This window comes from Rhododendron vialii, chromosome 4a (genome assembly GCF_030253575.1).
Source record: "Rhododendron vialii isolate Sample 1 chromosome 4a, ASM3025357v1".
NCBI classification, from domain to species: Eukaryota; Viridiplantae; Streptophyta; class Magnoliopsida; order Ericales; family Ericaceae; genus Rhododendron; species Rhododendron vialii.
The window spans coordinates 28,451,444-28,523,532 of record NC_080560.1 but is presented as its reverse complement, the minus strand read 5'-3'; the positions used below and the strand labels follow the sequence as shown (position 1 = coordinate 28,523,532).

Genomic DNA, 72,089 nt, shown 5'->3' with positions numbered 1-72,089 from the left:
TTGACATTTTCAGTTGTAGCAGGAGAAGCAACAGAATCTTTCTTACCATCTAACTCACTGTACCCACTTGTTGCTTCTTTACCAATATTATCGTCACTGATGCCCCTATCATCTTCCACCTTCATACTATCTGCATCTTGGAATATCTGAAAACAAGCATCATGAATGCACATATATAACCAGAGTGGGGAAGATGGCTCATTTAAATTAGATATAGAAAACAAAACAAAAAAAGTTGAACGCCGGATAGCATAGGAATTATTTTAGAAAATTGACGTAATATAGGATAATAACTCACAAATAAAAAACTGTGTTCAATGCAATCTAACTTGAGCTCGGTCAGATGTCAAAAGGGAAATGGCAACATAAAGTAGAGAGAGAAATATAATAAAGACTAAACAGGACCGACAAAACCAGCATCTCAACATCACATTGAAGCAAACATTCTTGGCTGCCAATGATTTCCAGGATGCTACATCTTACATGTACAGTAACCCGCAAATAAGGCAGTGCAAAACAATTTCTTTCTTAGATAAGGCAACGCAAAACAATTTCTTTCTTGATGGTAAAATAGGACAACGAGATTCACCTCAAAAAGAAAAGCTTCTTTCTATGGGGAGAATAGTTTTATTTGCATTGCTTGAGATTATGAACCAAACCTTACAATATATCTCCCCCCACCTTTCTCTTCTTTTGGCAACTAGCCTAATCATATACCGACTCATAGTACTAGTTTAACTCTAAGGTTTAGAGAATTTTTTGTGTCAAATTCCAAACAAGTTGAGGGAGTTTTGAAAGTGGGTTCTTAAATCAAGCATTATACCTCAGCATAAACCAAGAATATTACATAGCTATACGATGTGATATTCAATAGTTCTTAGCTGACCAAAAAATACTCAAACGTAATGGTTTGAGTCTCCTTACGGGTAACTTTTTGCGCACATCAACGGATGCACTACAGTAGCACAAGGTGAAGGGTAGATTAGTTATCTGTCAGGTTTGGATAACACTGGCCATATACAGGGGGGAAAAGAGAAGCACAAGGCATCTAAAATCTAGCATGCGTATAGGTCTTACAGAATATATCTGGTGGGAGAGAGCAAAAATACACGTGTATGGCATCGACATTTACATACCTCGGAATCTTCTGCATCTGTGTCAACCCCTTCAAATTGATCTGTTGAGGACGAAGAGCCATCACAATGGACACCTGGAACTAAGACTTTCTCAGATGCAGCAACTACAGAAGAAGGGGAGTCCGAATCGTATGAAGACTTTACTGCGGATATCATCCCTACAAACTAGCACCAAATTAGCTCCCAACCTAAGCATATATAGGCATTTATAGTAAGAAATGTAAATACAACTGAAGGAAAACTATCAAAATATAGCAGATGAGGTTTTCATTCTTGTTTTTGTTCTTTCATCTTCCAAGTTCAGAATTCTGCTTTTTTAGATTACTCAAAGTAGTCCAAGGAGAAGCCAAAGTTCTCTGCCACCATTAAACAATTAAAGAAACAGTGCACGTGGATGCTGATAACCAGTGAAATTTCTTTGATTATAGTAACATTATGGTTAATTAGATACACCAGAACAGAGCAAACAACTATTCTCACTTATCTGATACAAGCAAGTCCAACCGACACTGATATCTGGAGCCTGGACACAGAAAGTGTGTTTCACTCAATACCAAACAAAGAAAGTGTGTTTCACTCAACATGACAAGTTTAATTTGACCATAAATTCACAAGACAATGGGGAACGCCTACTGATAAGCCCATTAGGGTACCTTGCATATGGGTCCAATCTGAGACCACAACACTATATGTGATAAGAAAATGTGAAGTTTTTCATATGAATGATACCCAACTCGCCACTCACCCTAGTACTTGTGAACAAAGAGGCCAAGGGTAACAAAGGCAATTCAGCTACTCAATTCTCAGGCAGTTAAGTGGTGCAGTTAGAAGTTCACTAGTCAGTCTAGCTAACGTGTTTACTTGGTTAGGAGGTTAAGCACGGTAATAGACCAAGGCTTGAGTATATCCTCCGACTAATGAAAAGTAAGCTGGGTTCATTCATCAGTATAAGAGTGCCATCGGAAAACGTCACAAGCTCGCGATCGAGAAAATTCACATCAGATCCACTTGCTTCTTCCACCTTGAATCTACTCATCAACAGCTGCCGTGAATGCAACAGGAAAGTTCCATCATCTCTGGTAATTCTCATACCAATTTTCATTCCTTTCGTTGCCATAAAACTTGACTCCAACAACTACATTATGTGGAGGAATCCCATTTCAAAATGCATTGAGGGCCAATGCAGTACTCCGACCACAGATGGCTCAATCTCTTGTCCAGCTTCAAAAGTCACAGATTCAGCTCAACATCATCAACCAGATCCAGAATTTGAATTTGATTGACAGTCACCTGTTATCATGTACTACACCCCCAAGTTCACCAAAGATTCTTCCTCATGTCCTTACAAGGTCTGCAAGACTGTAACACTTTAGTCTTTAGTCATAGATTTGAATCATTTGATTCACTTTCACCTTCACATAGTAATGATCTAACGCGCAAGTTATTCCATATTCGTAAGAGTACGACCATGGAACCTTAAATAGATGACATTCGAATCAAGAGTATTCGCGCATACTAGATGTGCCTCAACCACCAATAGACACACCCAACGGCTCACCGAATGAATTGAATTCATTCAAGCGAGCAATCAGGGCAATAGCAGAGCTATTAAAATTTGAAGGGCTAGTGTCACTTTTTGATGCAGAGGAAATGCACTTTGGCATTTCCGGATTCTACTTTTGTGTTGGTTGCAACACAGAACTGCAATCGTTCTACTGTTACTTTTCCTCAATGATTCCCCAATTGATACAAGGCTGGTTTAGGCTGTGTTTGGAATCCTAAAAAAAGGCAGGTTTTTTCTTTTGCCTTTTTTGTTTCCCCCTAGAAACGCCAACCGAAAAAAGCAATGCCGTATTGGCTAGCTTTTTGGATTGCCGAGAAAGCAAAAGGGCATTGTTAAGTTAATCTCAGCTTCGACAATTAAAAAACTGATAAAGAGGTGAGCTTTTTGGTGTTATTTTATCCCACAGATAAAAAGCTGATTTTCTCAAAAAGCCCAATCACAGCCTTAACGCTTCACAAAATTCACAGAAAGTGCCATGTAGTTGGACCAAGGGAACTTTATTCTCCAATCATTAATCAATACATAGTCCAAATCCAAATAAACATATAAGATACTTTGCATCAATAAACGTGTTTAAGTGAATGTGTGTGTGTGTGTGTGTGAGAGAGAGAGAGAGAGAGAGAGAGAGAGAGAGAGAGAGAGAGTACGCGAAGAAGGATGCTTCTTGAACAAAAGGGAAACATGCGTTTTGTTTCGATCGCTAAGAGAGGTAGATCCAGCGGAGGGCTTGTACAAGAACGGCGCATGAGGGAGTCGAATCCCAGACAGAGTGTTTACCATTTTCTAGGGTTTTTTCTATAGAGACTAGAAAGAGATGATAGAAAACGGATCGAAGTGGAATTCCAGAGTTCAAGGTGCCGTGAGAACCGTGACGGCAGCGAGTGGAGTAGTGATCATGAGAGAGAAAGAGAGAGAGAGAGAGAGAGAGAGTGTGTGCGCGAGAGCTAGTGGGTCGCTCACTGCCATGGGACTCTCTCAGGGGGTGAGACGGGCTACGTGTGCGGTGATGAATTGCATGGAGATGAGGTGGGTGGGGTCTAACAGGGTCCACCAGGGTGGTTGTTTGGATTCTCTGTAGTTTCCAATCGATCCTGTACCGTGCAGTTTTCTCAATGCAGCCCTACCACCGATTCAATTCAATAATCTGAACCGATCAGTTTTAATAGATCACATACACTAAGAAGTTTGTAAAGGAATTCTCCGAAATTTTAATTAGTTAAGCCCACACAGCGGTATTGAGATTGAGATTGATCACGTTTAGATCAGTAGTATAATACTCCTACTACCAACGGGGAGTCTGATTATATATACTATATATTCACTTAATAATAATAATAATAATAATAATAATTGTGTAGAGCATACTACTGTATTTGTTTCCTGGTAGGTGCAATTAGATGTGCGGCTTTGATGATGAGACGGATCTACTACTGAGATGGCCTGCGTCTCGCGGACTGCACGGTACAGTCGGAATTCGGAGCTTCAATTAGAATCATGTTCGTTCGTTCGTTCGTTTGTTTGTTTGTTTATATATATATATATATATATATATATATATATATATATATTTTGCGAGCGATTGGGATTTGAGTAGTACTGTAGTACTTTTGGTGCTGAGATAGGCAAGGGGAACCGGTGGCCCGCCACGTGGGTGTTGGTTAGGTAAAAGATCAGAAACGTAAGGCTACAAAACATGTGGGGGAATAGAATATGCTATGCAAAGTTCCCTTTCGTTTACCTTTCCGTGCTTTCTGGTTGATGATGAAAATGGAAAGGCAAGAGAGGGCCCGCTTTGCTTGGTTCTCCTTTCGAAAATAATTTTTTTCAAAGTTTTGACTACTTTGTCATTCGTGTTGTTTTTTCTTTAGTGATTTTTTGTCAAATTTTTTACTTATTTTATACTTTTTGGATGTACATAGCGTACTTTTATTCAAAAAGTAAAAGAGTTTGTTAAAATGTTAAATTTTTTTACTAAAGACCAAAAAATACACAAACCTATAAATTTTTTTAACACAAAAACCAAACACAGTGAGTATCTTCAGTGGGTAGTGACGACTCCAGAAATTTTTTAAGGGTATTCAGAAATTGCACTATACTATCTCGAGAAACCACAATTATATATATAAACAAAAAGTCATACATAACATTTAAAATGCGACCCAAAAATAGCAAAGTATATAAGCTATTACAATTGTCCTCGATGAGTTTTCATATTTTGAAACCATTGCATGATATCCTCGTTATCAACGGTATCAAATACATCACTCTCTATATAAGTAATTAAGCAATCATTCATCTATTGATCTCTCATTCGATTGCGCAGATTGCTCTTTATGTACTTCATTGTTGAAAAACTTTTTTCAACTATTGCAGTGGCAACAGAAAGAGTCAACACCAATCTCACAAGCAAATAGACCAATCTATATATGACATGTTTATTTGTCTCCACCAATTTTGCAGCAAGATCACCAATCCCTTTGAACTCTAAAAATTTTTCATTGGATTTAACATCAACAATATAATTTTGAAATTGAATGTCCAATGTCATTATGTCCACCTTAGTAAAGAGGTTAGGAGAGATAGTGGTGGCCTTACTTTTTAGGGGAAAACTCAATGAATGTCAAAATGTGTAGAGACAAAGAAACACCCAACATTCAATCTTTATCCATATTCTTGAAGGTTGGAGCTCAAAATCCTGAACAATTGGAAGAAAAATCAATTAAACCCAAATAGAAATCAGAAATATACAACTTAGGATTTACCAAAATTCCAAATCCAAAACTTGTGAGTAATTGAGGAGAGAGAAGGAGAGAGTGAGAGAGAGAGAGTCAAAAGAGAGAGAGATACAAATCACGAACTTGTGTGTACCAAAGTTTAAACAGAGAGAGATACAAATCACGAACCTGTGTGCACCAAAGTTCAAACAGAGAGCCAGAGAGGGGAACGAGGTCGGAACAAGAGCCAGAGGGTGGTCTTACTTATGCGTGTGTTGTTCTTTTTTTTCTATTTGTTCATTAATTTTCTTTTTTCATTTTGTTATTGCAAATTGGGTTTGTGGGCTGAAATTTGGGCTTTCAATTTCAAGTGGATTTATTTGTGGGCTATTTTTGGGGTGGGTGTTCAATAACAATTGGGTTGAGTGTTCATTGACAATTAAATTGGGTGTTCAAAGTAAGGTTAGTCCAAAACTTTTACATGTATTTTAAGCAAAAAAATAAAATAAAATTGGGTGGTCAGTTGACCATGGTTCCATGCGAATGGAGCCACCTCTGTCGGAGGGATAGCTAAATTTGAATGGCTAGTTGAAAGTTTTTTTGTAAAAAAATAAGACCCACTCATAGAGTGATAAATGGTCATTAATTTATTAAGTGGATTATGCTCCCAATGGGACTACTTAGTGCTGTTCTATAAAACCAAAAAAGAAAGAAAGAAATAGTAACCGTAGAAAAAGTCAACCACTCTATCCATTGAAACTTTAATTTAGCAATAACTATATCATTTTGTTACAAATGCCACAATATCAGCCCAAGAAAATTACTTTCCTACCAACTACAAATAGATACGATTAAATTGTATAAAAAGGGCTAAATTTCTTTTAATGTAGCTAAAGTTTTTCTTTTTTGTTTTCCCCTAAAAGGGTAAGCAATGGATTCACCATTCATGCAATTCACTTCGACAATCGACTCTAGCTCATCCACCTCGTGGAGTTCTTCGACCAAAGAGAGCTTGTCTGACAGTACACCAGAGACGATTTCCCATCGTCATCGGAAATGGGTGCAAAACATGATGCATTTGCTTCTCCCTTTACAATTTTTACCACTTGCACAACGTGTTGGAAGGCGATATATAAGGCGCGATCAAGAGGGAAGGCATCGACAAATATGGAGAGATTACTTTGCTGCTAACATTACAGAGGATTGTTTTGTGGCAACAATTTCTTGAAGAAATTAAAGAGGCATCCTTTTTCGAAGACTTATTTAGGTGTCCATCCTAGTGAGTTTAAATACTTATATTCACATCCTTAAATTGTCATGTTACCCTATTATACCCTTATCTATATCTATATATTAGTAATATATTAATATTAATATATATTTGTATGGGATATACCAGGGACTGGACATAGATTTTCACTCCCCAAAATTATAGGGATTATGGATATCCCATTTACAACCGTTTCTCATGCTTCACGAGAAAACATAATTGATTTGGTCTTCTGATAGCACATTACTCTCTCTTCCTCCCTACTCTTTTCTCTCTCAATTCCCACATATTACAACACATACATACATGAATCAAAGCAACCACAACCATACATAACACACTTATACCAAACAAAAAAGCTTCTCTTGACGCCATCACCACCACCACATGCGCACGTACGTTTCAAATCGAAGCCATGACTTTGTGTTTCAAGGATCCACTCCCGTCCTACCACAACCCTCCCATATTCGTCCCACTCTGCAGCCCAACGACCAACCCCCGTTCGACCCACTCCGGATCTGGGTTCTAAGGTTGAGTCACATTGCTTTCGTCCTCTTAATCGCCGCCGTTACCGGATTCCGTTGCCGGAATATCAGTTTTAGGTATTATTTTTTTCGATTTTTATCATGTTTATGAATTGATGATGTTTTGTTCATCTACCTCGATTGAAACCTACATTTCTCAAACCTTGTCATGCTTTTTTATTTTTGTCATGTTTTTTATTTGATCATGTTTTGTTCATCTACCTCGATTGAAACCTACACTTCTCAAAACTTGTCATGTTTTTTGATTTTTGTCATGTTTTTTATTTGATCATATTTTGTTCATCTACCTCGATCAAAACCAACACTTCTCGGAACTTGCCATGTTTTTCAATTTTGTCATGTTTTTTAATTGATCTTGTCTTGTTCATCTACCTCGATCAGATTTTGCCATGTTTTGTGAATTGATCATGTTTTGTCATGTTTTCTGGCTTACGCATACGTTTTTGTAAGAGTCATGTTTTCTTTTTAGATTTTAGGGGAATGAAAATATGAGAGAGAAGATTAGGAGAGAGAATTATTCAAAAGATTAGGTGAGAGAAATGTTTGAAAGAGGTGAGAGAATTGAGATAATTAGAAAAGATTAAAAAAAAAAAAAAAGAGAGAGGAGAAAGATTTGAAAAATTAGGAGAAAGAAAGGATAGTTTATAATTTAATTGAATTTGAGGATGAAAAGATAAGTATTTAAACACATTAGGTGAGCGCCTAAATAAGTAGAGTAAAAATGATGGCTAATTAAGTTCTTTGAAAACCTCACATCCTATCCCAAATATCCCTCCCAATGTCTTTTTTGTTTCCAGCCAAAAAGGTTGTTTTGATGCAACAACTTTTCAAAATCTCATTTATCCCAAAAAAAAAATGAAAAACTGTTTTTTTTATTCTAAAAATTGGGCCCACAAAATTTAGTGAGTGCATATAAGTAGGTGGCCAAGGGCCTGTTTGATAAAACTGAAAACTGAATGCTGAAAAATTAAGTACTGAAAGCTCAATGCTGAATTTTTTAAGCTGAAAAGCTATTTGGTAAAAATATTAAGTATTGAATTAAAAAAATGATAAATTAATTTTAGTTCCGATTCTCTCTTAATTTGCTAATGGTCATAATGTACTTATAATAATGGTGGAATGGTGATTGTGGTGGTGGTGGTGGTGTGTTGGTGGTGATGGAGTGGTGGTGGCGGCGGCGATGGTGTTGGAGTGCTGGCAATAGTAGTGTAATGGTGGTAGTGGAGTGATGGTGATGTAACGGTGACAGTGAGTGGTAGTGGTGTAATGGTGGTAGTGGCAGTGGCGGTGGAGTGATGATGTAATGGTGTAATGGTAACAGTAAGTGGTGTTGGTGGAATCATAGTTGTGCAATGGTGGCATTATGGTGGTGGTGGCGGCGGCGGCGGCAACGGTGTGGTAGTGGTGGTAGCAGTGTGGTAACGGTGGTGGAAGAATGGTGGTGAAGTGGTGGTGGTGGTAGGGGTGGTGGAGTGGTTGTGGTTGTGGTGGTGGAGTGGTTGTAGGAGTGGTGGTGGTGGTGGTGGTATGGTGATTAAATGCAAGTATACAATAATTTAGCCAGAATTAAGTAGCTCAAAGCTACTTAATTTTTTTCAAGATTTTAGCCTATGTTTTAAGTAACACTTAATTTGTTAAGCAATGGATAATGTCGTTGTCAAACCTATTGAATCACTTATTACTTAATTGATTCAGTTTTAAGTGCTGAATTTAAGTTATCAAACAAGCCCCAAATCTAGAGAGTAAGTTATTAAGTGATAGGCTAATGACCTAACTTATCTAGTCCATTGTAACTTATGTTTGCACATTCATTAGTTAAAGTTTTAGCTATTCACACTACTGAGTGCTTTATAGGGTCCATTGGAGATGCTCTAAACTTTTCACTCTGGGGTTTTCTATGGTACAATACGAGGAGTACCTTGTAGGGGTTTTTGAAAGGCTTTTTGCTGCTTCTTTTTTTCTACTTTTTAGTTTTTCGATTTTTTGAATTACAATCAGAATATATTTTGAACCTCATAGATTGTTTGGAAAAAGGGATACTTAATAGTCATCCTCAGACCCTATCACACGTATGTTTCCATTTTGATCATTTTAAACAATTATATTTTCACCCTTATTTTTTTAATCCCAATAATGCTCTTTACATATATGTAATGCCTCGATTTTTTAAATAAATTTCGGAGGCATTAAATAATAAAATTTTATTGAAATAACTCAAGAGCTACTCTAGTCTTGATACATATCCCGAGCATACTCGATCTCTGCCCCTGGTATTTCTCCTGTGTCTGACTACTCCTCCATTGAATCATGCACCATCTGACAAATTGATCGCCGAAGCAACCGATTTACCAGGACAAAAACGTATCCGTGAGTGATAAATCACCCAGTAGAATAATCCAACTCATCTACCCTTCTTACATTATAGCTAGCAGGTAACGATATAATATCAAAGTAGGATAGTAAAACAGAAATAGCACATAAACCGATTCATTACTATCCTTTAGCCTGATGTGTAATCTAAGATCTCATCCGCGAGATCCTTCCTCCCCAACCGCTAGCCATGTCCTGTCCTATGAGCTCACTTTCTCTTACTGTCGCGGATTGCACCCAAGTTATGTACTCAGAGTGTATCCCTCTCATTACAAACAAGGAAAGCTTATCATGCCCGAACCATAACTAGGGTTCTTGTATTCTAAGATCTTTCCACATTATCAATCGCTAGTCATGCCCTGTCCCATGAGTTCACTTCCTTTTGTTGTCGCAAATTGCACCCAAGTTATGTACCCAGCGTGTATCCCTCAATACAAACAAAGGGGAAGGTTATCATGCTCAAATCATAACCAGGGTTCACATATCACCACTGGACTCCCGCCAGCTTCAAATCATCACTGAACGCTCACCAGTTTGGAGACTGGGCCTCCATTAGCACCCATCTCATTTCACATCTCAAAACTTGCCCGCAGACAATCTTTAACATCATGAAACTTTCCAATTTATCCATTACCTAGCATCATCTAGGTGAATTCTATTCGCAAACCAACCTTTGTCTCTAGGGTCCAATCTAGCATATAAATCAAGAGTTGGAATAACAAACAAGTAATCAAAGTAATAATTGAAATGAATAATAAGGGAGACAATCACATAACTTTTTATGAACGGGCCGTTGCCCTTAGTCTTGTATGGCCAAAAAGTTAAATTTAATACCAGAAGTTTTATTAATAAAGAAAAATAATTTTGTTCAATTACTAGAAAGTCTAGGCTTGTATTAGTCTATTTATGAAATTAGATTGATTAATAAATACACAAAATAGATAAAAAAAAAATATTAGAATAATTAATCACGACATTAATAAAAGTCCTAGCGGTTCTACGCAACATGTTCTGGTATCAAAAATTGGGTCTAGAGGGTCGCAAGGTTATTTTAAATAAAGATATTACCGAAAAGTACTGAAAGTAAAATGATTAGATAATAAATAATCTAACAAATAAAATATGTTGAGGTTAACAAGATTTTATCTTAGGTATGTAAAGATTCTAAAAATAATAATTATTCGGGCATTAATAACATGGTCTATAAGGTTGCAAGGTTGTTTTGGTTGAAAACCTTGTAAAATAAAAAATAAAAAATTTGATATTAACAAGATATCATCTTTAAGGTGCAAGGAGTCTAAGAAAAATAATTCGGGTGTCAAAAATGTTGTTTGGAAGGTCGCAAAAATAGTTTCGAACGATTTTTAATAAAATCGAACGGAGTTTGCGGTGGGATGGTCTGACGCAGGGTTTGACTGAAAATTTAGTATAGAAACATTATTAGTTGGGCCGAAATAATATACTATTGTAACTAGAAGGGTTAAAGTGTAATTGCTTACAAAATTTTAAAAGTCAGTACATGGTTTCACTGTTACCCGTCGGAAGGAAAAGAGAAAAGCCACCATTTCCGGCCGTGCGGCGTTTGGATCAATTTCGTCAACTTCGGAACATTAAAACTAATATGTAAGCACATATTATACTTAGAGAAGGTAAAGGAGGGATTATAAAACCTCGAATTTGATCGAAAAATACGGCGAACGGTTTCGGTGAATGCAAATCGAAAACCAGCCTCACTTTTTTTTCTCTCGACCTTCATGGGCGGAGCTCAAACTCCCACTATTTTTTTCAGTGGTGGGGAGAGAGAGAGAGAGAGAGAGAGAGAGAGAGAGAGAGAGAGAGAGAGAGAGAGAGAGAGAGAAATGAATGGTGGAGGAAAATGTTATGATACATGTGGCACACCATGCACACATATAAGGAATTTTGATAATTCGATTTAAACTAATATAGAGTATAATTTATAATTAATTAACTAACTTTATAAAAAAATAATTTTGGTATAAAATTATAATTTAACTTATTAAAAATTTTGGATCATTATAACAAATGGGTCAAAAAAAATTATTAACAGATACTAGTCAGTTTAATTTTTTAATAAAATTCAAAATATAATTTTTTATAAATCTAAATAAAAGTACGTCAATATAACAGAGCTTCTAAGAGTATGGCCTCCAAGGCTCAGCAAACTTCCCTTCCTCAACTGGGAGGTCTTCACCCCAGTACTGTTCATCTTGCTGCGGATTCTGTTCCTCGGTCTTTGGGTTACCTGGCATGAAACGCCAGCCCAACGACACTATAATGAGTTTTGAAACTCAGTAGATAATCTCAACCCTACTAACCCATTACCTTACAATTAGCAAATCAACAATATAACAATTCACAGGAGGTACAGAATAATAACACATTGTCATTTCCTTCACTATCCATTATCTTACATGAAATCTAAGGATCCTCTCCACGAGATCCTCTCCCCCCATATCCACCAACTTTGACCGTCCAATGGAATAACTCTACATGACAACTCAGCATTAGGGGTCGCACTATCTTATTGTCAGGATCCTTTACCGTCTCCCAACTCTACACACTGGGTACTATACCGTATTTAGGGATCCTTTACCGTTTCCCAAAATACTGTACCTGAAGTCCTTTACCGTTCTTCACACACACACTGGGTACTGTACCGCATTTAGGATCCTTTACCGTATCCCAAATCCTGTACCCGGGGTCCTTTACCATCCTCCACACACTCTGAGTACTTTATCGTACTCGGGGTTCTTTACCGTTCCCCAACTCAACTAAAGGTACTTTACCGTACCAGGGTCCTTTACGGCCGGCACCCAACATCCGCAATAAATTTTACCATTTTATCCTTTACTTAACCATGTCTATGTGTTCACACTCGAAACCATCCCATGAACCCAAGTCCATTCTAGCACGTACAACATTGCAACTCCATAAACAACTCATTTAATAACATCATAAATTTCAATGTGAACACAAGCATGGCAGTTTATAAGTGCGAGTAATTAAACACGTAAAAGTTAGGATTGGGCCAATGCATTTTGGTTTATTAAGTTTTGTTGAGCAAGTATGTTTGTTTATTGATCTTTTTTAAACTATCATAATGCTAGGTGTAGATATAAACTACTGACTTAATAAATTAAAGACACTAAGTAATTAATTTATTGTATTCCTAGCTTACAGTAGGTTTATATATGCTCTACTAACTGTGTTTATTCGTTTACCAAAGAAATATGTATATAATTGTCTTCTGTATACGAGCATTCTTTTTATTAACTTCATTCTAAAACCTAATAATTCACAAGTAGTACTATACATTAGTGAAAGTTTTTATTTTATACTTTTGCTTGCTTATAAACTTTTTCTTTACCTAGTTAAATAAATTGACGATACTTTGTACATTTTTTTAATTGCTTCCTCCTAGTAGTTGCACCGAGCTTTGTCTCATTTGTTTCAATCCCTGATTTCTAACTTTCAATCTATAAAAAAAATAAAATAAAATTACTTTGTCCTAAAAAAAATATATTTATTAATTAATAAAAATAGTAAGATTTTATCATCCTTGTTTTGTTAATGGAAAATATTAGTAACTACTATTTACTCTAACCTGGGCTTTATTTTACTTATAATAAAGTTGAGTTAATATTTACTCAACATATTATCTTTACGTTAACATTTAACAAGGATAATTACTGTTTATCATTTTGAACAGTAAAAAGTAACAAAAGAAAAGAATAAAATAAAATAAAATAAAGTCAGAACATACACTTGGCCTAACTTCGGAACTAATTATTTATAGGAATCGAATTTAGAACTAAAGTTAATACAAGGGGCAAACTATAATTTGAGAACGTTATGCTTAAAACAATGCATGCTGCAGTGAATTGGAAAAAATAAAATAAAAAAATAGAGTTGTAATTGGTTTCTTCGGCTTGATTATGTGGTTTCGATTCCTTTGGCTATAGCTCAGTTAAATCATCATACACGAACTAAATATACTTAGGAGAAAGTAGAGGAGTGAATCCTACCTTTCCTCCGGCCGATAAGCAAGTAAGCGGATTTGACAGAAGAAGAAAAAGAAAAACGGAAGTTGGAGAAGACGAAGGGCGGGATGGCTTCTGAACTGCCTTGGGTTTTTATTTTGGGAACCTCAGGATGTGGGTTTGTATATGGAAGTGATAGAGAGATAGAGTGCAATTGTAGAAGTAATAGGAGTGTGGAGTGATAAGAGCGAATGTGATGGAGTGTGAGAGGAAAGTGAGGAAGAGATGAATTTAGGAGAGATAATGGAGAGGGGCTGCCAAGAAGATGAGTACAGAAGCCATAATTCGTGGGCTACTGTTGGGTTTCGAAATCATAATGCATGTGGACAAGTATGTATAATAAGGGGAAAATAAAAATGGATAACTACTATTCAAATATATATTTATATATATCTACGTAAGGTATCAAGTTAATATTGTATACAATTACTATGACTAATATAAATTATACAACTAAACATGCTTTTATATTAATTAACCTAATTAATTAATGAACGAGGACTTAACATTTCAATTTTCTTTTTAAAAAAAATTAGGAATGTTACAACCATCGCCATTCTACGTTGTCACCATCATCATCCACCTCCTGCCATTTCCACAATTGAAGCTCAGCCCTTGCTGACCAAGCATCGCTGACCACTGAGGACTCTAGCCCAGCCCTCCCCGAGCACCAGCGAACATTTTTCGGCCACCGGCAACCCTTGACGGTCCTCAAAATCCTCCAATTTAGTATCTAGTGGCTGTTTTGACCCCGGCACCCTTCCTAACACCTTACCTTGTCGTCGAACCCTCTCGAAATCCCATTTTCAGGTTCACAATGGAGACAAACTTGGGAACGAAAAGACCATCGCCACTGTAGGAAAACGAGGCGGATGGGTTTCATGGGGGAATCAGAAAAGCTTACACCAACGACGAGATTTCTATGTGGAGACATCGGCTTTGGCCAGCAAAAATCTTAGAACAGACCTTCAAAGTGGAAAGGCTTTCAACCACTGATTGACATATGAAGTCATGGACATAGCAGTGGGGTTTCAATCTATTTTTCACTTCATAGTACAGTGATTTATGCAAGATTTCTTTGCATTTTCGTGGTAATATTTAGATTATGGTTCTGATGTTTGAGATTCAGTGTTCATGGTTTATTTAGAATTTCATGATTTATTTACGATTTCATGATTTATTTTTGTATTTTATGGTTTATTTGTTTACGATTTGATGGTTTATTCATTTTTTTATTAAATCATGATGTATTCATTAAATCGTAATTGTTCTGATTCGATTTAAGATGAAATAAATCATGTTGTATTCATGAAAAACATGATCGATTTGACTATCCACCATATTTCAAAAAATATGTTTCATGGTAATTTTGCAGAAATAATTCATGAAAACAATAATTTTTGGTAAAATTGGTCGAAGTTTAGAATATGATAAAACCAATTTATGAAAATTCACGAAATTAAGGATTTGAAAATTTCATGAAATTAAGGAGAGAGAATGATTTAGAATATTCCATTGAGGATTTGAAAAACTAAGAATTCAAAGTTGCCCCATTCCTATCCATATAATGATCCCATGATTTTAGGTAATTGTACTAATTTAGGAAAAAAATACATACATAGATATGAATATCTTATTAAAAGGGTAAGAAAGGTAATTCACCATTTGAAAGGATAAAAACATAACTGTTTAAAATAACCTGGATGAATACTTACGTGGAATGAGGTCTGAGGATGGATATTTAAAAACTCCTTGGAAAAAATGTCCATAATGCATTTTGCAACATGCGTAGTGTTTTAGAGATAAACGATGAAAATGAATTATTGCTTGATTTTTTACCATTTTACCTCTGGTTCTTTATTTTGATTTTATAATGTGTTCTAGGGGATTGTTTGTTCCCGTAATCTAGGTGAGTCATTACAATTCACAACTTAGTACTAAGAATGATATACTTGCCTTTCAGGCTTGCTTATTTTTAGCGTCAATGAACCGAAAACCCCCTCTCCCCCTTCCCCTCAACCCCCCATCCCCCCTCTTCTCTTTCCTTCCTTCCCCAGCCTTCAGTATATTTGTACTAATCCCACAGTTTTTGGTATGCACAAAACTTGTTGGCTTTTACTATAATATTGCCTCTGTAATCTAAGTACTTTCGTATTCCTTCATCCATGGTGGTTTGTTCACATAGAGATGTGTTACAACCCTGCCTTGTGATGGTAGGATGTTGACAAGAAAGGTTCATTGAAGATTTCTATTGATGTCAAACTGTTGGCCCAAAAGGCCAGAGAGAACATCTTGAAGCCAGAAGACTATTAGGTTAAAAAGTGCGTCATGTTTTTAAATATCAGCAGATGGATGCCTTGGCATATTGTACATTGTATTTGATTATTTTTTCTTCTGCAAGGCGGCACATTTACGGTGTCGAATTTGGGAGGGCCCTTCGGCATCAAACAATTTTGTGCCATCATTAAGCCTCCCCAAGCAAGCATTCTAGTTGTCGGTTCTGGTAAGATGGCTGCCTAGTGCAGACTTACTATTCAAGTTACCAATTTAAATTCAATCCAACTTGTTACATAGTTGATCTTATAGCCCAACCCACCATTTAATTATTTCGTCGCACAAGGCAACTGTTTGGTTATGTGCATAGAAAAAAATGTGGGAGTGTTTGATAGCATGCGTGGACAATGAGCTATTACGTTATGATTTCAACTACATGAAATTTCATCGAGGACACTTCATATATTTCATGTGTTCACATATTTCTCATAACATTGATATCTATATGTAATTCACTTCTTATTTTTTATTTTGAGATGGAAGGGGGCGAATTTAATTTCTTAATGTGACTACCTTGATAAAATTCTTGATAAAATTCTGGGCCAACCATTGTGATTTTTCATTCACTCTTTTTTTCTTTTTCTTTTTCTTTTTCGACTTATTTACTTTTGTTCTTTCTCTTCTTTTCATTTATTTCATGTAGGGGTTCGATTTGGAGGGATCTTGACCTGAGCTAGTATTCCACTTCTGTTGCTCCGTTCACCTGCCTCTGAACCTTCAACAAGTCACTAGGGCTAGAATAGCCCAGCGACCCTCCGACGATCAAGTTAGATCTCAGTGGAGGATATAGATCTAGGGTTAGGGAAAGATGGCATACCTCTCAGAGATGAGTATCCCTTTGTATTTATAGACCTAGGTTTACTTGGCCTCCAAGCTAGTGCATGAAGAATACGCTCGGGTAACCGCATCGGATGACATCACAGATGATGCACCGGATAAGGCGGTTATGGAGCACATGGCCGGTCCTGGCCTAGATGATCCAATCTGCCATGTATTGCTCTTGGTCACCTTCTACTATGTACATTCTTTCAAGAGTCTTTAACGGAATGCCTGCTTCGGTAATAAACCGAAGAGTTAACAAGAGACTTGGTACCGAGCGAGTAAATAGAAGGATATACACTGGCCCGCCTGTACAATCCTATAGACCGTGCCGATATGAGGCCTCCGTTAATGGTGGTCTGGTCAGATTACCGAGGCCATTGCCGAAGCCCCCACAATAGCCCCTCAAGCCCCTGGAGCCTTGTACCCCTGCTTCAGGGTCTTGACCTCATCATATGAAACATCAGGCCTCAGACATTTTCTCAGAGAACTATCGGAGAGTACGCCTGCCTCGGTAGATCTCGTTCCGCCTGTGTCAGAGACGAGAGCCACGTGTCAGCAGTTGCCGAGGTCTCAGCATAGACAGGCTGTCTCGGCACGTGCCATGTCAGTTGATTGGTACGAAACGTCGCTTCGGTGACACGCGTAATTACGCCTATAGTCTGAATATCCGGCGCCTGTCCTCGGTGCAGAGCCCTTGATACTGGCCATCCGATGATAACACGTGTCGACGATCTGACGGCTTGGTGCACGACGCCTCATTTCCCGCGCAGCCCTCCATCTCTCCCATTATAAATAGGAGAGACAGAGGTGAGACAGTCACTTTTACTCCGCTTCTGAAGTCGAACCACCGCCGCCGTCTGTTTCCAGCTTTCAATCGAGATTTTGAGCGTTTTGGACACGGATCTCGACACAAAACTCAGGTATGACGATCTTCAGTTGCTGGTTTTCATATTTTGATCATTCTCTTCAAGTTTTCTTCCCTTCAATCCACATTCCTCACGCGTTGTGGCTGTACCGCCGTTCGCTGTTGTTCGCTCTACGGCAGCGCTGGGCGTTTCTAGCGCTGTGCTCTTACCTTTCCCGAGGTCTAAATTCAACCCGAGGGCCACATTCTTCCCGAGGCCAATCTTCAACCCGAGACCATAGAAACAACCACTGGCCTTGGAATCCTTTCTCGGGGATTGGTCCCCAGAAATATACCGAGGAGCGATGACCATTTCGCCCCTATTTGCTAGGTCATGTTGCTTTTCCCTAGGCATATAGCTAACGGATTTTTGCACACATCATTTTTTTTTGCTAGGTAGGGGCGAATGGTTGTTGAAGTCTCCTCGGACAGTACCAGTAGCTCCTCTTCTGCCGACCTTGAGGAAATCTTTAAGGAGTGTCGTGCCCAGGCTGTTTACCGAATCCCATTGGACGTCATTAAGCCTTCGGACCCTCTCAGAGCTTCACGCCTCGTCACAGCCTTCGCTCCTTGGGAGATGGAAATCCCTAGTACCTCGGGCCACGGACCGGGCCCATTCGCCGATGACCCCGAGGAGGTTCGGGGACGAAGGAGGCTGATGAGGCCGTGTCCCTATTTGAACCAATACTTTAATGGGACCCCGGCTGCCTACGCCAAGTTCAGAAGGGTTTACAGCATCCCTCCGGACATGGAGGTCCGGCTGCTTCCTGACAACAACCCCAAGACCCTTCCTCACCGACCAGGGGAATTGATTTTTCCTTTGATGGCAATCACTGAGGGAGGGGTTAGATTCCCCCTTCACCAATTTGTCCGACGAGTTCTCCGGACCCTTTCTCTTACCACCTCCCAGCTCACGGTAAACTCCTACCGAATCATCACAAGTGTTATTGAGCTGAGGAGGCAATTCAACTTGACCTTTGGGGTCGAGGAACTCTTCGGAGTATACCTTGTAGGAGTCAACTGAGAGAGCAACCGATACTACCTCTCGTGCAGGACGGGGTATGACACGTTCCTTATCGACCGTCTCCCCGACTCCGAGGAGTGGGCAAACATTTACCTCTCGGTGACCGGCAATTTTATGTTCGGGCCCGGGGAGAATGCAGATACCACTACCCGAGTGCAATTTGGGACCGGGGCTCCTGGTTGGTAGAAATTTATCTTCAGTAGATGCTTTGTATGTTTTTGTTATACCCAGCATACTTAAACTGATTCCCTGTTTTGGTTGTCTTGCAGCTGAGGGAATCGTTCAAGGGCTTCGGGAAAGAGCTGACCGGGCCCGGATTACAGCTGCCTACGCCATTCCCATAACAAGCCAGTACGCACCAGAGCTGCTCGGGTATATCCCAACTTACACGGGCTTTTTGAAGAAGAAACCGAGGCAGCAGGGGGTTCCAAGGGCAGGCCGAGGAGGGAGAGCCGGAAGAGGTGCAGGAAGAGGGGAAAGGAGGGCAGACGGAGAGAACGAAGCCGAGGGGAGCACATCCGCTCCTTGGGGAGTCATTCGCGGGGAGGTTGATCGTGAGACGCCAGAGAGGACCGGTTTGAGCGAGGAAATGGCGGGCCCTGGAACTTTCGAGGTGCTGAATCTCAGGCGCAGGAGGCCGGCTGGTCGGGGCAAGGGAACAGTCCCCGGTACTCCTGGCGCTGGGACTTTGAGGGCGACTCCTGTTTCACCACAGGAGCCCCCGGAGAAGAGGACTCAGCGCGAGGGGGGAGACGGAGAAAAGAGGGACAGGAGACGATCCTGATCGAGGAGGAGCAGGAAGAGCTCGGAGGGGGGACCGGTGGAGCGGATGAGGGCTCCTGGGTCAATCTGAGGGAACTCCCCTGGGCTGCGGAGTTCCGTCACTTTACCGGCCGCCAGATCCACCATGCCGACAGTGTCAAGAACCTCGGAGTGGCCTTCGGGATGCTCCGAGGAAGCATTCTTCCGAGCGATGCCCGGGCTGTCACTGGGTTGACCGAGGACATCACGGCCGAGATAGCTCAGGCCCTTTTCAATGTAAGTTAATGGTTTGCGTCCCGTTCTTTTCAATCTGAATGTTTGCACTTGGTGAATTTCCTTTGTTATTTGTTTGCAGGCGGGAGCTCGGGCATTGGCTATCAATGACCGGTGCAAGGCGCAGGAAGAAAAGACCGAGAAGCTTGCTCGGGAGTTGGCTCGGAAGGAGAAAGACCTCAAACTGGCTCGGGAGACTTGCGAGCTCTACCTGGCGGACTTCCAAAGGTGCGACAGGGAAAGGGTGGAGGTAGAGACCAGAGCCGCCAAGGCCGAGGAGGATGCCAACACACTGCGAGTCTCCCGGGCCACAGAGGTTGATTTCGCGAGGAAGGGAGGCTACGATGAAGGTTGGGACGCAGCCGGAGTAGAGTATAAAAAGCAGGTTCGGGAGATTGAGGCTGAGCTGCATCGGGACCGTTTCTTGGACGGCATTCGATATGGCCATGAAGCCTTGGTGAGGAGGCTCAACCTCCCTGAAGATTCTGATCTCCGAACACTTACCGAGGTGCCTCCCGAAGAGCTTGTCTTTCCTGAGGAAGAAGAGGAGGTGGTGGAGTCTGCGTCTGAGGACCAGGGCCTCGGGAACCAGGCCGATCCAAAAGCCCCTGCGCCCGAGGACCAGCTCGACCACCTAGCTCGTTCTTAGGATAATGTCTTCCTTTCCTTTTATTTTTGAGATTTCATCTTTAGATTCTGTAACTTTGACTGGACGGCTCCGGACATTTGGAGTTTGCTGTTCCAGGGTTTGTAAATGTTTGATATCGAAGCAGTAACTTTTTGTTTATGGATTGTTGCTGAAACCCATAATGCTTTGTGAATGAATGCTTTCTTTTCTTGAATGTTATCTTTGAAATGCTTGTATGATTGGTTTGCTCCTTGGGTTATGATGCCCCTGCTTCGGGGAGACTTGAAAAGTTTGTAGAAACGAGTTTAACCGAAGCATTAACCGAAGAGTCTTGCCAGGCATAAAAAAAATGTTTAATCAAGAAAAAGTGATTTGATCCGAAGCCCCTGCTTGTAGGAGGGTCGGTAGGGACCGAATCAGAAGCAACTGTTTAATGAATTTTTGGGTTTGCACGCCCGTTTATTTAATGGAAATAAGTCTAGCGAGTAAACGCGAGATGATAATACTGCTTAGGGATGTAGGCCGAGATCACGAAAAGATATGGCTTCTGCCATAGGTTCGGGACACAGCGAATCCGAGCAGTGGGAAACTTTTGGTGGGTTGGTATAAGGGGTTCGGGAGGAGACCGAGTATCCTTAAAGCGAGTGACCAGAAATCCATACGACCGAAGTGGCCTGGGCGACTTGGTGGGAATTTTGTCCGAGGGTATCACCTATGGGAGAACAATATCCCTGAAGTTGGTATAAAACGGTCCGGGCAAGAACGGACCGAGTGTAAGTAATTTAAACAACAAAGGGTACGAATAGCGCCAAAGAGAATTCTCATTCAAACTTGCTGGAGTGCCGTCAATACATAAGCAAATTGCCTTTGAAACTTTAAAAGAAAATGCAACATAATAAAGATTAATTGGGCTTCGGTAACCGAGCACTATCCGTAGAACTTCTTCAAGTTGTTTGCATTCCATGTTTTAGCAATGGGGGAATCATCCAACTTCTCCAACTTGTAGTTTCCTGATCCGAGGTGCTTGAAAACTCGGTAGGGGCCCTCCCAATTGGGCATTAGCTTTCGCTTTTTGGATTTCTCCACCACTTTTTCCCATACGAGATCGTCAGGCTTGAATGACCTAAGGCGGACGCTTCGGTTGTAACCTTTTGCAACCTCCTGTTGGTACGACGCGAGCTTGATCCTTGCGTTGTCACGTTCTTCTTCGGCTAAGTCGAGGTCCGAAGCAATGCTGTTGTTGTTGACCAACTCATCAAAGTTTTCTGTACGTATTGTCGGGAGTCCGACCTGGAGAGGGATGACCGCCTCCATTCCAAATGCCAAGGAGAAGGGAGTGCGACCAGTGGATCGCCGAGGCATAGTACGGTAGCCCCAGAGTACCCTGGGTAGCTCTTCAGCCCACTTTCCCCGTCGTGACTCGAGTCGTCACTTAAGTCCATATGAAATTGCCTTGTTTGCAGCCTCGGCCTGTCCGTTACCCTGGGGGTAAGCCGGAGTGGATGTGTCCCATTTGATACCGTATTCGTCAAGCAGGGCCCGGTACTTCTGCCCTGTAAACTGCTTTCCATTGTCTGTAATTATGGCGAACGGCACACCGAAGCGAGAGATGATGTTTCGCCATACGAAGCGGATGACGTCTGTTTCTTCAATGGTGACCAGAGGCTCGGCCTCGACCCATTTCAAAAAATAATCGGTTGCGGTTAAGAAGAACTTGAATCCACCCGGAGCGACTGGGAGCTTTCCAACGATATCCATGCCCCATTAGGAGAAGGGCCAGGGGCTGGTGAGAGGGCTAAGGTCCCGGGCCGGCTGATGGATAATGGGAGCGAACATCTGACACCTCTTGCAACGCTTGACGAACTATTCAGAATCCTTCTTCATTATCGGCCACCAATACCCCTGAGTGATGACTCGGTGGGCGAGTGACCGTCCACCGGAGTGACAACCGCTGTCGCCGGCATGAAGCTCTTCGATGATGCCCGGAACTTGATGTGGGTGCGCAACCAATAAGTATGGCCCGGTAAATGATCTTCGGTAAAGCTTGCCGTTGGGATTGAGCCAGAAGAGAGCGGCTTTGTTTCGGAGTCGGTGAGCCTCCTTTTTGTCAATGGGAAGGGAGTCATCCCTCAGGTAAAGGACAATTTCGTCCATCCAGCTCGGGCCAAGCTCTATGTTGAGTACTTCTTTTTGTAGATCTTCGAGCTCAAAACTGGGCTTGTCAATAGAATTGAAGGAAATGGAACGGTGTCCAGGACATGAGAATGCCGAAGCGAGCCCTGCAAGGGCGTCGGCGTGGGCGTTCTGTTCCCTGGAGATATGCTCGACTCTGATTGCGTTGAAGCGTTTAATGAGCTGGACTGCGGTGCTGAGGTAGGTACGCATGCGGTCATCCCGAGCTTCGTATTCTTCGGAGAGTTGGTTAACCACCAATTGGGAGTCGCTGTAAACCATGAGCTCTTCGATGCCAATGGCTTCGGCAGTCTTGAGTCCCGAGATTAGTGCTTCATATTCGGCCTCGTTGTTAGAGGATGGGAAGTTGATGGATAGCGAGCTTTCGTGCAGGACACCGGAGGGCGAGAGGAGAACAATTCCTGCACCTGCGCCTCGGCTATTGGAGGCGCCATCGACGTACATTTTCCAAACATCGCCGTGAAAAAGCTGTCAGGCTGTGCTAGGGTTGGCCTAGAGTACTGCCTCGGTGCTCGGGGTAGGTGCCGAAGCGGGTGTGTTGGGTGGCGTAAGCTCGGCGATGAAGTCGGCCAGCACCTGAGCTTTTATTGCTGTCCGAGGCTGAAAGTGGATTTCAGAATTGGCAAGCTCAACGGCCCATTGTGAGATTCGGTTGGAGAGATCTACCTTCCGGAGGAGGGATTTGAGAGGATATTCGGTAAGGACGATGATGCGATGTGACTGGAAGTAAGGAGCGAGCATCCTGGAAGCTGAGATGAGGGCAAGAATGAGCTTTTCCAGCTGTAGATAACGTGTCTCGGCGGGAGTCATTGTTTTGCTGGAGTAATAGATTGGCTGGTGTTCCCGATCCTCCTGGCGGACGAGGACCGAGCTTACAGCGTGCGGAGAGACAGCTAGGAAGAGGAACAAATCTTCTTGGTCCCGAGGGGTGATGAGGAGTGGAGCCATAGAAATATACTCTTTTAGTCGTTGGAGGGCTCGATCGCAGTCTTCTGTCCAATTGAAGCTCCGTCGGCTGCCTTTTAAAAGTGCGAAGAACGGCTGACATTTATCCGAAGAACGGCTTATAAACCAATTCAGGGCTGCGGCCATGCCGGTCAAACGCTGAACATCACGCTTGTTGTGGGGAGCCGAGAGTTGATTAGTAGCGAGAATCTGGGAAGGATCGGCCTCAATACCGCGTCGGGAGACGAGGTGGCCAAGAAATTTGCCAGAGCTGACACCGAAGACGCACTTCTCGGCGTTGAGGCGGAGCTTGTGGCTCTTGAGTATTTCAAAGACTTCGGCGAGGTGAGCTAGATGATCGCCGGCGCGCAAACTTTTGACCACCATGTCGTCGATGTAAGCCAGAATACTTTCGCCTAGCAACCGTTCGAACATCTTGGTTATCATTCGCTGAAAGGTGGCCCCGGCATTTTTTAAACCGAAGGGCATAACAAGGTACCCAAAGATGCCGTGGGGGGTGATGAAGGCCGTGTTCTCGACGTCGCCTTCACTCATGGCAATCTGGTGGTAGCCCCGGTAGGCATCTAAGAAGCTAAGTCGCTCGTGTCCGGAGGTGGCGTCGACGAGCTGGTCGATACGAGGGAGGGGAAAGAAGTCCTTTGGCAGGCGTCATTGAGGTTTGAGTAATCGACGCATACCCGCCATTTGCCATTCTTTTTCTTGACTACGACGGTGTTGGCCAGCCACTTGGGATACTGGACCTCTCTGATTGACCCTGCGTTTAGGAGTCGGTTGATTTCTTCAATAACGGCCTCGGAATGAACAGGAGAGGATCGTCGTGCCTTCTGTATGACCGGGCGTTTGGCTCGGTCTATGTTTAGCTCGTGGCAAATGAAGGAGGGATCGACCCCGGGCATCTCATATGGGGTCCAAGCGAACACTTCGATGTTCTTGTGAAGAAAAGCTATCGTGTCATTCCGATCAGTCTCAGTAAGTGAGGAACTGACAAGGAAGAAACGGGAACCGTCCTCGGTTATTAGAATGGTGGACACGTCTTCTATGGTTTTATCGTCGGGGGATCTACCGACGTCCTCCAAAACTGGGGCCTCGGGGGCTTCAATGAGATTCACCCGGGAGGTCTGTTTGTTATTTCGGACGGCGTTGACGTAGCACTGCTTGGCCGCGGTCTGGTCTCCGTACAAGCTTCCTGGTGCCCGTGAGTGCCAATGAAACGGACCACTTGGTGATAGGTGGAGGCAATCGCTTTAAGCTTATGCAGCCAGGTGCGCCCAACAATTGCGTTGTAAGGGCCAGGGACGTCAACTACCACAAATTCCATTTCAAGAGTTACCGAGCCGGCACGGACAAGAAGAGTGATCATACCGATGGGCCAGATAGGAGCTCCGTTGAAGCCGATAAGGGGAACTTCGGAGGGACGGAGGTCGGTGTCGGGAATCTTCAGATCCTTGAACAGAGAGTAGTACATGACTTCGGCCGAGCTGCCCTGGTCTACGAGGACGCGACGGATGTTGAAAGTTTCGATGCGTAGCGTGACCACGAGGGCGTCGTTGTGGGGAAGCTGGATGCGGTCGAGATCCTTCTCCGTAAATGTTATCTTCCATTTGGAACCGTCATCGGTTCTGGGGCGTTTTGGTTCGGGACCGACTAACATGACCTGCTTGGAGGAGGAGGCTTCGTTCAACTCGGCCCGGATGATGCGAGCGGCCTCAGGGTTTAGGGGACCGTGTATGACGTGGATCATCTGGATTTCTTCCTCGGTGTTTGTTTCGGTCCGTTGTCCCCGAGCCGTCGTCTTCTCGTGATCGATGAAGTTGCCGAGGTGGCCACCCGCAACAAGCTATTCCAAGTAGGCCTTGAAGGGCTTGCATGCCGTGGTGAAGTGACCCTGCTCATTGTGATAACTGCATCGGACGATGGGATTCTTGATTTTCCCATTTTCGGTTCCTAGCTTTGATTTGGGAAGGAGAAAAAGGGCTGGTCCTTTACTTGATCGATGATCCGGTAGATGGGAATGGTGAAGACGGTTTTCTCGGCGTTGAAATCGCTTGGCTTCGGTCCCCTCCTCGACGACTGCTTGATGGTGTTGACCTGTTTCTTCGGTGTTGGGACAGGTGCAGGAGCCGGTGTGGATAACAAGGTGTTTAACGTCTTTGAATTCGTAGGCTTCCCGATGCCTCTCTCTGCCTTTGATTCGATGAGCTGACACCAACCCTCAATTCGAGTCATAAGGTCCTTCATAGAGTTTGGCTTATGGCGAGCGAGGTCGTCGTAGACTTGCTCGTCCTGGGAGGTGAAACCGAGCTTGAATCCTCGAGCAGAGATGACGCCGTCGCAACCCTCTATCTCATTGAATAGTTCCCAGTAACGGCCGGCGTACTGCCGAAGTGTTTCGTCGTTCCTCTTGCAGAGGGCTAAGAGGGAATCGATCTCCTTCTCATGCTTGTTGCTAGTTACGAATCGGGCCATGAAGGCATCGCAGAGGGAATCGAATGAAGAAATTGACCGAGCCGGGAGTTGATTGAACCAGGTGAGGCCTAGGTTGCCGAGGCTTGCAGGAAACACTTTGCACAAGAAGGCGTCGTCCGAGGGTTCATTCCGAAGAAATAGAGACATGACAATTTTATACCGAACCAGATGAGTGTACGCCTCGGTCTTGCCGTCGTATTTGGCAAACTTGGGTTGGGTGAATCCTTTGGGGGGGGTAACCGAGTCGATCTCTCTCGTAAAGGGGGAGGTCGTGAGTCGTGTAAGCCGTGCGTCGCGATGAGGTCGGATCGAACGGTCGAGACCGTTTGGACGCTCGGTCGCTGTACGCTTCTTGGGGACGTGTTTGTCCAATCGTTCATATTCCTTTCTCTTTGGATCAATACTAACCGATTTCCTGGGAAAGCGCTCTTGGTGGTGATGTCGGTAGCTGTCCCGAGTGGAAGGCTCGAGGCGCTCGGTGATCGGGCTCCTGCTTTGTGCGCCGCCGGGGTGCGAGACGATGGGACTTCTGGCTCCAGAGCCCTTTAGGCGCTCGCGGTATCCTTTGGTCTGGATCTCTACAAGGCCGTCATCTCCCCTAGCTGCCCTTGTGAGGCTAGGGGTAGATTCCTGGCCTGTCCTGCCCACTAGGACCGAGTGGGTGGAGGAGGCAGAGACGTTCCCACCACCGAGCCTTTCAAAGGCCGATGGTCTCCTTCGAAGTTGCACAGGGGAGCGGGAACGGTCTCTGTGCGATGTGTCTTTTGGGGCTCGTGTGTCCACCGCTCTTGGTCACTCGAGACGATCTTTGACTGAGGGGCGGGGTCTGTGCCCTAGCAGGTGACCGCCTTCGTGACTGCGAGGGGAGGTGTGACGGTCCTTTCTTCGGCCGCAACTCCCAGAGGAATGAGACGGGGAGATTTGGAGGAGGTGCTTGATCTCCGCCAACTCGTCTCGGACGTGTCTGTCGCGGTCCATCACCGTCGTGAGGTCGTTGATTTTTCGCTCAAGATGGCGGATGTAGGAGTGGAGCTCAGAGGATGGGCCTGGGTCTGGAATTGACGCTCCGGCGCCAACTCCGACGGATACATGGGTCTTTCCAAGGGCGGTTGCTCCACCGGAAGCTAGGCTGTGGTCCACGAGGGAACCGACCCCGTGGGCGGTACCACCGTGATGCGTGTTGTCGATCTCAACCATGTTCGATTCAGGAACGCTGAATGGAGCAGAGAAAGGGGAAGAGGTGAAGGTTGAAAGGGTGGCTAGGTCCCCAGCAGAGTCGCCAATTGTAGGGGTTCGATTTGGAGGGACCTTGACCTGAGCTAGTATTCCACTTCTGTTGCTCCATTCACCTGCCTTTAAACCTGCAACAAGTCACTAGGGCTAGAATAGCCCAGCGACCCTCCGACGATCAAGTTAGATCTCAGAGGAGGATATAGATCTAGGGTTAGGGAAAGATGGCATACCTCTCAGAGATGAGTATCCCTTTGTATTTATAGACCTAGGTTTACTTTGCCTCCAAGCTAGTGCGTGAAGGATACGCTCGGGTAACCGCCTCGGATGACATCACAGATGACGCACCGGATAAGGCGGTTACGGAGCACATGGCCGGTCCTAGCCTAGATGATCCTATCTGCCATGTATTGCTCTTGGTCACCTTCTGCTATGCACATTCTTTCAAGAGTCTTTAACGGAATGCCTGCTTCGGTAATAAACTGAAGAGTTAACAGGAGACTTGGTACCGAGCGAGTAAATAAAAGGATATACACTGGCCCGCCTGTACAATCCTATAGACCGTGCCGATATGAGGCCTCGGTTAATGGTAGTCTGGTCAGATTACCGAGGCCATGACCGAAGCCCCCACATTTTAAGATGGTCTTCTTTGAAACTTCTTGTGCAGTTGAGAAGAGGGTCATACGGTCATACCTAGCTTGGGCTCAGAGCAATACAAGTTTGTTTCATTCATGTCTACAACATTGAGCACGCTGTGATCATCGTGTTATTGATGGTAAGTTGCTTCTGAACAAACTTCCTAAATTTGAATTACACCTAGCCTACTTGATTCGTTGGGTCAATAAAACCCTACTACATCCATTCAATTTTGCTTGTGTTTAGGTGCAATTGGTGCAGAATGGCTAAAAGCTTTAAAAGGCTACATTGAGAATCCAGAGTCAATGATGCTCTGAGGTGAATAACGTTATCTTTTTTCGTTGAAATTTCTCCATGGTCAATCCAGATGAGGGACTTCTTGGGTTTTCTTATTTTGATTGTAGCATTCATGTGTTCCTCATAATAGGAGAAGGGGTTAGATGATTTGTGGGAATAAAATTTTGGGGGCATGAGGCGTTGTACCTTACACTTAAATTTTGCTCATGTAGTAAAAGCCACTTCATTGTCAAAAATGTGTTGCGATGTTTGGATGAAGGACTTGTTTTTATGGAGGAAAGTCGAGATATGTGGAGGGAATAAATCGGCAGGGAATAAACTTTGAACTTAAGGGGAATCTGATGTAGTAAGGAGTATCCCACAGTAAGGAAATTTGTTTTTGAAGTTTGTGAAAAAAGCCGATGATGAATCTAATTCTCTCCAAAAGCAACTAAGCTTGGTACAACTATATATGTGCTTGAATTCATTTTGATAGTGCTTTTCGTAGGAGCAATGAAATCTCTGGGATACAACAAACACGAATAAAATGATGAAATGTCTTGGTCAATGTTATATTCCGTGTCACCTTTTAAGTGTTCACGATGAAAACTTGTGCAATTTTGGGATCGCAAGATTGCATTTTTTTTTTCTAAATTTGGTTCTACTGAATTAAAGGTCTCAATTAGTTTATTAAATTAATTCAAAATTCAAAATTATGGGCAAAATTACTTTATTTTTTACTTGAAAATTACATAACTTTCAATAAGGAGGAACAGAGAGAGTATTTAATTGACAAGGCTTAGAATAAATGCACCGTTTGTGTCAAGTTGACTTTGTCAAAGCCATTTCATGGTTTGTTTACAATGTCCAAAAGTAAAATAAAAAATATATAGTGGGATTGTTCGATTTAGTATCATTTTGACATAATCTCAACTTTTTATTATCATATACACATATTGTAAATTGTGTAGCGGCCTTTCCCTTTCTCTCAGCCTCTACCCCTCTCTTCTCTCAGCTACAAATCCAGGGTTGTCTTTCTTTTTTAATTGGCTTGCCCTCCTTCTTTGTATGGCGAGGAATTAATAGGTTAACCAAAAGGGGTTTGACGTCTCTCAATAAACTCAAACCCTGGCCAGACCCTTGAAAGCCTATACAACCAAATGGGCTAAGAGCCACATCTCCTATTTCTCTCATTTTAAATCTACTCAAATGGTACAATGAAATCAAACTATTAATTATCGCTATTGAAAGTTTGTTTTAAAATTTAGAGATTAACACATACTTTTAAAATTTGACAATGGGCAATAGATGTGTCCTTACTACATGACTTTTTAGGTGTTCCTTCCCCCCACCCCCTCCCTCCCTCTGCAAGGCGATTCTTATATCTATTTCGATTTAGGGGTAGGGGTGGTGGGATTTGAAATCCCGACTTGATAGATGTAGTAGGAGTTCTAAGGAGCAAGAAAAAATATTAGGGGCAAGAAATTGTTTTTGTTCAAACGGAATCAGTAACCGGCAATCCACACATGATGGAAAAAAAAAGAGAAAAAAGCCTTTAATATATGCAATATCCTTTTTTTTTAACATCCAGACATGGGTGGTCATCAATTTTCCATTTTTGTTGCATTACAAAAGCAGCTGCATGGTACGAAAATGTAATCCACTGGGATAATATTACAAGATTAGGCAAACAAGGAACAAAAAGAGAGGAGGAAACTAATTCGTTCTCCAATCCTTTGAGACTTGTTCACAATCAGTTTTCCTATTGTATGTAGTTTTTACTAGGATTCAGCATCTCTCCATATCTCATAATCAACCGGATGTTGCTGTTGAGCCCACTTTGAGGCCCATTTCACCAATTGAGCCATTCATATTTAGCTCCATGCATGTGAACAATAATGAAAAAAAACTCCAATCAATGCGATAACTATAGCTACATGATTTCGTATATTGGTCTTCAGAATAACATTGGCCGACCCTCACAAATGCGACAAAACCATCTGGCCATGGTCATTGCGTCATTCTAACTTTTTCCATTGGTGATCGAAATGCAATAGAAAAACGATCGGCCTAATCATGAATACAAGTCTCTCGTAGTCGAACAAAATGAGCCCAACAATACCGTCCAGCTTGGAGAGAAGCTTGACTCACCTAGAACTGACCTTTTTTTGGGTGATTGAAGCTTTGTTATCTTCTTTGGAAGTTGAGACACTTGATGCCATAGGCAAAGACAAAGAAGAATCCTATGACCCAACAAATATGGGCCACTGCAACTGCAGGTAGGAAGTCATACTCAAAACCCAAATAATACTTGAGAAATAGCTTCAATGGCACATCACCCTCTCCAGGGACCTCAAGCAAAGCATCCTTATCACCCACTTGAGAAGTCACTAGTCCATAGAGTGTCCATGACACTGGAGAAGCCCAGTAGTACCACCTCCACCAAATCGGGATTTGCTGCAACAGTCCGTTAAGGAAATATTGGATAACACATCAAAGATAAATTGCAAATTTACAAAAAAATTATAGATAAAAACTGTTCCAGAATCCACTTACAATGGTCTGTATTTTGTTTTATGAAAATTGTCCACATCAGAATCTTTAAACATAATTTGTTCAAGAATGATTTAGTAGTGTATTTTTGCAAAAAGACTGGTATAGCAAGAACACAATTTTGCATATACTTAGATTTCTTTTTGTACTTTCGATTTTGTAGACCTTTTCTTTCAAAATGAAACACCATCTATTTGTCTTCAACAGTCTTTATGGAGGACAAAAAGCTCATCAAGAATGAAGTGACAACAATATTTCTTGAATTACAAGCCACCATAGTAGATGTTTTGGTTTCCAACCTTTCATTTTCGAAATAAATAACTGTAATTCAATCACATCATTCTGAACAAACGTTTTTTGCATAAATTTTTCGTTTTCTTTTACTCTATGAAATAAAAGATAGTTTCAATATTTAGGAACTAAACTTGAGGAGGTCTTAAGTTGACATACCGGCCTGGGAATGAGGAAACCAGAGAATAAGTTCCAGAAGCTAAGGAAGAAGGACATAACAATGGCAGCAATTTGGACGCCGGGTGTCAGCGCGACAACCATCATGCCATACATTGTGAAGTAAATGAAGCACATTAATATGTAATAGTAGAACCACAAGACTTTTACAACCTTCCACTCAAACCCAATCATGGAGTAGAGTACAAGGAAGTATACCAATGTTTGGATTGTAACATAAACCACCTCTATGGCCACCTGCATATTTTATTAAAACAAGAAAACGTCAGAAAAAAGATCCACGTTTTATTAGCATTTTCTGCTCTCAGTTCCATAAAATGCAAAAAACCATTTGGTGAACTATATTCCGAAAGTTGTTCCAGGGAAGAAGAACACCACAATGATGTTTCTGAAAAAAATTGAATTTGGTATTGGGTGTCATTAAATTTTTAGTTTCTGTTACAAAAAAAAAAAGAGAAACAAGTAAACAATTTTATTTTTGTTTTCAAAAAGGAAAGACAAAACCTTGATTCGTTGCTGCCTGGAAAAAGGTCAACGGTGCTAGAGTGGTGGGGAGTTTGGGATGGAAGTTTCTTTTACCTATTTCTCCATGAAAACTTGTTTGGTTTTTGGAGAAACACTATTTTCTGTTTAATTAGAAGTATAACCAATTTTTGGGAAATGAAAAACAGTTTCCAAACACGTTTTGTTTATAGGTTTCAAATACTCAATATAAAAACAAAGAACATGGAAAAAAAAACCTTTAGCAAACAATATCTACCTATTTCAAAAGTTTACAATGTTTGGTCTGGAATCAGGTAAATAAGAACATACAGATTTTCTTAATGGAGATTTATAGTACGCATAGAGATTCTCAGATCTCATTTGAGGAAGGTAACTTATTGAGGTGAGATGAGTTGTGCTACCTGAGAAAATGCGTAAGGCAACGCTGAATACATCCCGGCTGCTCTTTCACGGTAAAATACTGTTCTCTCAATAACAACAATAGCCTGGACTGAAGAAGCATTAGTGGCTCCAAGGAAGAGAACAGCAGCATACATAGCTCCCAAAAGATTTATCAAATCCTGTTGTTTTGTCCTGTTAACAAAGTTTATGTTTTTGTAATCTACATATCCCATATTTAAATCAAACAACAAATTGTAGTCTACAAATTCCAATTTTTCATCAAATAGGAACACCAAACACAAAAAAAAAGGAGGAAGAAGAGACTAGTTCAAAGTAATTTCAGACTTTTCCACATAAACAAATGACATGAAAGGTATAGGTGCTTTGAACTCCTCGTTAATTTTCTTTTCAGTAACATAGAACAATGAAAACCAAAGAAATGAAAACAATAAATCTGATCTCCCGAAGTGTCATTGACTGTCGTACATCTTATTTTGTGTTTTCGAGAAAGAAGGGAATTCCAACAGTTACTGAAGCAATTGAGTGTAAATGAAATTTGAAGACATCGAAGACTTACATCTGCTGCCCTTTTTTCCAGAAAATAAACCCAAATAATGCAGCAATAACAATGGTCATGAAGAACCGAATGGCATTATACTGGGGGTTCCTCCAGTACGACCAGTGTTGTTTCCGGAAACAAGCTTTGCATTGTGTAACGAATGGTTGGGAGTACTTGGTCGAGAAGTATAGATCCTCCGAACCCGGAGGCGGAGTACTGAGTTCTTTAATGAGCTCCTGATTCCTCCTGAACCAAGAATCAAGAAAAGTTAAAGACAGATGAAATAAATATGCAACTAATATAACTGTTGCATGGATTCGTGTGTGAAATCATTTGCAGGTGTATTTCAAGACCGTTGGACTGAAGAATGGTTACTACATCAGTACATTTCACAAGCCCAAGTTTGGTTTTCCTTGAAAAATGTATACTTCTCTCTCTCCCCAACCGTTGGTAGTGTTGTTGTATGTGAAGTATTTTACCTTTCATTTGTTTTTGAAAGTGGAAAAAAACTTATTAATCTACTTTGGTCCCCCCTTTTTTGAGTGCAAGATGGAAATGTACTTCATGAAATTAATTTTGTTACTTTTTGGCATGCATGTCTTTGTTATTATTATCGATTATTAAAGTATAAAAAAGGTGCAAACCTAGTGCACGAGGCTCCCGTCATGCGGGTTCTGGGGAAGGGTTAATGTACGCAGTCTTACCACTGCAAGCAGAAAGGTTGTTTCCTCGACTAGAACCCGTAACCTTAATGGAGCAACTTCATCGTTGCGCCAAGCCCACCCTTCATTATCTATTGAAGTATAAGGATGAAAATTTGTTTATGAATACATGTGGTTTGGTCCCCCCATGTTAAGAATCCTGCGCCGCCACTGCTTAAAGCTATAATCTAAGATGCATAGATACCAATGTGAACCAGGACACGGGACAAGTACTAGACGCAAATAAGCTATTTTCCCAAGATTAGGATAGGGACATATTGATTGTAATAGTAGATACCCTCCAGGTATATTTTGTAGAGTCATAAAAATATATCTGTTAAAACATCAAACTCAAAACCAATTGGCAATGAGTGGAGAGGTTGCCTAGGTAGGCTCATATACTAGTTTTCGAGTTGAATATCAACCGATGTGGACAAGCACTAACACTTCCCCGCACGTGCGATCCCTGACTTGCACGTGGTGAGGAAAACAAACAATTCAATACATACGACAACGATCAACCATCAATGACAAACAAAGGGGGAATCAACCACCAAAGATAGAGTCTTGTCCAAAAGCCAAGCCTAGCTCTGATACCATATTGGGGAGGGAGAGAGAGAGAGAGAGAGAGAGAGAGAGAGAGAGAGAGAGAGAGAAGTGTTTGGGATGTTAATCTAACCCTAACACATGTTGTTAATATACAGTGAAGAGCGATATGATACAATGACTACCTCTCACTTTATTCTAACAATACCAAACATTATTTTTAGCAAAGAAAGAGGAAAAAGCAAACATAAAAATGCTAACATCATGAAGATGCAAATCCACAATAATTGAATGAGTATCATGAAGTAAGTAAGCATCCATGCCAATTTGGGCTTGGCTCCAAGTCTCAACGAGTCCTAGCTTGTCCCCAACATTTCCGACTAGATGAAGTATAATAAGATAAAATATAATAAAAAAAACAGACACATATTTATGTGTATTTGCCACAGGTACAACGAGGAAATTAAAGAGTGCATGTAATGCTGTGCAAGTACATGAAAGCTACATATCCATTATAACTCAAAAATCAAATTCTGCTTACTGATAAAGGGAGGAGTTGGCATATATCTCAGCAAAATCGACATTCAGTTGAGTCTCAACCGTAGGAGAACTAATCTCCAACACCCATGTAGCAGGATTGTAACCGTCCTTAATCTTGGGCACACCTGAGACAGCCTGTGGCAGTTTACAGATTTCAATCTACCTTAATTCATTAGTAGTAGAAACTTTGATATTTTGGCAGTTTAATTTGCAAGCTTTAACTGTCTCTATATAAATTTATTCCTCATTTTGTTGAGCACAGCCGCACAAGCTTAGACTTCGGAAGAGGGGAAAGAGGAAATCATTTGCAAAGATTCACTTCGTGATAGTTAAGCAATAAAAGGTAATTATGGTATAAAGAATATAGTTTAGCAATAAAAGGTAATACTATAAAACCATATATTTTGTTTACAGAATTATGTGGTCTTTTGTTGTTCATTGCCACAGCCACTTCACGTTGGATGACTTTTAGGCATGAAAATTTAGTGTTATCCTTTCTCGTAACAAAAGCAAACATTAGCATTAGGAAAAGATTTACTCACTTCAAAATATTCTATAAGCTCTCGGGATTGACGACCCAGCGGTCCAGCATAAATGACTTGACCTCCTCTCCTCATCAAAAGTAACTACAAACAAGCACTATCATTAAGGTAAAATTTGGGAAAGATTTTACGTATCTATAATTGCTATTCATATGAAGATTGTCCAGAAACAACCAAACGTCATATCATAATTAGCTATTCGTACCTACTTTTATTTTTCTATAATTTTTCTCTGGAAATTAGTTATTAAAATTATGATGACCCTGCCATGTTCCCATCAGTGCCTTAACTTGGGACACACAAACACATGGCATGTCCTTGACATGTCCGATGCATAAGGCGACCACTTCGGCGTTTTGGTACTTCATAGGTTGCTATTTTGCTCCATAAAATGGCCAAAAATCATGATATAAACTAGTTTCACAAATATTATTTAGGAAATTTCGTAAACCTCGTCAAAAGCTTCAAAAATGTCTATGCTTGGTTGGTGAATTGTGCACACTACAGTTCTTCCCGTGTCCACCGTATTTCTCACAGTTCGCATAACAATGGCTGCAGCTCTAGCATCAAGGCCTGATGTAGGTTCATCCATGAAGATGATAGATGGGTTAGCAACCAATTCTACAGCTATCGTTAACCTCTTTCTTTGTTCTGTCGAAAGACCGTCAACTCCTGGAAGCCCAACTAAGAAATTCCTTATCGGGTTAAGCTCAACCAACTCCATCACTTCTTCAACAAACATCTGTCTCAAAAAAGGGAAAAAGAAGTCATTTAAATAGAGGAACAAACTTCTGCTTGGCAACATTCACATTTTCTTTTTACTGTAAAACAGAAATACTTGTATGGTGAACTATTTCTGAAAATGGTTTTGGAGGTATTCCTTTTATTTTTGAAAACAACTCAGTTTCCATCCAAAAACCACCAAAAAGGGAAATGATGAGTGTTTTCCGTCTTTTATTGTTCTTTGTTTCCAAAAACACGAAAAAGGGCAATGAAACAAAAGACTACAGAAGTGAAGGCAATTCCAAATACAAATTCTTGGGATGTTTATCAAGTGACATACCTTCCGTGTTTTTGTGTTCACATCTGAGGAAAGACGGAGCCAAGCAGAGTATAGAATAGATTCATAAATAGTAACATAAGGTGAGTGAATGTCATTCTGTTCACAGTACCCGCTAACCCTTGCAAATGTTGCTTGGTTCTTCGTGTAACCCGAAATGCTGATAGTTCCTTCAATATACCCACCAGTCTTCCTTCCAGCCAACACATCCATCAATGTGGTCTTTCCAGCACCACTAACACCCACAAGTGCAGTCAATATCCCTGGTCTGAAAGCACCATTAACATCTCGCAGAAGTTGAAGACGATCCTCCTCAATCCCTTGCTTTTTCATTTCCTTGTTTAAGAGAAGTACAAATTTTAACTCAATAATTGTGAAAATCAAGTAAAACTTATCATCAAAGTGATAAACCATCCAACGTAAAACCAACTGACAATGACTTAGAGAGGTTGTTCATACTCATATACTTAGTAGTTGGGGGGATAATTTACTGGGGTGTGACAGGCTCTAACATTCCTATGCATGTGCGGTCCCACGGCTTGCATGTGAAGAGGTTACTGAAAGACCCATAACATAGGATCGCAACAAAATGAAATTCACTTTGGCATGGACAAAAAGGATGGGTACTCAATATAAAGATTCTTGCCCACAAAGCCTTTGAAAGCCTAGCTCTGACACAATTTTTCGAGCATATAACTCAAACTCAACTAGCAACGAGTGGGAGGCCACAAAAGTTCATTTCTAGAGGTGATTGTAAATTTATGTGGGACAAGCTATACATAAAATCATATGTCAATGAGACTGAGAATGAAGGCAAAATTTCGTTGCTAGACTAGCTGAGCTATTTACTAGAGAAACATGATATAACAGATAAATGAGAAAATCCTCAAAAAATAGAATAAAAATAAAAACACGATAACCCCAAAGATGTTAATTTAAGAAGACCGTAACAAATCGGATTGAATGAGCGACTTACAACGGGCATATCCACATAGTAGTTGACGTGATTGAATGCTAGTGAAAGGGGTTGAAAGGGTAAAACCATTCCTTTTTTAGGTGCACGGTTACGCTGTAAAGCATTTCTTACTGCCATGTCAACACCTGTAACCATTCAAAAGATTTCAGAATTTAGACCATTAGAACATTCTTTACTATAACAAGGAAATTGCCATGCCATAGCCTAGGACATTTGGCATCCCAAATTTATTTTTGTCATTACACATGCAACGCAACTCAACTCAACTCAGCATGAGCTTCAAAATGGACACAAAGTCTTTAAAAAGCATACAAGTTGAACTTCTATTCTCTCTTATTTTGTTTGGATCATCTGAGTGATATAACAAGAATTCCGTTTGCACAACCATTAACTAGTGATCTAAATTTTAACTTAAAAAGTATTATGAGGGACTAGGTTATAAAGTACAGATCTTAAGGGGCAAACGCAAAAGCTCGAACCTTCATATGCCATTTGTCCATACAGTGACTTCTTCTTCTTTTTATCATCTTCCTCCAGCACTGCAGCTCTTGAATCACCCAAAGCTGAAGTAGAGTATACAGAAATAGGGTCATCAAGCCTGCAGTTCTTTCACAACAAAATGATAACTTCAAAGCTAAAAAGAGAACCTAAACAACTTACGATTCAAGTAAGTCAATGCTGCGATAAACAAAACATTGAAGAGAATAGAAAACGCAACCAATGCTCCAATGCAAACCCAAAACATGTAATCATCTGTGAAGAAGCCTCTCGACACGAGGAGGACTTTCCCAACCGTAGGTGCATTAATTCGGGGGTCTGTGTTAATCTGCATTTAGAAGTACGTTCCAACACTTTATTGAGGCGACTACATGAAATTATGCAACGTTCCAAATATAAATGAAAATTCATAGACATCAAGACAAACATAAAAGAGAACTTACGGCACTCCATCTCTTGTCAAGAAATTCATTCATGACTATTGCATTCTGTCCATATGTCATTGGAGAAATATAATAGCCCCATATCATAAATGGCTCAATGTCATCTGCAGGCATAAAATGAAATGAATGGTTGCAATATTTTTAATTATCTATGTAGAAACACTCACATGCAAGAATACAGAACTTTTTGGCCAAATGCCAAGCATTATTCAGAAAAGTAATGTACCACATAGGAGAATTAATTAAACTAACCAAAATCTTGGTGTGATTACAGGAAACAGTCGAAAGGGAAAATAGAAAAGTGAAATCAGCATCTTACCTTTGGCAACAATAAATCCTCCAAGAACCATAACAAGTAGCAAGGTGAAGGTGCCTAAAGTGCTAGCAACAACCTGTGTTCTCCCCACTGCAGCAATAAAGCGAAAGAGAGACAGACCCATCTGATGTATACTGAAGAATGCCAAGAACTGACGGAAAAATCTGAATGAGATGGAGGGGTATTTGTCAGTGAAACAAACTCTAATAAGATGAATTCATTAGGTTCCCTTTCCCAATGAAGGTAGTATCGAAAATTCTAGGGACACAAATTTGGGCACAGAAAAGGGTAAACCAATTTTTCGTTGGATGAATCTCAGGCACAAAGTGAACTTCTCGTGGCTTAACCGATGAATTTAGACTTTCTGGTGCCAAATAGGATGTATAAATTTCTAATGTAGAATTTAATTTGGCAGCACTCTTACCTACTTGCAGCTGGAGCAAACCCAATTGTGTAATACGTAAGAACAACCCATATTGCTGATTCCAGGAGGGAGACGGGTATCCGAAGGACCCAAATCGGCAAGGCAAAAGCCCACGGAGGATAGAATAAGGCATCCCTCTGTTTAAAGAAGACAGGAAGCCCCAAGACAGTCATTGCGAGCTCCGCCATCCCATTAAACATCACGTTAATCAAACTGAAGAATAGAGCTCCGAAAAACTTCCCTCCATCTAGCAAAGTGCCAGACGGCATTTTTGTCCTCAAGAACACAGTCAAGGCTATCAATGACATGATTGTTATTTGGGTGATTTTGAATATGTGAACAAAAATGTTGCGCTTCATTAAGAGCCACTCTCTATCAAAGCATGCCTTAAAAAGTTCCCGGTTGGAGATCCCATACTTTTCTGTCACCAAAGCAGCCGGGTGGGTTTTCGTTTTATCATAAGGAACACTAAGATCTGCCGCTAGTTGTTGGCCTATATGGAATGAGTAGAAGGCCTGCGAGAATTCGGCAACTGAGACATATCTATATAGTTGGTTCTTTTTGAACCAGTATTGTTCTTGATCTTTCTTGGAAGTCACTTCTTGAAGAAAATCGGCGACTCCTTTCCTTTCAGGGCATTTGAAACCCATGAACTCAAAGAACTCGAGGATATTGTCCCGTGGACCTTGATAGACAATTTGACCTTCTGAAAGTAAGATGATGTCGTCGAACAGATCATAAGTTTCTGGGGCTGGCTGAAGAAGAGAGATGATCATTGTCACATTCATTATATGGACCATTTGCTTCATGTACTTGACAATCTGAAAAGTTGTGGAACTGTCCAACCCGGTCGATATCTCATCCATGAAAAGAGCTTTTGCTGGTCCCACCAACATCTCTCCTGCACCCAGTTAAGAAAAAATTTACCAGATTTATCACTGATGACTCATTTCAAAACCAAACTGATAAGGAATCAAGGATCGAAACTCTTTGGTGTGTTGTTTTGGAAAGCATAGGAAGGGAAAACTTTTATAAAGGCATCGCAAACATATTCAGAAACATTTCAAAAGAGACAAAAGAAAATTTGAACAAAAGAATTTGTTGAGAAGCATCGTCTACAATATATTTAAGTACATGAAAGCCTACTAATTGGTTTAACAAAATAAATTAAAATTTATAGCTTGATTCACTATTTGTGATAAGGAACAAGTACAAAACAAAATGCAACACTGCAATAATTACCAAGTACTTGAACTTTATACTGACACACTTCTTTTTTGACCTATTTTGTTATTCAACTAGTGTTTTTTTCCCAGTCCCATACGAATAAGGAAACAAATAGTTTCGGCCATTCGATGAAAAAATATGGAAATTTTTTTCCTTGCAAGAAACGAAAACTATGTAAATCAAATGGGCACAAGCAAATACGCAAGAAAGATTTAGGCCTCAAAAAAGGTTCAATTAAAATAGTCTGGAACAAAAACTATGTATATCAAATGGGCATAAGCAGATACGCAGGAAAGATTTGGGCCTCAATCCAATATTAATGCCACCAAAATCATTGATAAATGCTTTGAACCCCTTTAGATGATTATTATGTTGGTAATGTTTCAACCACTTCTGCATTTATATGAATCGGAAGCATAGTAAAGGACAACACCAACGAAGACTTACAGTAGAAGAGCACTTTAAGTATTTATATGAGCATGTTAGAAGTAATTAAAATTACAAGCAAAAGACCAACAAAAAGACAAATTTGAAGTGTCATTGTTAGAGATTCTTAACAGATGCAATGGGAATCTTCATAGTTCACTAACGTGGAAAGGAGAACATGCGCAACTAGAAGAAACAAGGAGAAAAAACTGTGATCAACAAGAACAATAAATGTTTCCTTTTCACAGTCTTGGAAATCATACCAGTGGTCACACGCTTCTTTTGTCCACCAGAAATACCTCTTCTCATTTCATCACCAACCAAAATATCCGCACATATATCCAATCCGAGTATCTGTGATAATTTGTTTAATTGTAAGTTATGAAATCATTTTCTCTTGGGGATTATAAAAAGGGTTCTGCAATAGCAAATTGTATGTAAAAAGACAACGGCTTCAATATTAGAAGTGTGACCTTGATAATATAATCTGTAACCAAACTGGTCTCTTGGCCCGACACTGCTGTGGCCTTCATAAATGCATCAATCTCAGGATCTGGTTTAATTCCTGCTTCTTTCTCTCGCCTTGAGAGCTCCACAAGCATTTCATATCTTGTGCCAACCCCAAAACAACGTCCTGAGAAATCCAATGTCTCTCTCACTGTCATCTCCCCATAGTGAAGATCTAGTTGACTAATGTAAGCACAAGTTCTTTGAGGAACAAACTCATTCAATTCATGACCACAATAGGTGACTTTTCCTGATAACTGGCAATGAATAAAGTGGGAAAATCGTTACACAACATAAGACACTAACAAACAAACAAAAACGTTTAATAGAGAACCATAAACACACCCTTAGGTCCCGATCAAGCTTTCCCGATAGTGCTAGCAACAATGTTGTTTTGCCGGCGTTAGGTGGACCTAAAAGCAATGTCATCCTGCAATCATGAAATTAGTACTTCTAAACAACCAGGCAGTAAAAAAAATAAAGAGAGGTAAATGAGAATAGGATAAAAGACCAGGATATGCAAAAACAAAACACTATATCCATAACAAAAAAAACTCCTTAAAAGACCAACTATTTTCCTTCCAAATGCTCCACAAAATGAAGCATAGATTACAATGAACAAAGCATAGATTACTTTTGCACTACTAACCAAAATAGAAAATGGAAATAGAACTCACAAAAGAAATTTTCTAGTTATACAAATGACACAAACAACATAGAATTTTTTTCCAGGTGGCCACTAGCAATCTCTACATTACTCCCTTTTTTGAGAAATCATTTTTTTGTAAGCAAGATTACCTCCCTGTCTATCATGCAAAAGAAAAGGTTTCCAACTTGATTTCATTACCGTGATGGTTTCACAATGCCGCTAACATCTTTAAGTATCTGAATTTTTCTCTTCTTAGAAGGGGCAAGCCGAATTAGTCCCAGAATACTCTTTTGTCCACAACAACCAAAAAAAATATGTGTTAGTAATCAGCAAAAAAAGCGCAAAGCTAAGATATATGCAAGATGTTACATATATAGTCAATAAAATGTTTCATGGAACGCTAAGCAGTACAAAACTGAAATATCTCAAAAGAACCTATATTTTCCCCCACAATTAATGAACACATCAATGACTTTTGGGGAGTGGTTTTTCCAAAATACACTACATGTTTTTGCCTTTATTTCGGCAGACATATAAAATTGTTGTATATTGCACATAAGTTAATCAAGAATGAATAAAAGGTAAGGGCATACTTGTTTTCTTACATAATAAGAACAAAAAATGAGCACTTTTTGTATGAAGGGGACTATGAAAATGATTTGTTATAATTCTTTCCTTATTTAGTCCTCAATCACAATGAAAATCCAAGATTCATTTTCCAATTTACTCCCATTGTACCCATCCAGAACATTTAAGAAAAAGACCACAAAAAAAAAGCCTATCATCTTACGAGCGCAAGGAAGCTGCCAAACCACAAGCAAGAATTTGTGCAGTGTCCCTTTCTAACTGATGATGAGTTGATGACAAAAAGACTCTCTTCAACTCTTAACATAAGGACCTATCCCATGCATTGGTATTTCATTTTACAATCAAAAAGAAATTATTTGCACATTGTAGAAATTATAAGAAACGGAACAAAACATCAAGAGTGAACGATAGGTTCACATGCAACAACCATTAGGGGTTATAAACAAACCAAATTATTCAAGCCCAAGCTCGCATTTGTTCGTTAAAAGCTTATTCAAGAGTAGTTCGTTAAAAGCTGATTCAAGAACAGTTCTGTAATACCCGCCCCAGATATTTCGGTATTTCAATTACTTTTAATTAAACTATGTGTTTTGGTGTTTAAATCGTAAACAAATAGAACTTGTGAGGGTCCTGTGTGTGATTTGTGATTGGAACATAAGTTAGCAATTGGTCTTGCTTGCACACGATAATTTTTTATAGGTTTACAAATATCCTGGGGGAGATATTTCTCCCCATTCTCATCCCTTGTACGTAGAGAGAGAGAGAGAGAGAGAGAGAGAGAGAGAGAGAGAGAGAAGCAGAAGAGAAAGAGGAGAAAAACTCTGGTCTGTTCTTCATGAAATTATTCAAGGTACTTAAGAAGCTTGCGAATTTCTGTAATTTTTACTGGATGTTTATTTATGTGTTTAGTATATGGTGGTAAATTTTCATAATTTTCTGAGAAGTGTAGAAAAAATATAAAAATCGTAAACCAAGCTGTGGTTGGATTCCTGTTTTTGAGCAGACAGCTTACAGAGCTACGACTTTCATCAACTTTTTTTTATAGTTAAGCAATCTTCTTGATTATAGGTCCTTATGAGTTTGAAAGATTGATAAGTTGTGATGTTTTGGCGTTGGAATTACCAAAAAATATTAAGTATTCAATTTTTAATGAATTTTTGAACACAGACTGTTTTGCTGAAAATTGTGCTTCGCTGCACAGAATTTCTGAGTTTGGAGGTGATTTTAACTAGGTTCCCTTACTTTGTAAAATCTGGGAAAAAATCAGGGATAAACTTTGATGTGTGATAATGGTGTGTACCAAATTTGGGTTTTATTAGATGCATATTCTAAGTTTGGCAGATTTTGCAAGTTGGTGTATTCCTGCTGAGTTTTGTATTTGCTGCACTAACACATTTTGGGAAAATGGTCATATCTTTTAGCTTAGGTATCGGGTTAGTGCACAGGTTGTTGATTCTGAAACTAGACTCATATACCTTCGGAATATGTAGGGGTTGTGGCTTAGTTTGTAATAGGTTAAATTAGTTTTTGATTTGAAGTTAATAGACGTGTAGAATCTGCGATTTTCGATAGGTTATTGTGTAACTTCAGACAAGCATAACTTTGTCGTCCGGACTCTGTTTTAGGAAAATTATATATCGAAATTGATGTAGTGGAAGTCTACTTTCTAATGGTGGTGTCTCATGACTTGATCTTAAACTTATAAGAAGTTATAGGTAGAATACAACAGGTTGGTCCTAGATTTCAAACCAAATGTAAGGGTTATGTGGTGTTTGAGTGCTACGCTTGTTTAGGGACACTTCTAAACCTTTGAGATGGATATGCTTGCATACGTTAAGCATCGTTAATCTATTGTTGGTGTTATAGATTGTTGTTAGGAGTTAGTATTGACATTTAAGCGTTCAGTAAACTGATATGGTTAGCTTGTGGCTAGGTAACAAGCCGGTCAATTGGGTAGGTTTCGAAACCGTAAGTTTGGTGTACCTCGGTCGATACAAAGGTGAGTATGTTTGATATGGTTCTCCTCAATATAATATATTGTTGTGGTGGTGAGTGTATATCTTGCTAACCATAGTTAGCTTTCGATATGGTTATCTTTGATGAGATATTGAGGTAGTGGTGAGTGTATATCATGCTAATTGGTGATTTAGTTATTGATATGCATGCATGATGATATGTATGATTGGAGGATGTATATCATGCTAACCGAGGTTTAGTTATTGATATGCATGTTGTTGTGTATTGATTGTACCTGCTTAAGGATTGTGGAGTGAGTCACACCATGTCGTGGGCCGTGCCTTCTAATTAACGGTAAATGGGAATATGGTGTGCGGGATACAATACCTTGGGTGCATGGGATGTGGCAGATGTGCCACTGCATGTGATGTGATTATATTCATGTTGTTGTGTATTGAATATTACTGTTTAGTTGGGTGGACAAGTTGGTTAACTGTTTTATACATTTTGAGTATTTTGGTTATGTTGGTGATGTGTATTCATGTTGATATTCCTTCGGGTATTGTGGTATTATGTTGAGCATTTCTATATCTCACACACTCTGACTTTCCTTTTTGGTTTGCCAGGTAGCAGGTTGCTTAGAGTGGGTCCACTACCTGTCGTCGTGTTGAGGTGTTTTGCTAGCGTCAGTGGGGTTTTGGTTACGTTGTTGTGGAATGTCTTAGCTAATGCAGAACTTAATTTGTAAGAAGTTGTAGCTAAGAATAGTTAAAGCTTTTAAATTGTATAAGTTGTAATTAAGTTTGGTTGATGGCTGGCATTCTATTTGAGGTTAGCCTTGGACGTTGTGGATGATCAAGTTTGTTGTAGGTGGTTGATGTAGAAGTTGGTTTATTCAGGTCGTAAGTAAGTCATCGATGGATGTGTTGAAGTATAGAATTTTTAAAGTACTATAGTGCAGATGTTGTTTCTTGGTTATACAATGTCATGGTTAGTTGGTCAATACGTTGACTCACTTTTATGTTAAGGTGATAAGTCTTCCGCTGAGTGTTTATTTCTGATAGGTTGTGAGGTGTGGTTTGGTCTTCTGTGTGTAATGCCACGTGGTCGCGCCGACTCTGGCCCACTTTGGGTGCCGTTTGCGGGGTGGGACATAACAGGTTCATTATGTTAACAAACAAAAAGTGAACACTTCGTTTCAGCTCGTTAACCTTCAAACAAGTTACTACTTGACTTGTTATGCGTAAAAAATACAAGCAAAAGGTTGCACATTTTCTTGAAGCTTATTAAGTTTTCAAACCAAGCTTGTTTGGCTCATCGATTAGCCCTAACTGCAATAACTAAGGCAAGCTCAAGTTGCCCAACAATGATAAACCAACTCAAGAAAAATTCAAATGGAAAATAAACCTAACAGATAAAGAGCGACTTCAAATTGGGACTAATAATCGATCAATCTTTTTATTAAGAGTGTAAAATACCCACTTCGGTTAGCTCAAATTCTCTGACAGGTAATCGCCTATCCGAATTTATCTTTCATATGGAGGCGTTATTTGTCTCACCCATGTACAAGTATGTCTTTTCCCACTAGGATTAGATACACACATGGTGAATTATAATATTAATATATCTCTTGCTGTTCCAACAAAAAAATTATTGAAGCGAAGACAAATTAAGTAAAAGTTGGTAAAAAGAGAGAAGAAAATACCTCAAGTGCATTCAAGGTGGCATTAAATAGAGTAGGAAGTGCTCTGCCCCCAACATGTATATCTCCATCAACTGATAAGTGCTCAAATCGGACTTCAATCTTCGGAATCTCAATTCCCACCCTGTGTATGTAGGTAATCAAACATAAACCCCAACTAACCCTTTGGATGGTGAGAAAGGGTAAGATAAGAAAGGGAGCTCTTTCTCACAAAATCTCACCATTTTTGATGAGATTGGATGAGAAAGGGGAGGAGCCAATCAAAACATTTTATTTTTTTTACTTTTATCTCCATTTATCATCATAATAATCAATCTAAATGAGTGATTTGTCTATAAACCAAAACCCTTTCTTTTCTTCTCTTGAAATCACTTCATCCAAAACGTATAGGGATGGATATGTTTTCGTAAAAAAAATAATAATAATTCAACGTCAGGTCAAAACGTATAGGGATTTTCATAAAAAAAAATAAAATTCAATGTCAGGTGTCTAACTCGCCTAGTCACACTTTAACTAATTCCCTTTCCGGTTTGGTTAAAGGCAACTCATCCATGCTGGAACTACATACCTGACTCCTAGAATTGAATCATAGTTGATTGTATGGGAAGTAAATCCACCAACCAACCGGACTAACCGTACAGCTTTTACCCACAATTCTTTCTTACTAGTTTGGACTAAACTTATTTCGGGAAATTCCTGGTCAGTTCCTTTTTTGCTTGGGGTTTGTGCATACCCTCTTTTGTTGCGTTATCCCGTGCAACCCCTTTTTTAAAGATCCTTTACTATTATGCCTTTTTGCAAAATTCTTGGGGGTGTGAATTTTTTGGGTGAATTCTTGGGGGTGTGAATTATGGGGCAGAATTTACACTCCAAATTATAAAATTCACGCCCCTAAATGCAGAATTTACACCGCAGCCCATAATTCACATATCATTTGCACTATTCACGCCCTCAAAATTCACACCTATTTTACAGAAATCACAGCCCATGCTATGTCGACATACAGAGATCTCCCAAAAAGATTCTAAAAAAAAAACACAAAAAAAAAGAACCGAGGAGAAACATAAATAGCTATATAAAAATATGAAAAACCGATTCAATCATTATGTACAGTGCCAAATTCTATGCTAAATCGATTTAACGGACTTGCACATTGTGTTGTTCTCGCTACTTCGATCAAATTCGTCTCATGAAAAGTATTCAGTTAGGGCTACAAAACCACAATCTGAAGAGCGAAACCTCAGAATTATACAAAGATGGATCACAAAAAGAAGGCAAATGAAACAATTGGAGAGAGAGTACTTTATCGATCGAAGCGAGAAGAAAGGGATCATGTAAGGAACGTTTGAGAGTGTCAAGATAAATTAACATCTCTTTCAGCTCCGACTCCATTGCCTCTACAATTCTCTCTCTCTCTCTCTCTCTCTCTCTCTCTCTCTCTCTCTCTCTCTCTCTCTCTCTCTCTCTCTCGTGTATGTGTTCTATAAAAACCGGAGAAGGAAGGAATCTAGTGGGCTGATAAGCACCCAATAATGCATATTCTTAGTGCTTAAGTCCTCTAGTATATTGCGTTTGTACATATATGTTGTCGTTTTTATGCGATATTGCACGTAAAGTTGGTTTTTGTGTATTTCAGGTAATTCGTATAAATAAGGCGCGTTTGAACGCCAAGGAATGCTCCAGGTGCAACCAAGTACTCAAGGCCATGTGCCACCATGTTGTGGTGTCCGAAGAGTCATGAAAAGGTGGTTTGGAGGTTGCTTGGGTCGCCCAAGGGTCAAGGGAATTGAAGGACATATGAGGATTTTACTAAAGCAATTCATCTTCCAACTAGCTGAGAGTAGAATCATCATAACTTTTGATGTACAAACTACTTTTGATCCAAACCACTTGGGTTAGAAAGTAGACTCGACAAGCTTTCCAACGGTCCAAAGAACACCCAAATCCGAGTTCGGAAGTGTCCGAAGCGAGCCCGCGAAGTTGCCCAAAAAATCTGTCAAGCTTGTACCAGTACTGGCCAACTCCTAGTATCGGTACATGGTGTCCAGAGTTCAATTTTTCCAGCCGTTTGAAGGCCTTGTACCGGTACTAAGGCATTTCCAGTACCGGTACAGCCTAGGAAAATCTGCAGATTTTTGTAACCTTTTTCAACCTTTCATTTATGGAAAGTTTTCACTTGTGGAATGTTTTTGGGATATTTTAGGGACCTTTTGGTCTTTTGTAAAGGATATATTGCAAGCCCTATAAATAGGTTTGTATGCCTTTTATAGAATTGATGGTCATTAGTTAGATTTAGGCCTAAGTTTTTCTTGCTTTCTAGGATTTCCTCCATAGCTTTCAAGCTTTTCTCAAGTGTAATTTCTTCAAGAACTCTAGTAAGTATTTGTCTTAGGTTAATTTCTCATTTATTAATGTTGTAGCTATGCTTTGGATCTTTGCATAAATCAAGTTTATTTACGTTTTCTTCAGTTAAATCTTTCGCTCCATTTTTTTACCATGTCTAGTCTTTTAGCTAGCTATGTGTGAGTAGTTTTTTGGCTAAGTCTTGGGCTAATCTTTCCCAAGGACTTAGGTGGTTATTTGGTTCTCAAACCTTTGGGCTTAAAATCATGATTTTCGGAATCGAACTAACCTAGCCATTTCGGTCTAAGCGAGGGGTGTTAACTCCTTAGTATGTCGTTTAGTCAAGCGGTCTTGGCAAACGACATACCGAGGGCTCGTGGCCTCCTACGTGTTAGATACATTAGCAAAAATAAGTTGGATTAATTCCGTTTAATCACATCTTTTGATAATCGTAATCGTTAAAGTGAAATCTTCCGAGTGTGAGCGCGCGGTCGTGACTCTCATTTGAGTTATATTCAAGAACCAATAACGGCCTTTGTTAAGGAAAAGATGATCCCTAGATGTAGGGGGATGAAAACAATTGACGCTTCGGATCAACTGGATTGCAACGGCTTATTCGTGCCTCTTCACCGGAACCCTAGCTCGACGTCTGAACCCTAATCTGCAAAATAGACAGGGGGTGAGTGCACCTTTGCCTCTCGTGGCAAAGGCCCTCCGATGCCTTTGTTAGTATCACGTACTAGCAGTTAAACCCTAATTATCAGTAGGAAAGCAATAATAATGCAACGTATTGCGTACCTCTTTCCTCTAGGTTCACCTCATATTTATAGATCTCGTGTATGCTTGTTTCCCAAGCATCCCTGTTTCCATAGGACTCCCAACTCGTATAGGAAACCAAGGATATCAAGGACTCTCGTTTCCTTTATCAGTTTAATGGAAAAGAGTCCTTTTTAGGATTCCTTTCCTTTACTGGCCGAACATCCCATTCTCATTGGGTATCTTTCTCAGATCCTTTATTCATGGGATCTTATTCCTTTAATGGAATAACAACACTCTGGATTCTTCCAGAATGTTCCCCATGTTTCAACAATTAATTTGGGGTTGTTTCCTTGTTTGGCAATCTCGTTGCCGATCAGGCTGCCTGGACCAATGACTTCATATGTAATCTGGTCCAAGCAGTAATAAGAATGTCACTATGTGCCGAACAGCTTAGTTTCACGCCACTGGCTTCACTTGCCATTGACCTTTAACTAGTCGAACAGACTTCACAGATCAATGACTTTCCATGCTACTGATCCGTACTTCCGTTCACCATACTGCCCGGCGATGAATCCCGTCGTATTCACCTTGCACTCCTAAACATCACGTGTTCGGCGACTAAATGTCTCTGCTCGGGAACACCTCCCTACAATTGCTCCCCAGCTTCATGTATTTACCACTGTTCGGGGGCAATATATGACGCTTTTAGAAACAGAATTTTTACTACGACCAGACTCTTCTGATCCCATGCAGCCATAATTTCAATATCTCATTGATGTATTTTGGCGCCTCCGTCACTATACCATCTCGAGGTAATGACTCCACGTGGTGCTCATCGTACGCTTTTCATTTAATGTGATCTGCCACTCTGTTCAAACGACGTCAATACGCCGTTTAGTTAGAACCCCTTTCCCCGTTACTTTTCCTGTAACGGCGTAAGAGGGGACGCTTCGTCTCCGTTTCTCCCTCTTAAACCCCAAAAAAGGGGTCATTTGGGTTTTTACCCAAAAACACTCGAACTTTCTTTGAGACTTTCCCTCTAAGCTTTTCTGCCATCGCCGCCTTCTGAAAACCCGATCGCGTTTCAGGAAATCGTCACGGTTCCCTTGTAAGATTCTCGTTCTTAACTCTATTTTCTCTGCTTAGGTTTTCCATCTGAGATTTCATTCTCGAATTTGTAGATCACTTCTAGGGTTTCAGTCTCGTCCAGTCGTATTTTTATACTTCCTTCGAGTATATCCATGGTGGATGAACACGATAACCTTCCTAAACCCGGTAAATTTAGGAAATTATGCGAGACCCCTTCTGCCATGACAGCATTTAGGAGGGATTATAACGTTCCAGAAAATGTTGGTCTCGAACTCGCCCCTCTAGGGGCAGATAGGGACGGTGGCTCTTGGGATAGAATGTGTATCCCAATCGTAGCCATCGTCGAAGGCGGGGTCCGTTTCCCCCTTCATCCACTCCTTCGTCAAATCCTGAGTTGGTACCGTCTCACTCCAATGCAAGTGTCAACAAATGTATTTAGGTTGATAATGGGGGTAGTTGCTTTGAATAGGATTCTAGGCACCCAGCTGGGGATCTGGGATATTCAGTGGTGGTACAGCATTGTACTTAACCCTGATTATAACACATACTATTTCAAAGTAAGAAGGGCAGAAAAGCGCCTCGTGCTGAACCTGCCAGATTCTGCTCGGGACCATGAGGTTGATTTTCTCTATGTCACTGGAGCTTTCGAACCTCTAGGAGAGGATGGTCAAGTGGTGGGGCTCCACTGCCCCCACATATGGGGCTACCCACGTAATACTCCTCATTTTCCTAATTCTGAAAGTTTCTGTTTACTGCTTTCTCGTAGCGTTTCCTTATGTCTTATTTATTTTAACATTTTGGATGCAGCTGATAACGCTAACCACCGTCCCAGACGTACACCAAGCAATATCCGAACAGAGGATATCAACAAAGTACTTAAATACACAGGAGTGCCGGGTACCCGAACAGCTGGTCGGGGTCGGGACGTTGACGTGCTGCTGGGGTACGAACCTTCATACAGAGGAGTCATTGATAGAAGACTAGCTCATCCCAGCACCAGTGCTGCTTCTACCTCCACTGCCCCCCAACCACGAAACACAAGGCTACAAGCTGGTGTCACTGTTGCCGGTCAGTCAGACGAGATTGCTATCCCTGACGGTGTACCTCAAACACGTGTGGTACTTAGAAGATCTAGGCGTAGGCAAGTCATTACCGAACAACAACCTGTTCTACACCCAATCACCAGTCTGTCTTCCTCATCCGGATATTCTCGATCTCCTCCGACTCCAGGTACAATGACACACCAACCCATCAACCTTAGCTCTTTACTTACTGTCTCCTCACGGGGACGAGGTGCTACCAATAGGGTAGCATCAACTGGTGTCCCTCCCCCGCGTTCACGTCGCAATAGGGGGGGATCTGCACGGTCATCTTCTTCTCCTCGGGAAGTTGATACTGCTACAGAAGCCACCGACTTCCATCGAGACAAACGTCCAAGAGCTGACAGTCAAGACGGTACTGCTCCTGGAGCAGTTACCGAAACTCATCATCCCATCTCTCCAACCACTGAAGTCCTTCCTCAGACTTGGACGCCTCCCTTCACTAGGGGAGATCGTCCTGTTCATGTCGGGGATAGTGCTAGCTCCTCGGAGACAGCACTTGCCCTTGCCCAAGGCTTACTGCTCCCTGTAGATATGCAGAAAGAATCTGAGGCTACATCTGATCGGCTCGTCGCCACTGGACTCGTCAGTGGTATTAGGGTAATGTGATTTAATCTTTTCATATAAATCTTAGTGCATATTTCATACACCACTGGATATTCTTATTGCTTACTTGTTCGGTGTTTTGCCAGTTCATTCAAAAAATGGTCACTTTAGGTAAAAAGTACCAAGAAGCAGACGCAGAAAGGGTGAGGCTGATGAATGACAATACCAGACTGCTCCGAACAGTTACCAGGCTGGAGAGAGAAAGAGACAAGGCCAAATCTGACTTCAACCAAACTAAGGAAAAACTTGAAGTTGCCGAAGAGAGCCTCAATCAGGCGTTATCAGAGATTGATACTGCCAAAAAAGCTGCATATGAGGATGGGTACCAGAAAGGATTTGACACCACAACTGCGAACTATGTTCAACAGATTCCCGCTCTTCAAGATCAAATTTGGATTGCTTGCTGGGAAACCTGTTTAACAAAGGTTGGCGTTGCTGAGGACTCTCCATTGTGGACTGATAATGAACTACCGAGCAGCCGGTCTGCAGCTTCCCAACAGCAAGATGTTCCTCTGGAAGATGATGTTGAGCAGCAGATTGAAGATTTTACTGGAGCAGAAGAAGACATCCCATCTGGTTCCCAGGCTGTCCTGTCCCCAGCTCAAGATGCGGTCAATGAACCCATTGTGTTGGAGGAGAATCCAGCAGATGATGGGGCAGGTCCCCAGGTTAATACGGATGTTCCGAAAGTCCAGAATGTGGACTGACTGTTGGTAGGCTTGTCTGAACTCCTTGTTTTTGGTTGCTGGTCCTGCGTGACCATAAGCATTTGGCCCTGTGTGGCTCCCAAACTTTTAATATTTTGTCTCAAACAGGTATTCGGCCCTCCGTGGCATTTGCTCGGCTCTCTTCTGTTTATTACATCTGTTCGGATGCATTGCTTTAATCTCAAGTATTTCGTACTATTGATTTGTTCGATCATATATTTTGTGTCTGCATAAGTATTTCGTACCCAAGCAGATCCTAGAAACAGGACGTCGTCGTACTGAATCTAAGTTTCACGTACTTAGAAACTTTTGTTGAACCAGTTTTTCGGACTGGTTTTCAAGTTTTAGTACATACAAGTGTTTTCATACTTGTATTCGTAAGGTTCATATAGGCATATAGGTGTAAGCCATGCCATTTGCTTTTTACAAGTCTTTCAAGTGTTGTCACACAAACACTTGATCATAAAGGATTTCCTCAAGTTTCACATACTTAAGTATCTCGTACTTGTATTCGTTAAGTGTCACGTACTTAAGAATTTGGCTTACATTTAAGTCAAGCCAATATAGTCTCTTAAGTATCACGTACTTAAGATGCCATATAAGTATCTCGTACTTTGAACGTCCATACAAGTATTTCGTACTTGTATTATAAAAAAACATACAAGTGTTTTCATACCTGCAGTTAGTTTAAGTGTCACGTACTTGGTTTTAAGTTTCACATACTTAAAAACTTTTAAGTTTCACATACCTAAAAGGTATACCCTGCTCCCCAATACGAATAAAGGAGACTAAACTCGTAGTTCGTATTTAAATACCACAACAGTTATATGAAATAAGTGATTTTATTCATAATCTGCAAAACGCAAGAGGGCGTTTATTCGTACCCCATAAAGTAATCAAAAATAGAACAAAGGAATTATATTCGTAATTCCCACACAATCACGTAGTGCAAATCTAAAACAGATTTTAATACTTCTAAACAAAGAACTTTCGTAAATTATGAACATTCCAAGGTCTTGGAATTGGATCACCATCCAGATCTGCCAATCTATAGGCTCCTATGCCCACAATTTCAGTTACTCTGTACGGGCCTTCCCAGTTGGCCCCCAACTTGCCTTCGTTAGCCACCTTGGTATTGCCGAGCACTTTTCGTAGCACAAGGTCCCCAACACCAAATTCCCTAGGATGAACATGTTTGTTGTAGCTTTTCATCAGCTGTTCTTGGTAAGAAGCAAGATGTACCAAGGCTTTTTCTCTCTTCTCCTCGGCAAGATCAAGCTCAATTTCAAGGGCCCTGTCATTGCCTCCACTTTCAACCAAAGCTGTCCTGTTGGTCGGCAGACCCACTTCCAGAGGTATAACAGCCTCTGTTCCAAATGCCAACGAATAGGGGGTCTCTCCCGTAGACCTCCTAGGCGTTGTTCGGTGAGCCCACAAAACTAATGGTAACTCATCAGGCCATTTGCCCTTAGCTTTGTCCAGTCTTTTCTTGATTCCATCAAGGATAGTTTTATTAGATGCCTCTGCTTGCCCATTACTCTGAGGGTAAGCTGGGGTGGAATAATAATTTCTTATTCCATACTGGGCACAAAAAGTCTTGAATTTCTTCTGAAATTGGGATCCATTGTCCGTAATCAATGAATAAGGGACCCCAAAACGAGTGATGATGTTTTTCCACACGAACCTTTCTATCATAGGTTCAGTGATTTTGGCTAATGGTTCTGCCTCAATCCACTTCGTAAAATAATCAGTTGCTACAAGCAGGAATTTTCGGTTCCCAGTTGCTTTGTGCAATGGACCTACGATATCCATTCCCCATTGGGCAAAAGGCCAGGGACTCGTCAAAGGCACCAGATCCTCAGCAGGTGTTCGAATCATTGGTGAGAATTTCTGACACTTCTCACAAATCTTTACATAAACTTTTGCATCTTCTTGCATGTGTGGCCACCAGTAGCCTTGAGTAATTGCTCGGTGAGCAATGGATCTCCCTCCAGCATGGCTCCCACATGTTCCCTCGTGGATCTCATGAAGGAACTTCTGTACCATCTCAGGATGTACGCATAGCAAATAAGGACCTGTGAAGGATTTCCTATACAACTTACCCTCTGGGGACAGCCAAAACCTAGCAGATTTGACTCTTATCTTGTGGGCCTCCTTTTTATCAGAAGGGAGTATCTCGTCTCGTAAGAACTCTATTATTGGGTCCATCCAACTTGGTCCTTGGTTCACGTCCAAGACCAAGTCTACACTCCTTCCAATGCTCGGCTCATTCAGATATTCAACTGCTACCTTCCTTTTGAACTCAGTAGGAACAGCCGCAGCCAACCATGCTAAGGAATCCGCATGAGCATTCTGTCCTGAACTTATTTGCTCAATATATACCCTCTCGAAGGTATCAAGCAGGTCCTTGGCTGCCTGCACGTAGGCCACCATCTTTTCATTTCGAGTCTCGTACTCGCCGGACAGTTGATTCACAACAAGCTGGGAATCACAATACACCCTTACCCGCTCTGCTTTAAGGTTTTTCGCACTTCTCAGTCCTGCCAAGAGTGCTTCATATTCAGCCACATTATTGGATGCACTAAATCCAAGCCGAACAGAGAGTTCAATCAGAACTCCTTGAGGAGGAAAAAGGACAATTCCAATTCCAGAACCAGTATTACATGCTGATCCATCAACGAATAGCTTCCATTCTTTAGGATCCTGTTCGGCAAAAGGTTGATCCTTCAAGGATGATGTGTTAGCCGCCTGCTCCTTTCTCGTAGGAGGCAAGGGAGCTACAGTGGGGGAAAACTCTGCCACAAAATCAGCCAACACTTGGCCTTTAATTGCTGTTCGTGGCTGATATTCGAGATCATACTGGCTCAGCTCCACAGACCATGTCGAGATCCTTCCCGAGAAATCTGCCTTTCGAAGCAGTGATTTTAATGGATACTCGGTATGAATCACAACCTTATGGCTTTGGAAGTAGTGTGGCAATTTCCTAGTTGCTGTCCTAAGTGCCAGGACAAGTTTTTCTAATGGCAGATATCTCGTCTCTGCATCCAATAATGTCTTGCTAACATAATAAATGGGGATTTGCTCGATCCCCAAATCCCTCAATAAGACTGCACTAACTGCGTGCTCGGAAACAGCTAAATACAGAATTAAGGACTCACCTGGCTGTGGAGTTGACAATAATGGGGGTTCGGCCAAGTACTTTTTCAGGTCTTGGAAGGCCTGCTCACATTCAGCTCCCCATTCAAATCCCTCCCTCTTTTTCAGTAACTGAAAAAAGGGTCTGCACTTGTCACTTGACCTGCTGATGAATCTGTTCAATGCTGCTGCCATTCCTGTCAGCCTCTGGACTTCCTTGGTAGTTTTGGGACTCTGTAATCTCTGCAAAGCATCAATTTGTTCGGGATTTGCCTCTATCCCCCTTATGGTTACCAAATGGCCCAAGAACTTTCCTGAACCAACTCCGAACGCACACTTCGAGGCGTTGAGTTTCAACTTGTATTTCCTCAAAATGTCAAAGACTTCTCTTAAATCAGTGATATGCCCTCCTTTTTCTCGACTTTTCACCACCATATCGTCAATGTAAACTTCTAAAGTTTTCCCAATGAGATTTTTGAACATGATGGTTGCAAGTCTTTGGTATGTAGCCCCAGCATTCTTCAGTCCAAACGGCATGACACTGTAGCAGTATAATCCTCGAGGTGTGATGAAGGAAGTCTTCTCTTGATCAGGTTCAAACATAGCAATCTGATGATATCCTCGATATGCATCGAGAAAACTCATTCGCTCGTAGCCAGATGTTGCATCAACCAATTGGTCAATCCTAGGCAAAGGAAAACTGTCCTTAGGACATGCTTTGTTCAAGTCTGTGAAGTCCACGCAGACACGCCACTTTCCGTTCTTCTTCTTTACCACAACAGTGTTGGATAACCACTCTGGGTAATAGACTTCACGTATTGCCTTGGCCTCTAATAAACGATCGACCTCTTCAATCACTGCATCTACATGCTGCGCGGCAGCCCTTCGTTTTTTCTGAATGATCGGCTTGTGTTGAGGGTCAATGTTTAAATGATGACAGATCACGTCTGCATCCACCCCGGGCATTTCCTCTGGCACCCATGCAAAAACATCAATATATTCCTTTAGAAATCTTATTGACTCAGCCTTTTCGTTTGCTGATAATGATTTCCCAATCAAAAAATATCTTTCAGGATCAATCTCGTTGATCTGAATCTTCTCCAAGCCCTCTACCACTTTTTCAGCCGGGCTTCTTCCAACATCTTCGATGGTTGGTTGATCTGGTACTTCCAGTGTATGAATATGGTGGACTTTTGGGGCTGTTTTGATGATGGAAATTAAGCATTGTTGCGCCACCTTCTGGTTGCCTTTAAGAACTTCAATCCCATTTGATCCTGGGAATTTTACCATCTGGTGATAAGTCGAGGAGACTGCTCTCATCTTATGCAACCATGTCCTCCCTATAATCGCGTTATAGGAAGAAGGGACATCGACCACTAAAAAGTCCGTTCTTAGCACCACTGATCCGGCCCGAACAGGTAATGTCACTTTTCCAAGGGGCCAAACTGCTCCTGCACCGAACCCAATAAGAGGCGTTGTAGACTGTTCTAAGTCTGATTGTGCCAGGCCCAGCTTCTTGAATGCATCATAGTACAACACCTCTGTACAGCTCCCCGAGTCCACTAGAATTCTTTCGATGTCGTATTCCCCAACTCGTAGGGTTACGACCAATGCATCATTGTGGGGTATTTGGACCTCCGCCAAGTCATCGTCACTGAATGCCATGCTCTCGTTGCATGCATTAGTCTCTCGCCCTCTCTTGTTTCCCAACCGCATCACGTGCTGATCATGCTTGACCTGTCTTTGCAACAGCCTCACCTCACTCCTCGTATAAGGTGCAGCCAACCCATGTATCATATGGATCACGCCTTTAGGGTGTTGCTCGTAACCCAGTTCCATGACCTTCCCTTTCTCTTTAGGGTCCTCCTGGATAAACTCCTTGAGATAGCCTCGAGAGACCAAATCATCAAGGTGCCTCTTGTATACCTCACAATCCTCGGTCATATGGCCCCAATCCTTGTGATAACTGCAGTGCTGATTCGTAGCACGTTTTGCATCTTTATCTCCACCTAGACTTGGGGGCCATTTAAAATATGGCTGATTCTTTATTCGATAAAGAATCCTGTATATTGGCTCCTTCCAAACCGTAGTGATAGAGAAGAAGGACTTGGGGTCAGGAGCTTGCTTGTCTTTGTATGGCTCTTTCTTAGCCTGTCCGTACTCCCTTCTGTCTTTGTAAGACTTGGGTTCAGGCTTATCCACCTTTTTGGCAGGTGTCTTCTGCTGTTCGGCAACCGTCCTGCCATCCTCACGGAGTATGTCATCCTCCATTCTGGCGTGTTGCTCTATCCGTTCCATCAATTTAGCCAAGGTGGCTACTGGATGTTTATTCAATGAACGGCGCAGCTCTCCCCGAACAGGCAAACCAGTTTTGAACGTAGCAATTGCATACTCTTCACTGCAACTTTCAATCTCGTTGAAAGTTTCCCAGTACTTCTTTGCATAATCCCTGATCTGCTCGTTCTCCTCCTGCTTCATGGTAGAAAGACTCTCAAAAGTCTTTGGGGCCTTTCTGCTTGTTAAAAACCGAGCAGTGAATTCCTCCGCCAACTGCCTCCATCCTCGTATGGATCGTGGGGCCAACTTATGAAACCAGGATAAAGCCACCTTGCCAAGACTGGAGGGAAACATTTTGCACAAGATGGAATCATCCCCCTCATGCATAAACATGGCCTGTTGGTAATGTTGTATGTGAGCTACGGGATCCGTATTTGTCTCGTAAAGTACGAATGCACCGTGCTTCACTCTGCTCGGCAACCTTGCTTCTTGTAGCCTCCTTGTAAAGGGGGAGGCTGCAATATTACTCAGGGCCTTGCGTGCTGCTTCTCGTGCAGTTACTGTCCCATCCTCTTGCTCCTTTGACTTATGGGCCGAGGTCTTGACCCAATCAGCATCAGGTCTCTCGTACCTGTCTCGATGATGCTTTCTTGTGTCCTCTTCCTCGGGGGTAGAACTCCGGTCTATGCTCTTCCTTTTTCGTGAAGAAGTCCTTCTCTCCGGTGTTCGGCTTCTACTTTTTCTTCCCCTTTTTCGTGGAGAAACTTCATGACGCCCTCTAACAGGACTTCTGCTCCCGCTTCTGCTCCTTCTTCCTCGTGAAGGAGCTTTTCTGTATGGTACCACAGCATACCTATTGCCTCTAGAATTTCTTCGAGACAGGCCAGAATCCTCCGGATGATCCCTAATTCTTTCCAATTCTCTGATCTCATGCTCTCGTTTTTTAATCAGACGAGCATACTCCTCGACTTCTTGCCTCTTCCTATCAAGAACGTCGTCACTATGGTGCACACTCCTGGAGTGCGCGATCGATTCATCCCTTTGATGGGATTTACTCCTTCTCGTGGATCTCGAAGCCGTCTCTCCATCTCCTCTATTTTTGGAGTTATGATGCACGGTAAGGGGGCGGTCCTTACTCGTGTTCCTTCTGTGCCCACCCTGGGGCTTTCTCGGAGCCCCAGGTGGTGATTTGTCCCTTCCCTCATCTAACACATCTTTTGGTTCATGCGGCGTTGCTGGAGTTACTTCCACCATGGTCGTATTTCAAAAGGGAATTCTTTCGTTTCCCACAGACGGCGCCAATTGTAGGGGGATGAAAACAATTGACGCTTCGGATCAACTGGATTGCAACGGCTTATTCGTGCCTCTTCACCGGAACCCTAGCTCGACGTCTGAACCCTAATCTGCAAAATAGACAGGGGGTGAGTGCACCTTTGCCTCTCGTGGCAAAGGCCCTCCGATGCCTTTGTTAGTATCACGTACTAGCAGTTAAACCCTAATTATCAGTAGGAAAGCAATAATAATGCAACGTATTGCGTACCTCTTTCCTCTAGGTTCACCTCATATTTATAGATCTCGTGTATGCTTGTTTCCCAAGCATCCCTGTTTCCATAGGACTCCCAACTCGTATAGGAAACCAAGGATATCAAGGACTCTCGTTTCCTTTATCAGTTTAATGGAAAAGAGTCCTTTTTAGGATTCCTTTCCTTTACTGGCCGAACATCCCATTCTCATTGGGTATCTTTCTCAGATCCTTTATTCATGGGATCTTATTCCTTTAATGGAATAACAACACTCTGGATTCTTCCAGAATGTTCCCCATGTTTCAACAATTAATTTGGGGTTGTTTCCTTGTTTGGCAATCTCGTTGCCGATCAGGCTGCCTGGACCAATGACTTCATATGTAATCTGGTCCAAGCAGTAATAAGAATGTCACTATGTGCCGAACAGCTTAGTTTCACGCCACTGGCTTCACTTGCCATTGACCTTTAACTAGTCGAACAGACTTCACAGATCAATGACTTTCCATGCTACTGATCCGTACTTCCGTTCACCATACTGCCCGGCGATGAATCCCGTCGTATTCACCTTGCACTCCTAAACATCACGTGTTCGGCGACTAAATGTCTCTGCTCGGGAACACCTCCCTACACTAGACTTGCCTCTTTTAGTTCATAAAGCACTTTTCTAGTCTTTTTCTTTGACATTTTCACCTTTTAAAGTAAAACCAAGTTGGCCGTCTTAAATGCCGAAACCACCATATAAAACCTACAATCTGATTAAGCTATATTCGATTCTCTAAGGGTACGATCCCGATCTTACCGGTTATTATGCTATCGACGACCTAGCCCTACGCTTAGGGTTTTTAACCTTATATTTGAAGGCGAGGTTGTGGTAGTAAGCATGGGCAGGTAAAATTTGTCAGTCTCGGCGAAGATGCCGCGTCGGAGAAGATCGGGGCTGAAGGTTGAAGGTGGGACAATGACGAGGGTATTTTCGATAGTTTACTTAAAATCAGACTTTTGAGGGGCAGGACTTATGCGGAACCGACTTGACATGTAATGGGCTTGGAACAATAGACAGTGACAAAACGGGGCCGGCTCGGAAGGACCCCAACTTAATTTTGGACTACTTGAACAGACAAAAATCCATGCTTTTGGGCTAATTGTAAATGTAAAGACATTTATATGATTGTTTTACTTGGGCTTTTGCGGACTTACCCAAGCCCTAGTCCTGTACTTGTAGCTTAAAACGTTGCATTCATATGGTGATAATTTTTGGTTATTGCATCACATAATATTCAAAGTATGATACTCAAATAAGGTCAGTAGAAGAACTAGGGAGGAAAAATTGATGAAGGCAGGGATCAAACGAAAGACCAAAGAAGTGATCAAGGGTATAAGAAAAATTCCAAGGAGGAGAGAAAATTTCCTACCCTTCTTTTGGGTATAAATTGTAGTGACCTCCCTGAGATTTTCATCAAATGCAAAAAATGTTTTGAGGTTCTAAAAATATTGGCTTCTATCTGGAAAAAAAAAAGTATAGGAGACATGAAAAATGAGTTACACAAGGGAAAAATGGATCATGTTTCTGTATAAAAGAATTGCCACTAAAATATAAAATGCAGATATAAATTTGATCAAATATCTTCAAACCCTAATATGGATTTTAAATTTAAAGCTGAAAATTATAGTAAAAGAAAAAAAAAACTTGGTTCTTTAGTTTATCTAATACCGTTAGGGTGTCCAGTTTTTATTAGCCCAAACAAAAAGTGTTCGAGTCATCTCGAATGGGAGAAATTTAAATAATACTATCAAAGTTAGGGAGAATAGTGTATTTGTCATTATGTCAGAGGAAGTCCCTGCATTTATAGAAACCCTTAGGGGAGGTTAGTGTAATTTATTGTTCCTTTTTTTAAATTTACGAAAGAGGGAGATTCACATCCTCCCCTAAATTTTTGGTCAAGTAATTTTTTTTCGCATTTTTTTCTCTTCATAATTTTCTGTTTAGCTTTTCATTGTATTTTTTAAATTAACTATTCGCTCGGTGGAAAAAATATAAAAAGTATAAAATATTGACTAGAATTGAAAAAGTTTAGAAAAATTTAGTGTTAGGTCCACTACAGACATAGAGGGAAGTGCTACAATACACACCCCTTATTTGGGTGTGTATCATATACACCCTCATTGAAACACACTAAAATGTTATGATTCCCAAAATGTTATGAATGTATTACTCAAAAGTTACGAATTATATGATGAAAAGTTACGAATCGAAATAAAATGTTATGAATGATCGGTCCTATAAGTAATTTTTCTATGAGGTGGCACAATATGAACCATACAATAGGTGCATATGATACACACCTTAAAATAGTGTGTATTGAAGACTTTCCCATAGAACATTTCATAAGTTCACAAGTCCACCTAATAGTTTTGTAAAGTCACAAGTTTACAAACTAAACCCTATGGTATCTTATAAAAGTGCCTAAAACCCTAAACCCTATGAAAGTGCCTAACCCATTAAAACTCTATAATAGAAAAATGTACCCTAAAATCTTAAAAAAATGCCTAAACCCTAGGGTAATCTACCCTACCCTAGGTTACCGGCCCTATCCTATAATAAAAAAAATGCACCCTTAAATCAATCTTATGAAAATTCCTAAACCTTATGATACCCTACCCTTCTCTATAGTACCCTAAAATAGATTTGAGACCTTACAAAATTAATAAGTGGACCTGTGGGCTTATAAAGTTCACATAATGGACCTAAAACTAATTTTCTAAAAAGTTTATATAAGACCCTACTAAAGACAAAACACTAGCTTTAAGAAAAAATTTCATTTATAGTAATTTTTTTCATTTGGTCATACGTAATTTTTACTTTTTAAACTTCTATCATCAAGATGAGTGATTAATTTAAAAAAAATAAAACATGAATCTACTACAAAAATATAAAAAGAAAAAATACCGCAAAATTAGGAAGCATGGTAAATTTATCTTCCTATCTCATCTGAAAAATGGAAAAATCCGTTCACCCAAAAAGGGTCACAATATACGGTCACGTTATACAGTCAATTTATTAGTCTTTACACACATCCAGCCAGTATTAACCCCTCTAGCCATCCATCCAGAATTCTCATTTTGATCACCATTTTCTTAAAGATTTATCAGACATTTGTGTAGTGAATAATATTTTTTACATTCAAAAAAACTTATTTGTTTGTCGGGATCGGTTGACAACATCGATTGATCTCAAATAACAAATTACACAATTTAGCAGACTAATACTTTAAAATTAGTAAGTGGAAACTAATTTTCTTCGGCAAAGCACGGATTACTTCCCTGTGGTTTGAGCTTTTTCTACATCACCTCCCTATTTAGATACATCCTAATTTGACAATGGTTGATTTATGCTTTCTTTCTTTTTTTGGCACTTGTTTCCCCTTTTTTTTTTCCCTCCCCATTCTAATGTTTTATTACATAAAATTTTTAGATAGACAATTTTTATTTTTTTTGTGCTTTATTCTTTTGGTTTATATTGAGTTAGAGAATTATTCGAAAAACTAAAAGGCAAACACTCTAAAAAACAAACTTGCAATTTTTCTCTTCATGAAAAAACATGAAACAAATTTTAAACTTAAAAAAAGAAGCAGCATTTTTTTTTTTGAAAGGAAGAAGAAGCATGTTTGCGCACATGGTTATTCTGGAAACAAACTGAAACAAAAATAGTAGGTACATCTTAAGCTTGCAACACAGTTTCGAAACTTAAAGTCAATGCAGCTAATTGATTGCTCATCTCCTTGATTTTAAGCATTGGAATCAAATAGTTGGAATTGGAGTTGTTTGAGATTCAGAGCCAACTTGGCATCCCATTTCCTTCACATTGTTTGTTAATTTGCAACACACTATGGAATCTTTGTTTCTGGAAAATTGATTAGGTAATAGTAGTTCAAACACCAACAACATCTTCAATGGTGGAAAATCGAAAAAAACCCACCGCCCCACCACTAAGCAAAATTATTTTCTCGGTTCCAACTTTAAAGGATCCGTGGAGATGTTTGAGGAACAAGATTTGTGAAGTTGAAACCCAATTTTGTCTTCTATCGATAATCGACGGCACCCACCATGCACCCAATATTGTTTTTGGCACTTTGGGATGGTTTGGGATTTGGGTGAGCAGATTTGGTTAGAGAGAGAAGCCCTAGAGAGAGAGAGAGAGAGAGAATTTGCTGATGTAGTGAAAGAAGCCCTGGAGTGATGAATAGGGAAGCGTGGAGAAAGTGATGTAGTGTTACCAATTTGTTTGGTTGCTTCCGTATTGTTTTGGAGAAGAGGAAAAAGAAGGGTAATGTTGTCTTCTTACATAGAAGTTCAACTTTATTTAGTCTTTCTTTCATTTGTACTCTCATCACAAGCAAGGGTACTACACATTCCATTAATTTGGATGAACAATGCAACGGCAGTACTTTAATTCAAAACTACGAAAAGATAAATTGGTCATTTCCAAACATTAGGGAGGTGACGTGCCAAAGCCCCAAACCACATAGAGATAATCTATACTTTACCCAATTTTCTTTTATCATGTAGTAAAGTAATTTACATATTTTTCAACACCAATCGACAAAGCATCAATATCGATCTCTATATAGAAGTTTAACTCAAATCTCACTACAACTAAGTGCAGTTGCCGTTAGACAAACTATGTTGTTAGTAAAAACTAATTAGATTACTTACCAAAAGAAAACTAATTGGGTGATTATCCTCGAACGTTAGTCTAATTTTCAATAAAAAGAATTACCGAACGCCCACAAGTTCTCTAGTAAGTGTAGTGTATTTATTTACATGTATCAGTTAGTTGCCTTTAGGTTTTCAATCCCAACCACGTAAATGTGTCTTGATTTTTGGTCCTAGCATGGCAGTAAAGAGAGAGAGAGCGAGAGAGAGAGAGAGTGTTCACCTATCAGTCCGGTCCCTCAACCGTTGAAGAAACCTCTCGTTATCTTCTTCAGCAGTCTTGAGTACACTATCCATCAACAGCTTCTTCTCTTGATTTCCTAGCTTAGTTACATCCACCTCACCTTGCACGATTTTACCGTCGTCCAGCACTCTATTTAGCATCCCCTTCCTCAACCTGTCATATGTCGGGAGCCGCTCAATTGCCGCCCACCGGAGCTCCTCCTCCTCATCTTGCCGCCCGCTCCGGCTCATCGCACGGCTGAACACGTCTGGCTGCCCTTGCCATGCTTCCCGGAAACTCGTTGACGCCCAACTCCTCTTGCTCCCTGACGCGAAACTCCGGCGACTGCTCGAGGATCGCGTCAGATCATCCCGGGACAATGTTGCCATAATGATACTGTTATACAAAAAGGAGACAAGTCATAAGTTAGCTCGGACACTTCAATTATTAGAAAGAAAAATAACAAACTCAGACGAATCAAGTGACATAAATAATAGTACTAAAATCAGAGGAGAAGGGAAGAGAATAGTAATGTGATGTCGAACCCTAACCATATCATTAATTTGATTAATACTATCTCCGTTCCAATTTAATTGTCATTTTTGGGAGTTCGTGCCACTTTTTAATTGATTATATCTTGTAATTTATAATGTTTTAGGTGATTTTGAAAATATTGTATTATAGAACAAATCGAGATCTATCAAACAAGATTCATATAAGATATAAAATTCATTACCAATTTAAAAATATAACTAGATTTTTTATCCAGTTAGAATAGAACTGAGACAAGTAAATTGGAACGGAGGGAGTATCATTTAGTGCGCATATCTATAATATCGGTGATGTGAATTGCAACTTCAAATTAATGGTACCAGATGCAATATATTTATGTGCACATCTTCAAGGGCGGAGAAAAAGAACAATCAACTTTACAAAATTAATTAAGACAACCACAAATACCACATCCTCTTTCCTAGTTGGGCTCTAGATCTTTTGTACTAAAAATTTCGTGCAAAATAGTTTTTAAGAGTAATGAATAGAAAGATAGACAGAGAAGATTTATCGGAGACAGTGGAGTTTTGAGATTCAAAAACAAACAAGACACGTTTCATACTGATGGAGAAATTCTAACATCCTAAGATTTTTAGGATCCTAACAGGGGCACATACTTAGCAATATATGTATATGTGTATGTGTGTATATATATATATATTAATTCTTTGTACAGAAGAGAAGAGATCTTGAGCTACATAACAGCGAGAATTAGCCGAAAATTAACCTTGGAACCGCTCAAAATCTTAGAGTTTCCTCAGAGAATAAATGAGTATTTGACGAAATATTCAGGTCATGCACCGCCCGATGATTCTGAAATTCTCAGAAGTAATCAATATTTCTCTCGAGTGAAGGTATAACGAGGTTACTTCATTCCAACTGTATTGCCCTTCTTCGAATTCTCAGCAAACTGGAGAAAAAATCTATATATTCAAAGTATATATATATCATGTATCGCATGTATGCACAAGTATATATGCATACAGAATCTTATCTCTTACGCATAAGTGAGAAGAGTAGCAAGAAAATCCAAATCCAAATGAAGATATGTGCCACTGTGTAGCCGCAGAACAGTGATTTTTGAGAGAGAGAGGGAGAGGGATAGGGAGAGAGAGAGAGAGGGGTGGTCTACCTATGAGCGGTGCAATTATGAGGATATTGTTAGTCAGCTATATCAAGCAATGTTACGTTACAATAAAATTATATCTTCAAGTCAATTTTGTAAAGCTCATGGTTGGCTCCATAAATAGGACAATTTATTTGAACCGTAGTAATAGTATCATATCATATCTTTCTTTTTCTTTTCTGTTTTTTATTTTTATTTTTATCAATTGATATAAAATATTACTACATCATGTATAAATTATTTAAGTACAAATCACAAAATACTACATCATTTGTGTAAGAGTCAACGAGATAACTAAATCCAACAACTCAACCACTATAAATCCAACCCGCCTACAAGCCCCCATTAGGAGGAAAAATAATCTCAACGGAAAAACACTCACACGCAGATAAAAATACTCAAATTCTTGATCTCCTAATGAGATGTTTAATCCTGGCCAACCCATCGTAGTATGATACATATCTAGGTACTCATATAATATGCCATCTCACATACACCACTACATTTGCACTGACTACATTGCTTTGTATGAGTAAAAATCCTTTTGCCGGGGGGGCCTTATCAAAATGTCGGATTCAATAGTAAATTTTGTCATTCCCAATCATACACTGTATATATAGCGGTATGAATCCGGAGGTACTTGACCAAATGGGATAAATTTTTCACTGCCAGGGGTACTACATGATCCCCACTTAGCGCATTTGGGCTGTCCATTTTGAATTTAGATGACTCAGATTTAGAAAGAGAAAAATGTGAGAGAAAGAGGAGATAGAGTGGTGGGATGAGAGAAGAGAGAGGGTTTCAATCTGGCCCACCTAATATATTTTTGGACGGCCCGGATGGGCTGCTCGGGCATTACATGGGCACGGCCACGTGGTATCCACCCGGTATTGAAAAATCTCTCGCCAAATGGGTATGAGAGACTATTAAGTGTTTATTGTTCACGAGCTCAAAGGTTTGAATTCCACGAAAGTCAAAATTTCCAACAATTGGGGTTACTGGAGAGTTTATAATGTCGTTAACTTCAAGACTCTAAAATTAGGTGAGATGTGCGTAAATTGAATCAGACATCCAATTTTTTTTTAAAAATAAAAAAATAAAATCATAGCTCGAAATCGTTCAATTGTATAGGTCTCCAACGAACATGTGATAAGGAGAAAAGAGAAATACTCCTATGATAATTGAAGGGGCTTGGCACAATGTTGGAGGTGATGTGACAAAAGTGGAATTGGAATTTTTCAATAATCTCTGCAAGATACTTATACAATAATATTACAATCACATACAAATACATAAATACTAACACACACATTTACAAAGAAGAATGACCCCACACACACATGAGTGTATAAGTATTTTTGTGTGGTGCTAAATTTATTGGATACTTAGATGTACTCCTAAGCTCAAAGCGATCGATTAAGGCTACAAAAATTTAGTTAACTTTTGGTTTTTTATATAAGGACCATGATATTTTTCTCAGAAAGGAAATCAATCCTGGAATAATGGGGACTTCTAGAAGAGAGATCAATTACCACCCAAGGTTGCTTTAATCAGAAACAGGAGTACTGGTGGAAAGATCCATAAATTTGATTTACACCTCGTGCATTAATTATTCGAAAATTTATGACAAGATTTATGGGTTTGTACCATTTTTGAATTCGAAATTGCTAAAAGGATCATATAATTGGAGACTGTTCAAAGTCATTAATCATGTCAGAAAGTGTTACAACAATACACTCTCAATGTTCCCAATTATGGTGGATTTTTCCTAAAAAGTTTGTTTAAAGTTTAAAGATTTTAGATAAATTATTTTCGCTAAATAAACTTTTAGTTAATGTAGATGAGAAGAAGGTGTCTAAATTACATTGGTGTCTCAAACTCTATTTACCATAGGATCATAGCTCATTATTTGCTACCCCTCTGTCCCATTTTATTTGGTTACTTCTAAATTTTAAGATGTCCCAAAATCCTTTGAAAAGTTGAAGAAAATTATGGGTAGATTTCCATAACGAACCCTCATATATATATATATATGACAAAAAGTAGTTTTCAAAGTAAAAAACGAGCTAGGAACCATGTTGAAATTAAGTTCTTAATCAAAATTTCTAAGAAGACATGTATTAATTGCGCGTCCCCTCAAGAAGTTGAGCTCTCTGTCTTTGTTTGCTGGTTAGGTTTTTTGTTTTCAGGTATTTGGGCTAGCTTTCTTTTGGGTGTTTGTTGGTGCTTTACCAACTTTGGGTGTTTTTTCTTTTCTATTTTTTTTTTAAAATGTGAGGTGAGATGTAGTAATAGGTGAGGTACTACCGATTGCGTATGATGCTGTTTGTGTGTCACTGCAGAATTTCTGTTTTGTATCATTTGTATTAATGATATGAAATTTTTTCTTTGCTAATAAAAAAAAAAGGTTGAGTTCTCCGGAAATTTTGGCCCAAGAGACCGAATGTAGTAACAATTTTTCTAACACCACACCCAATCACACACTCAAATACATATTCATACTCACAATAAAGGTGGGGCCCACACATATTGGGTGTGTAGTATGTGCGGGCTCCACTCCTATTGTAAGTATGGGTGTATATTTGGGTGTGTAATCGGGTGTGGTTGTTGAATGACTAATGTAGTAAAATAATACAAGAAGTTTAGGCAAGAAAGAGAAGTACCCTTGAATGTGAAGATATTTGACGACGTACGTCCCTGCTACGTACTCAATCTCGAATGAGCTCTGGCAGCTCTCCTGTTTATAAGAACCATTAGCAGAGCGAAATAAACCATGCATGCATCCTTAATTCGATCTACAGAAATCAATCAATATATATATATATATATATAGGGGACAGTTCAAGGGACATCCGAAAAAATACTTAAAAAAATATTTCAAATCTCAATTTCATAGTTTTCAATCAAATTTTTATGATCCGAACCGTTCAATGTGTGCAAAATGTGATTTTAAGGGTGCTTGCGAGAAATTAGTATAAAAAAATGACCGGGAAAAGCTTGCTTTGAACAGTTTTTATTTGAACCGTTCAATAAAAAACTGCTCGGATCAAGCCCTTTCCGATCATTTGCTGATTTACCGCGGGTATCCTTAAAACATGTTCTGAACACATTGAGCAGTTCGGATCATCGCAAATTGATCGGGAAAGTGACCCTTAAAATTACGTTCTGCACACATTGAACGGTTCGGATTTTCAAAATTTTGATCGGAAAATAAAAGTCCCTCATTTTGTTAAAATGAGGGATCCCTCACTTGAAAATTTCTCTATATATATATATATATATATGATGCATGAATGCGTATGGAGATGGTTGGATCTGGAAAAAATGATCCATGAAGTATCAAAACGGACAGTTGAGCCAAAATTAATATAGCCTAGCTATCTACTCCGACTATGATGTATGTACTAGTAATAAAATATTGAGAATATATATGAATTTATCTGCAGGCCTTCAACTGTAGAATGCATGCATTTGTCATGTTGTCCCATCTACAACTTCCCAACCGTTTCCATATAGATGGAATAGGAGGATGGTTGGGAGGGATTGGGTTTTCAATGATGTGGGGGCCAACTATGCACTCAAGTACTTGGTTCTATATACTCTAGTACTATATTTGTCAAACATTGTACGGCACCGGCTACCATGCCTCAAAGCGGTATTGGGACATCATGCCTCCATTTTTTTTAAACACTTTTGGATCTTTTCTTTCGATCTTAACCCTTGGATTCATGCCCCTCTCTCCTAGTAACCCTTGGATCCATCCCCCTCCCTTCTAAAATTATTTTGAAAACACCTAAAAACGTTGAAGTTCAGCCTTTAGTTGTGATAAGTGTGCCTTATTTTGTTGTAAGTATTAGCACAAAGTATGATAAGAAGAGCCAGTGTTCATGGTAAGTATAATGGTTGAAAAAACGCAAAATCACCTTACTTTTAGAAGGTGGTTTTGATCCAAGGGTCTAGATTAACCTAAAACCTAATCTAATGGTCTATATTAAATGGGGGCATGATGCCCCAATACCACACTAGGGCATCATAGAAATTTTAACATTGTATATATTAACGGGATTATGGGGTTGCGTGTTAGAGTTAGTAATTAGCACATGGGATTAAGAGGTTATTTATAGACTTGGCCTTTCAAATTAAATCCTGCCTCTTGCGGGACTCGAATCTTAATTACCACTATGAGAGAAAAATGGGCAACCAATTTTATTGAAAGTGGTGCTCCCGTCAAATTTGACTTTAAAGTAGCAACCTTTGTACCAAAAAGAAGAAAGACTTTAAATACCAACGTATGTGGGACTCTGCCAAAGATAGATGAGGGCTTATTAATTACAATCATTCTACTTCTACACCCATTTACACACTCATTTACACATCTACACTCACAATAGAGATGGAGTCCGCACAAACTACACATCCAGTATGTGTGGATCCCACCTCTATTGTAAGTATGGGTGTGTATATATGGGTGTGGAGCTAGAATTTTTGTATTAATTACAATCATTCTACTTCCACACCCCCTTACACATCACTTTCTAGCGTTGGATTAAGGGTAAAATATTGTTTACCCCCTCTAACTATAGGTCAGACACGCTTTACCTCCTCTAACTATTTTTTTTAGCACTTAACCCCCTTTAAGTAATGAAAACCATTATTCGTCTGTCTTCCGTGACGGAGAGGCGTAAAGTTATGAATTTACCCTCACAAAATCACAAATCTGCAAAGGTCAATGAGCCATTCTTTCCCTAACCCTAAAACTCGATTTGGCCTTGGCACAATAGCAGCTAATGCAACAAACAGCAGCAGTAGCGTGAACAATGAAAGCGACACTAGCATCATCTCATCTTTCAACAATTCCAATAATAGCAGAAACAACAACAACATCATCTTCAACATCGACACCCATCTAAAGCCTCTCAGCCTTCCACACCGCTCCCTCAACCCCCAACAACCACCACATCAACAAACTACAAACCCCCAATCTTAATCCTAATCATAACCCTAATTCTATTCAGCAGAATCAAAACCCTAACTCGAATCCACATCAGAAGCAATCGTAGCAGCAACCGTCGATGGCTACCCCATTACCCTCTCGGACCTTTACGTTAACTCTGGTGTCACCGTCTATGACGTCAAGAACGTCCTCGTTTACCTCGTTTACGACGGCGGCGAATGGCTCTCTCCACCCCCGCCGTCGGTAATTACTGAAGGCCCTGAAGCTGAAATGGTGGTGCCGCCGTATGTTCTGTGCCGCTAGAGGAAATCGAGTGCTATGGGCTGAACTGCTCCATTGAAACCCAGAGAGAGAGAGAGAGAGTTAGTCATGGAAGTGGAGAGAGAGTCAGCCGTGTAAGTGGTGCTTTGGTAGGAGATGAGAGAGAGAAAGAGAGACTATTGTGTATATGTGTACATCTGTGTAAGTGAAGGGTAATAATGTCTATAATGAGTGCATGGCATGTGACTTGGACATGACACTTTCCATCCAATTCCTAACAGAAGTTAGACGGAATAAGAGTTTTCATTACTTAAAGGGAGTTAAGTGCTAAAAAAAATAGTTAGAGGGGGTAAATAGTAATTTACCCTTGGATTAAACTCTAAAGTTGATCGACTTGTACACGTTTCTTTTTAATTTTGTTCTTCAAAAATTACCCTCCTGTCGAAAGTTGTTTCCATTTTGAGAGTTATTGTGACTTTTCAATTGATTATATCTTATATAATTTTTTTGGTGATTTTAAAATATTATTTAAAAATATTAATTGAGATCTATCAAATAAGATTCATATTGCATATAGAAAGTATTATCCATTGAAAAATATAATTAATTTTTTTTAGCCATATAACGAGGGACTAAAAATTAGGGATGCAAGGAGTTACATTTAGACCTGAACGGTTTGGGTTATAGAATGAGATTTTTAAGAAAAATGAGTAGAGAATTATAGAGAATTTGTTTACCAAAAAAAAAAAAAAAAATATATATATATATATATATATATATAGAGAGAGAGAGAGAGAGAGAGAGAGAGAGAGAGAGAGAGAGAAATTTTTTTTATTGAGGACAGTGCGTAGAGATTTTGAGATCCAAAATGAACAAGCATTTAAAAGTCCCGTTGGATTTCAACTGGAGCCCAGGTTCTCCGGTTGGGTCTCTTTTATCTTTTATGATTCGGTGGTCAATGGTTCGCGGGGTTCTGATTAA

The 72,089-nt window shown here is 40.3% G+C and overlaps 2 protein-coding genes across 9 annotated transcripts in view; both read right to left on the bottom strand.

Annotated features, from left to right (window-relative positions):
• The window catches only part of LOC131322320 (1,4-alpha-glucan-branching enzyme 2-2, chloroplastic/amyloplastic-like), a 63,446-nt gene extending 59,772 nt beyond the window's left edge, over positions 1 to 3,674 (bottom strand). For both annotated transcript variants that reach the window (XM_058353607.1, XM_058353608.1), the window contains exons 1-3: positions 3,348 to 3,674; positions 1,137 to 1,294; positions 1 to 146 (exon numbers count right to left, since the gene is read on the bottom strand). The exon at positions 1 to 146 is cut by the window's left edge and continues 153 nt beyond it. In XM_058353607.1, the coding sequence (XP_058209590.1) occupies positions 1 to 146; positions 1,137 to 1,294; positions 3,348 to 3,480 (437 nt within the window). In that variant the 5' untranslated portion in view covers positions 3,481 to 3,674. The remainder of the gene's footprint in view (positions 147 to 1,136; positions 1,295 to 3,347) is intronic.
• A 26,035-nt stretch (positions 3,675 to 29,709) lies between these two features.
• Positions 29,710 to 65,877, bottom strand: LOC131322319 (ABC transporter G family member 39-like). 7 transcript variants are annotated; one of them, XM_058353599.1, is made up of 21 exons: positions 65,495 to 65,877; positions 64,216 to 64,611; positions 45,744 to 45,864; positions 41,693 to 41,781; positions 41,191 to 41,275; positions 40,812 to 41,102; positions 40,602 to 40,692; positions 38,686 to 39,586; positions 38,265 to 38,425; positions 37,946 to 38,049; positions 37,665 to 37,830; positions 37,484 to 37,567; positions 37,005 to 37,129; positions 36,032 to 36,364; positions 35,420 to 35,710; positions 34,969 to 35,052; positions 34,428 to 34,561; positions 32,658 to 32,885; positions 32,101 to 32,272; positions 31,178 to 31,432; positions 29,710 to 30,631 (listed from the first exon to the last, which is right to left on the bottom strand). In XM_058353599.1, exons 2-21 carry the CDS (start codon positions 64,602 to 64,604, stop codon positions 30,362 to 30,364), a joined length of 4,374 nt encoding a protein of 1,457 aa, XP_058209582.1. In that variant the 5' UTR covers positions 64,605 to 64,611; positions 65,495 to 65,877; the 3' UTR covers positions 29,710 to 30,361. The 7 variants fall into 7 exon arrangements, with proteins under 7 accessions (XP_058209582.1, XP_058209583.1, XP_058209585.1 ...); XM_058353600.1 differs by lacking the exon at positions 37,665 to 37,830 and having other exon boundaries at positions 37,484 to 37,610; positions 65,495 to 65,752; XM_058353602.1 differs by lacking the exons at positions 64,216 to 64,611; positions 65,495 to 65,877 and adding an exon at positions 47,043 to 47,878.
• Positions 65,878 to 72,089: the final 6,212 nt, after the last annotated feature.

What these genes read in the sequence shown, in the direction of transcription:
- LOC131322319 (XM_058353599.1), bottom strand. Translation starts at nt 64,604, where the DNA reads ATGGCAACATTGTCCCGGGATGATCTGACGCGATCCTCGAGCAGTCGC. An exon ending in AGCTTATAGAATATTTTGAA is followed by an intron (nt 34,562 to 34,968) that starts GTGAGTAAATCT and finishes AAACTGCCACAG; the next exon opens with GCTGTCTCAGGTGTGCCCAA. An exon ending in GTTTCCTCATTCCCAGGCCG is followed by an intron (nt 30,632 to 31,177) that starts GTATGTCAACTT and finishes GGACTGTTGCAG; the next exon opens with CAAATCCCGATTTGGTGGAG.